General features: G+C 47.1%; 4 protein-coding genes, 1 long non-coding RNA gene and 1 other non-coding gene across 10 annotated transcripts in view; 3 read left to right on the forward strand and 3 right to left on the reverse strand.

The window, feature by feature from the left end:
- Positions 1–10,502: 10,502 nt before the first annotated feature.
- Positions 10,503–11,630, forward strand: LOC136497093 (photosystem I subunit O-like). The gene is made up of 4 exons (XM_066492878.1): positions 10,503–10,679; positions 10,783–10,867; positions 10,996–11,175; positions 11,338–11,630. The coding sequence occupies exons 1-4, from the start codon at positions 10,613–10,615 to the stop codon at positions 11,432–11,434; spliced, it is 429 nt and encodes a 142-aa protein (XP_066348975.1). The 5' UTR covers positions 10,503–10,612; the 3' UTR covers positions 11,435–11,630.
- Positions 11,631–15,302: 3,672 nt separating this feature from the next.
- LOC136498748 (small nucleolar RNA Z247) lies at positions 15,303–15,439 on the reverse strand. Its single transcript, XR_010769751.1, has one exon. It is a non-coding gene; the product is annotated as a small nucleolar RNA Z247 (small nucleolar RNA).
- A 1,710-nt stretch (positions 15,440–17,149) lies between these two features.
- On the forward strand, positions 17,150–28,243 carry LOC136495427 (putative pentatricopeptide repeat-containing protein At5g37570). 3 transcript variants are annotated; one of them, XM_066491368.1, is made up of 3 exons: positions 17,150–19,707; positions 20,327–20,411; positions 25,917–28,243. In XM_066491368.1, the coding sequence occupies exon 1, from the start codon at positions 17,263–17,265 to the stop codon at positions 19,225–19,227; it is 1,965 nt and encodes a 654-aa protein (XP_066347465.1). In that variant the 5' UTR covers positions 17,150–17,262; the 3' UTR covers positions 19,228–19,707; positions 20,327–20,411; positions 25,917–28,243. The 3 variants fall into 3 exon arrangements, with proteins under 3 accessions (XP_066347465.1, XP_066347467.1, XP_066347468.1); XM_066491370.1 differs by lacking the exon at positions 25,917–28,243 and adding an exon at positions 20,928–21,064; XM_066491371.1 differs by lacking the exon at positions 25,917–28,243 and adding an exon at positions 20,925–21,055.
- Positions 28,244–29,286: 1,043 nt separating this feature from the next.
- On the reverse strand, positions 29,287–32,809 carry LOC136495428 (uncharacterized). Of its 3 annotated transcripts, none has more exons than XR_010768998.1 (5): positions 32,461–32,809; positions 32,019–32,122; positions 31,507–31,668; positions 30,408–30,485; positions 29,287–29,418 (listed from the first exon to the last, which is right to left on the reverse strand). It is a non-coding gene; the product is annotated as an uncharacterized lncRNA (long non-coding RNA). The 3 variants fall into 3 exon arrangements; XR_010768999.1 differs by lacking the exon at positions 32,461–32,809 and adding an exon at positions 32,420–32,456; XR_010768997.1 differs by lacking the exon at positions 32,019–32,122.
- A 28,170-nt stretch (positions 32,810–60,979) lies between these two features.
- LOC136498610 (transcription repressor OFP13-like) lies at positions 60,980–62,471 on the forward strand. Its single transcript, XM_066494500.1, has 2 exons — positions 60,980–61,528; positions 61,623–62,471. Exons 1-2 carry the CDS (start codon positions 61,001–61,003, stop codon positions 62,067–62,069), a joined length of 975 nt encoding a protein of 324 aa, XP_066350597.1. The 5' UTR covers positions 60,980–61,000; the 3' UTR covers positions 62,070–62,471.
- A 6,620-nt stretch (positions 62,472–69,091) lies between these two features.
- The window catches only part of LOC136495771 (uncharacterized), a 2,146-nt gene continuing 745 nt past the window's right edge, over positions 69,092–70,492 (reverse strand). Inside the window, exons 3-4 of the mRNA XM_066491605.1 lie at positions 69,887–70,188; positions 69,092–69,430 (exon numbers count right to left, since the gene is read on the reverse strand). Coding sequence (XP_066347702.1) covers positions 69,092–69,430; positions 69,887–70,188 — 641 coding nt within the window. The remainder of the gene's footprint in view (positions 69,431–69,886; positions 70,189–70,492) is intronic.

The following is a 70,492-nucleotide window of genomic DNA, read 5'->3' on the forward strand; positions in this document are numbered from 1 at the left end:
TGAAATGATCTAGTGGTAGCATATGACATGTTTGTGGGCTTATAAACCTAGTGTTTGATCTAGAAAATAAGCTATAAGTGTTTAACTCAACATGGTACAAGATAACCCTTATTTAGAGGTGTGAAGAAGCTTGTCCTTGGATCAAACTGAGTTAAATATCTTTTGCAAGTGATCTAGATTGAACCAAATTGGGAGAATGATCCTCATTTCATATGGTTTCACCCTAACCTATCTATAATTTGAGCTCACCTTTTGTGCTAATTGTTGACAAAGGGGGAGAGAAATTCACAAAGATAGTAAGATAGGAGGAGCAAACAAATGAAATGACATTATAAGGGGATCAAAAATGCACACAAGTAGGGGGAGCAAGCTCATAAACTTGTATGTTGCATTTGAATATGTATTTCATATATTTGTTTGCATGGCACAAGTATGTGTATTTCATATATTTGCTTGTGTGGTGTATGCTAGGTATATGCTTGAATTGTGAGATGAAAAACTAGCATACATAGGCTAAAGTAACTAGACTTATGTTCATTTTATAGAAACTAGACCCTTGCTTGTAATGTTGATCTCATGGGATATTCTAGTTTTTTTGTGTATAGTCTAGTTACTAATGGTGCTAAGGATGGTATATTGGTGCAATCCGATTGGTATCATGCTTCAAAGGTCCATCTCTTATACCTTAGCATCATTTGATAGACATTGTCTCCTATATTTCCTATCTAAGCATATGTGCAAGCTAAAATCCAAACTCGTAGCACATATATAGGGGGAGCAATTGCTACCAAATGGGATTCATGAAACTTGTCCATATCCTTTTACACATAGTAAATATGCTTGGACAAACAATGTGGATTCAATTAAATCTTAATTCATATCTTTGTGTAAGGGTTGTCATCAATTACCAAAAAAAGAGGAGATTGAAAGCTCTAGTTTGGATTTTGGTTAATTGATGAAACCCTAAGTGCTAACCTAGTTTATCAAAGTGATTATGAGATAGGTAGCACTACTCCAAGTAATGAAGCAATGGTGAAGATCATGGTGATGGTGATGGCATGGTGATGATCAAATGCTTGAACTTGGAAAAGAAGAAAGAGAAAAATAAAAGGCTCAAGGCAAAGGTATAAATAGTAAGAGCCATTTTGTTTTAGTGATCGACACACTTAGTGAGTGTGATCATATTTAGGATCGATAGTCATACTGTTAAGAGGGGTGAAACTCGTATTGAAATATGGTTATCAAAGTGCCACTAGATACTCTAACTCATTGCATATGCATTTAGGATCTAGTGGAGTGCTAACACCCTTGAAAACATTTGTGAAAATATGTTAACACATGTGCACATGGTGATACACTTGGTGGTTGACACATTTGAGCAAGGGTGAAGAAGATAGAGTTGAAAAGGAGTTAGTCGCGTAGGTCATAGAGTGATCGAACGCTGTCCAGTATGGTGACCGAACACGTCCGGTATTAATGACGAACTCAGCGACCAAACACGTCCGGTCGCCACACCGGACGCGTCTGGTGTGAATCAGCTAATTTGTTGTTCGGTGAAACAGTTGATCAGACGCTGGCAGCATCCGGTCTAGAGTGACCAGACGCGTCCGGTCGACCATGGGTGCTTACTGGACTCAACTGGACATTGAGGCTCAGCGTCTGGTCAATTTCTAACAGACACGTCCGATCAGCCTTGGGTACTCACTGGACTCGGCCGGACAATGTGGCTCAGCGTCTGGTCGCATGTAAGTGTGGGCAGCAATGGCTACTTTGGTTTGAACTGGACACGTGGTGGTCTGGGAGCGACCGGACACATCCGGTCGACCTAACGGACGTGTCTAGTATTCACGAATGGTGCGTCCGATGCAGCGTTCGGTGCACTCGAGCAGCACGTCCAGTCAATGCGCAGTCTACCCAATAATTGAGCCAATGGCTCTATTTCATGGGGGCTTCTATTTAAGCCCCATGGCTAGCTCAAGCTCACTCTCTTGGCCATTTGCATTGACATAGCAACCTTGTGAGCTTAGCCAAAGCCCTCCCACTCATCTCCATCATTGATTCATCATCATTGTGAGATTGGAAGAGAATCCAAGTGCATTGCTTGAGTGATTGCATCTAGAGGCACTTGGTGTTCATGTTTTGCTGCGGGATTCACTTGTTGCTCTTGGTGGTTGCCACCACCTAGATGGCTTGGTGCAGCAGAGCAAGATTAGCATGAGTCGATGATTGTTTGTGGCCATCTTCGATGATTATGAGGGGATTTGTACCTTCCCCGGTGGAGCGCCAAAAGGTAACTCTAGTGGATTGCTCGTGTCATTGTGTTACCTCACTTGTGGGTAGGTTCTTGCGGTGTCTAATTGTGTGGATGAGGTTCGTGCAACACCTCTTAGTCGCCAAACCACCAAGTGTTGGTTGACACAATGGGGACTAGTGTGCCGGCAAGCACGTGAACCTCAAGAGAAAAATTGGTTGTCTCTTGCCCTTTGGTATTCCCTCAGTGATTGATTTAGTATTCATCTTGTGATTGGTTTACTCCTCTATACGGCGGTATAATCACCCTACTCACTCATTTATATTCTTGCAAACTAGTTGTGGCAAGCTCTTTAGTGTAATTAGAGTTGAGAGCTTGCTTTGTTATTTTAAGTTCATCTAGTGGAGCTCTTTAGAGTAGCAAGATTGAGAGCTCTTAGTGAGTAGTAACATTGCAAGTTGTATGCCTAGTAATCATTACAACTAGAATTGTTAGATAGGTGGCTTGCAACCTTTGTAGAGCTAGAGCAAATTTGCATTTCGCTATTTGTCATACTAATTAAATTGCTCTAGTTGATTTGTAGATTTTTAAATAGGCTATTCACCCCCCCCCCCTCTTGCCATATTAGGACCTTTCACAAGTGTTGGTCGACACAACAGGGACGTAGCGTGTTGGCAAGCACGTGAACCTTGGGAGAAAATTGGATGCCTCTTGCTCTTTGGTATTCTCTCAATGATTGATTTAGTGTTTATCTTGTGATTGGTTCACTCCTCTACACGGCTATATAATCACCCTACTCACTCATTTATATTCTTGCAAACTAGTTGTAGCAAGCTCTTTAGTGTATTTAGAATTGAGAGCTTGCTTTGTTGTTTTGAGTTCATCTAGTGGAGCTCTTTAGTGTAGCAAGTGTGAGAGCTCTTAGTGAGTAGTGGCTTAGCAAATTGAGTGTCTAGTGATCATAGTAACTAGAATTGTTGGATAGGTGACTTGCAACCCTTGTAGAGCTAGAGCAAGTTTGTATTTCGCTATTTGTTAAACTAATCAAATTGCTCTAGTTGGTTTGTAGATTTTTTAATAGGCTATTCACTCCCCCTCTAGCCATATTAGGACCTTTCACTAGCCTCTTGACATGGTATGCCCCGACGACACTGGTCCCATGAAGACCGTGGCCCCTCAGAGTCACGATGGCTTTGAGGAGGTCGCCGAGCCTCTTCTGCTCCCTCCCGATGGGCCCATACCTCCACACCTCCGGTGCCTCCTCGATCAGATAGCCAGTGAAGATCGGTAGGGGGCAGCGGTGGCATTCCTTAGGTAGAACCAGAGCTTATGCCACCCCTTGTTGGACTTCAACAAGGGGATGGACATGTACTTCGACGCCCAACTGCCCCAAAGATGGATGCTCACACATCCCATCGGCACCGCCAGGTCCGGTTTCTTCCTCTCCTTCTTCTTCTGCAGCTCGACGGCGAAGAAATACTTCCATAGCTCGAAGTGGGGCTCGATCCCTAGATACCCCTCGCATAGCGCGATGAAGGCTGAGATGTGCTGAATCCCATTGGGATTCAGATGCTGTAGCTCGATCCCATAGTAGTGTAGCAACCCTTGGAGGAATCGGTGGGGAGGAGTCGCTAACCTACGCTCATGGAAGGGGACGAAGGAGACGATGTAGCCATCCGGCGGCGATGGCACATCCTCTCCACTAGGTACGATCCACTCCATTGTCGCAGTTCTTGCGCGGAGAAGGCCCTTCTTAACTAGGCCCTCCATGCACGTGTGGAGAACATCGGAGCGAGGCCATAGCCCCATCAAGGGACAGGGATGGCAATGCAGAAGATCCGGTAGTGGCGTAAGGCTAGAGAACGAGTGCTTCGCCGGTGGTAGAACAAAAATAGGGGAGTGAAGGCCAAAACTCAAGAGTGGAAGGCAGAAAGACTAGAGGGACAAGGATGCGGCTACGCATACGGAGGTTGGAGAGAAACAATTCCATTTATAAGGTAAGGGCGGAACGGGTGAGGTACGAACCATTTGCCTAAATTAACGCGCCCCATGCCTCACTAGATCCATTTCTTTCGAGGCTTATGCCCTCACTATTCCTTGCAGCATCAGTTGCATCACCACCTCGAGAGACGAGCATATGCCTATCCAAATATTCCCTGTGAAGGATCCGCCAGGTGATGGTTTGTCTTCAAAGGCTACGGGCCACCGCAGGTAAGTGGGATACGGAGCTGAAAACACTCCCATAGCCCATTAATGCCTAGGAGTTCAAAGGATGGCCCACCAGTGGGTTCACAGCCGCTCTAGGACACCCTAGAGTGAGGGGAGGTTAAGGATGGGCCCACTAGCGGCCAATACCCAAGGCGCGTGAAGCGCCACGGGTGTCCCGACCCTTGTTTCAAGTCTTGGATGATGCAAGGTCCATGGTTTTTCCCCGAAGAAAGGCATCGAGCCTTCAGACCGGTCGAATGGATCTGAGAACTATATGGATTGGCCACTAAGAATCTGGAGTCAGTCACCAGCTGACCTCAAACTAAGCCCCAGTGAAGGGGATGCCGGGGCTCCACTCGAACAAGCCCATTAACAACTCATCGAGCATCGTGCTCCGTCCAACGAGGAAAGCATGGGATGGCTCAGCCCCTCTGCCCTAGCGAATGGACGCATAAGGGGTGACGATCACAAGACAAATCGACCCCCCGACTAGACCCCTGCTACGCGTGGAGGCTCAGGGGCTCAGCATCGCAAAGAGACCAAACATGTGGTCGCAGACAAACAATGAGTGTCATATGCAGCTCGCTATCCTATAAAGCGATAATAATGAATAGAACTCCCATACGCCCTCAAACATTGGATCATAAAAAGCCTTCGCAGGAGTGTCTCACTCCTCCAAAGGTTTAGGGGCTACACCCACCAGGTGCGCTCACGCGCACCCGATGGAAAATAGATTACCAGCGTGTCCCCTCCTCAGGGGTCTGGGCGCCTATGTCTGCACGTTGTGCCTCTATGGCTTTGGCCAGTCTCCCACATGGAGGTTGGGCACCTAAACCCTACTCGGTTATCCTACATGGTACAACGAACCAAGGGGGAAAACACCAAAGTTCCAATAAACGACCTGCCTCCACGGCATAATGACCATAGGAGTGACAAATCGCATAAAGCCTTTATAGGAGTGTCTCACTCCTCCAAAGGCTCGGGGGCTACTATCGGATATCTATACCCGACTATCCAAGCCAAAGGATTAATGAGCGTCACATTGGCTCATCTGATGGTTAAGGACGCAATTGCGATCTTGTCCAACTCCTAGGATGAGGTTTTCGCCTCGTCCGACCCCTAGGGGCTGGGCCATGCCACATCCAACTCTAAGGATGAGGTTTCTGCCTCGTCTGACCCCTAGGGGCTGGGCCATGCCTTGTCCAACTCTAAGGATGAGGTTTTCTGCCATGTCCAACCCCTAGGGGCTGAGCCATGCCTCATCCAACTCCAAGGCCAAGGTTTCCGCCTCGTCCGACCCCAAGGTGTGGGCTTTGACTTGTCCGGTCCCAAGGGGAGGGCTCCGCCTTGCCTAACCCCCGAGGGTAAGATTTCGTCTCGCTCGGCCCCTAGGGTGAGATTTTTGCCCCGTTCGTTCCTTGGGGATCGGATTTGCTATCGGACAAAAGCAGTGGCCCTAGGGTGGGACCCAAACCACTTCGACCACTACGGCATGGAGGCACGCGCCTGGGAGCACATCTCGGATGCATCCTGATGTGGCTGGCGGTCACATCAGGCCATGCTAGGAGACTCACGTCGCTTAGCGCATCAATAGGGTGGCACTGTGCTGCTAACTCCCTACCGGACCACCGTCCAACGTCAGTCAATCGGTGTCAGTTGGTTGGCACCGTACTGCCAGCCACCCATATGGCCTCTGTCGGGGGACCCTTTGACCATTCTATCTGCTCGGATAGGACAGAAGACAAGAACGGCGCATGACTCCCACACGTATGCTGCAGTAGCCAACAGGACCTTGGTGCGACGCTGCTGCCACCATGATCTACAGGGTCAGCGGGACCCATGTGAAGAGGAGAACAGCACACCTTCGGGAGCCTTATTTCTTTTTCTTTTTTCCTCTTCCCTTCGGCTGTAACCCCTCCTTTCTCTTGGACTATAAAAGGGAAAGCAAAACATCCTACTAGAGGACCAATACATCAAACAAGTGCATCACACAGCATTGGTTCACCGCACCTCATCATGAACAACACATCACCAAAGACTTGGGACCGGTCCCTCTCTTGCCCATTTGTAACCCCTACTACAAACTTTCAGCGCTAAGTAATACTAGCAACAGTCAAGAACTAGACGTAGGGACATTCTGCCCGAACCAGTATAAACCTGGTGTCTTCTTAGCATATCATCCGGGCTAGATGCGCAATATACAAATTTACTCATTGGTGTTTACTCAAAACACCGACAGTCATCTTTTGTAATTGGGGGCTCCTCGGTTATGTATAACATCCTCATTAGTGAATCTCCTACTTGTCATCCCGATAAATCTTATTAGTTCCCTAATTGCGTGGTCATTATCACCAAAACCCATAATTAGGGCTTGATTGCACTTGCAAATACAAGATAAACTGGACAAAATAACCCTCTTGACTATTTCAAAGCTGTTTCTTGATTGTTTTTGCTAACGTGGCCATCAGGCCCACCTGTCTTTGGTTCATCTTTTTCTATTAATATAAAAGGCATAAGTTTTCGTATAAAGTAGTATGAATACAAACTTTATATAAAACTTGTAGAGCTCGACATGATCTACAACTTTGTAGGTGATTACTTTTTATGTAATATATTTTAGATGCTCGAATATTCATTTTACGTTATCACTTTTTAAAATTTAATTTTTTAAAATTTTCAAATGACTTCAAATGTTAACATTGTCTATACTAAAGTTGTAGTTCCCAATAAGATATATATACAACTTTGTTGTACTCCATCCGTTCTAAATTATAAGATGTTTTTGCTTTTCTAGATACATTACGTTATTTATGTATCTAGACATACTGTATATCTAAGTGCATTGCAAAAGCAATGTACCTAGAAATGCTAAAACGTCTTATAATTTGGAATGGAGGGAGTAGTTGACAAATTTTTTGATCTAAGATCGTTTAGAGGCCCAAATGTTTGTTTTAACCTCTCTAATTTTGATTTTTTTTAAAAAAATTTAAACGACCTCTGATGTTAATGCGGTATACACAAAAAAAATGTATCTCTCAACATGGTCTATAATTTTGTAGTTACACCTCTTTTATTTGAGATCATTTGAGGCCGCATATTTTTGTTGTTTGACTAATTAAAAAATAATTTCAAAATCTAAGAATTTAAAACAAAAAATTGTACCTCTAAACAGCCCTAGATGAAATTCTTATCAACTAAAAAGTTGTAGAACATATTAAGAGCTATATCTTTGATGTAATCCAAATCAACATCAACGGTCGTTTGAAAAATTAGAAAAAATGAACTCAAAATTAAAGAACTTAAAACGCTTATTTGAGACTTTAAACGACCTTAGATAAAAAAAGCTGTAAACTATAAAATTGTAGATCTTATCTTACTAGAAACTACAACTTTGGTATAGACTATGTCCACATCCGAGGTCATTTAAAAAAATCAAAAAGATGAATTTTAAAATCTAGTAACTTAAAACAAATATTTGACCCTTTAAAATATGTTAAATAAAAATGTATCAGCTACATATGAAATTGTTATGCTTTTTCATATAAAAGAAAGAGGTAGACCAAATGATGGTGGGCCCGACATCGCATCACAAAATCACCCAAGAAACCACTTTGAAATGGTCAGGGTATTTTTATTCTAATTTTAAAACTAAAGATGTGTATGTTATCCACTATCGAAGTTCGAGAGGTTCTTTTAAATTCAGTGACTAGTTCAGGGGCTAAATCAGACTTTTCTAAAAAAAGCTCGATAGATTCCCATGTACTCTTATCGCATTAGTCCTCCATGATCTGCTAAACTATCATTGCGATATGATTTTCCTCATTGTACTTCAAAATTAGACATCTTACCCTATAAACTCTCCAAACCATTCAAATTATCTCTTTGCCCTGATTTGAAGTGGTTTTGAAGCCAGATTCGTATGCCCTGATTTGAAGTGGTTTTGAAGCCAGATTCATATTTTAATTAAAAAATATTGTAAATACTTAATACAATTTTTAAACCATAGAAAATGTATATAATCTTTTAAAAGTCTAAAAGTCCTAGATATAGATTAGGATACGAATAATTCAAATAAAATATTTAGAGCTAATTAAAATATTTGTAGACACTTTTAAAATTTATTTAGATACAGGAAAATGAGAAAGTATCAAGAAAAATTATAAATATTTTATTGATGTATAAACATGTTTTGAAAGTATTTCACAACAAAACATAGTACGCGACCAACATGATTGCGTAGCATGAATGCACTCAACTTGCAGTCATGTTGGTTGTGTCTAATAATTTTGTCGTAGAAAGTTTTTAAAATAAATTTAAACATAAAATGCTCTTGGAGTTTACTAGATATTTTTTTATGTTTATACCATTTTTGTAGAGCTAAATCTAGTTTTTTTGGAGATTTTAGAGATATTTTCACATGCTCTAAATAGTTTATTTGTGCTCATATCCCAATCCATCTCTAGGATTTTTCTCATAATATTTAAAAACTCAGAGATGTTTTTGTGGTTTAAAAATATTATCAGATTTTTTTGTCGGATGTTTATTAACTTAAAACAAGACGATACCACCTTTAAAACCACTTCAATCCAAGGCAGGAAGGTAGTTAAAATGGTTTTAAGAGTTTAGAGGTGAAGATGTTTGATTTTACGGTTCAATGAGAAAATTCAGGCGATAATTTAAGATAAAATGAACTTTTTTCACATAAAAATTGCAGCCCAACAGCCCAACCCAGTGGTGCCCGTCACTTGCAAGCAAGCAAGCATTGCTTAGCCAAGGCCGTCAGGTGAATCAGGCCTACACAAGCAGAGTCCCGAACCCAACAAACTGAAGTTCTTAACAGCCCAAGTACATGACCAAGGCCCACGACCAGTTGCCCCACTCCCAATAGCAAATGCCGACGCTCATTTAGTTGCTATACTAGGTAGACGTGTGGTTTAACTCTTATTCAATTCTGGTGATTGATAAAGTCAGAGCTTTCCTCGAAAAAAAATCGGTAGAGAGATTGTTCCCACTCACCATGGATTCATACTACGTGTCTATACATAATCGTCTAACTTATGAGGGAGCTATAATTTTTCTTACCAACTATCCCTCCTTAATACTTTATACAGTTGTCTTGTAAGTTGGATTATTATACATAAATGAGTGGCATGAATCAGTGGGAGATGCCTACAGTTGCATCCCCGCATGTGGCGTGTACTCCTCCCGTTCCGGAATAAGTGACATTTTAGGTCGAAGGGAGTAGTTGTTAACCACGTCATTATTTCCAGAGCTTGATGCATATATTATTCTGTCGTTGTCCAACAATAATGGAAATTCTTTGAGCCAATGAAAAAAAACCTCAGAGCCACGGGGGAGAGACGTTCCCACGGTGTTTTATTAAGAAGATGGGACGGCCACAGGCCTGTACTTAAGAAAAACCCCAAACCCTGGCCCCACCCATATACAGTGGCACCTGCATCCCTATGAAACGGGACGGCCACAGACCTGTACTTTGGTGTGGGACAAACGAGATGATTTTTTTACCCTCAAGTCTGAAATTCGTCACATGAGAAATCAAACTCAAGACTTGAGGGGTGCCGCCCGAACCATCTAACCAGGTTTTTTTTAAAGCCTAGAGGACCTTTAGCCATTGAGCCAATGAAGAGTCCGAGGACTGGATAATCCATTTGGTACGGCAGATGACATGACTATGAAGCAAAGCCAATAATATCGGTGCACACATGTTGCCCTAGCACAGAATCACACAGAAAAAGTTGCATCTCTGATCCAGACAATCAGGAGCATGGGGTCTTATTGCTTTGAGCGAGCACTTCCTTCAGTGCAACAGCCCCAACTAGTGACTTCTCAGATATCCTCCGGCCCTCGTCGCATCTGCCGGACCGACCGTGAGTGCGTCCTCTACACGGCCCGACTAGTAGCAGAATAGTATCTTATCCAGACATATCCAAGTGTAGCGCTCCCATAGGCGGCTTGGCCGGCGACGAATCTATTTCATCCGCTGCAAGTGATCCACACCAGGCGCGCCCCCACAACACAATCCGCGGCGTCTCATCCCGCCCTCTCGCTCGCACCACAAAACCAGGGGCGCCCGCCGTGCAGCGCAGCCACAAATTCATTGCCGCAGCTGACAGACTCAACCGACCGACAGACATGGCCGCCTCCACCGTCTCCGGCCTCGCCGGCGCCTCCCTGGCCACCCGGCCGGCTTTCTCCACCAGTACGTAACGTTCCTTGTTCCCATCCCATCGTCTGCAGAATGCACCTTCTTGCAGCTGCACCACTGACGAAATGCTCACCTGGTCGTCGTCCTTGCGTTGCAGGCTTCACGAGGGGCAGCCGGGTGTCGGGGAGGAACCCGCTGATGACGAGGAACCTGGAGAGGAACGGCAGGATCACCTGCATGACGTGAGTAACTCAACTTATTACGAGCTGTCTCTCTCTGTGAAATACATTAGTGTATATTAGTTGCTGATCGCGGCGGTTTCATTGGTTCCTCCGATCGATCCGGTCGGCCTGTACATGCTCGCCTGCAGGTTTCCCCGGGACTGGCTGCGGAGGGACCTGAGCATCATCGGCTATGGGCTCATCGGCTGGATCGGCCCGTCCAGCGTCCCGGCCATCAACGGCAACAGCCTCACGGGGCTCTTCTTCTCCAGCATCGGCGAGGAGCTGGCCCACTTCCCCACGCCGCCGCCCGCCACCTCCCAGTTCTGGTGAGACGACCTCCCGATCGAACCGGCACAGCCTTTGCTGCTGTTATTCCGTCTTTATGCACGCTAGCTTGTTGTGTACTGGTAGCTAGCGGCGGCAGCACTTGGAATTGATCGATGCGACTACGACGAACTCACAGACGAACACGAACTTGTGCGCTGCAGGCTGTGGCTAGTGACGTGGCACCTGGGTCTCTTCATCGTGCTCACCTTCGGCCAGATCGGATTCAAGGGCAGGACCGAGGACTACTTCGAGAAGTGAAGCGGTCAAGCTCCGATCCATCTCTCTGATGCTGCGTCGCGTGCGTGCGTGCGTGCCGCAATCGAACCTGCTTTGCTGTATAAATAGGCTTCTGATTTGGTTCAATGTGTGATATGCTACTTTTGAGCTCAATGTAAATCTATGCTGCCCCCGCGCGCTCTGGTTTAATCTGACGAATCTAGCTAGCCTTCTCAGATATGATACTCCCTCGCTCTGGGCACAAAAACGTGTTTGTTTATGGCAAGATTTGGTCAAACATTAAAACTACAAGCATCAATATAAAGTTAAAATTATTTAGTTTAATTTGGAAACATGTAACATACTATATGTGCAATTTGTACTGAAAGATACTTGCAAAAAATCATGAATTTGAAGGGTTTTTAGAAACACACTCTTATAAGAGATTGGGTGAACGAGATGACCCCTGCCTGGCCTCTCAGGTTACGTGTTTATAGAAACAGGGAACAACCTCCTGTGTGGCTCACAATGAATCTATTGTTACAACAAATACTCCACAATTCTCTCAACTTTCTATACTACCAATATACATATAATAGGAAACCGAGATATCCTCTAATATTCCCCCTCAATCTTAGCCACTAACAAGGTTAAGATTGGACCGAAAGACTCGTAGCTTGACAGCAGGTATGGCTTTTGTGAATCCATCAGCAAGTTGATCACTTGAGTTGATAAACCGGATATCAAGAAGTTTGTGAGCGACTCTCTCTCGGACAAAGTGAAAATCTATTTCAATATGTTTCGTCCGAGCATGGAACACAGGATTTGCCGAGAGATACTTGGCACCTAAGTTGTCACACCATAGACGAGCTGCAGGTGGATGAGGAACTTGTAATTCAGTCAAGATCTTTTGAACCCAGATCATTTCGGCGGCAGCATTGGCAAGAGCTTTATATTCAACTTCAGTGCTGGAACGAGATACAGTGGGTTGCTTCCGAGCAGACCAGGAGATCAAGTTATTCCCCAAGAATACAGCAAAACCACCAGTAGAGCGGCGATCATCAGCACAACCGGCCCAGTCAGCATCCGAGAATGCACTTACTAACATAGAGGAAGAACGCTTGATTTTGTGCCCAAGAGCAATAGTGCCTTTAACATACCGTAATATCCTCTTAACAGCACTCCAATGGGTGGTCGTAGGAGCATGAAGGTATTGACAAACCTTGTTCACTGCAAAGGCAATATCGGGTCGTGTCAAAGTCAAGTATTGGAGTGCACCAACAACACTCCGGTAGCGAGTAGAATCCTCAGGTCCCAACAAAACACCATCAGTTAACCTCAACTTGTCAGTGGTAGACAGAGGTGTATCAACAGATTTTGCCTTGTCCATCCCTGTATGTGTCAGGATATCAGCAGCGTACCGCGACTGTGACAATAGAAGTCCATTAGTAGACCTTGTAACTTCAATGCCCAAGAAGAAATGAAGGGGACCAAGATCCTTGAGAGCAAAAAACTTGCTGCAAATCTCTGAGGAGTGCATCTGTAGCTTGCTGAGATGAACTAGCCACTATAATGTCATCAACATAGACAAGAACAAACATAACATAACCCCCTCGGATGAAATAAAAAAGAGATGTATCAGCTTTGGAGGCAACAAAACCGAGCACTTCTAGTCTCTTGCAGAGTCTTGCATACCACGCCCGTGGAGCCTGTTTCAAACCATAGAGAGCTTTATCAAGTTTACAAACATAAGTGGGATGACAGGCGTCTGCATACCCTGGAGGCTGGTTCATGTACACATCCTCTTCTAGAACCCCATGAAGAAAAGCATTTTGAACATCTAGTTGACGAAGTGTCCATCCCTTGGACACAGCAATAGAGAGAACAAGTCTGATAGTAGCTGCTTTGACCACAGGACTAAACGTTTCTGCATAATCAACACCATACTGCTGTTTAAAACCTTTGGCGACAAGACGAGCCTTGTACCTGTCAATAGACCCATCAGCTTTGCGCTTGATCTTATAGACCCATTTACAACCAACAATGTTCTTGCCCTTTGGTCTTGGAACAAGATGCCACGTCTTGTTCCGTAGTAACGCTTGATACTCATGATCCATAGCTGCTGACCACTCCTTGCTTGCAAGGGCTTGATCAAGATTGGCTGGTTCACCTGTAGATACTGTAGTGTGCATACCATAGCGTATAGTACCATCAGAGTATTGTTTGGGTTTGAATATACCGCGGGAGAGGCGTGTTGTTGGCCGAGTAGGTAAAGCACCTGCATTGGGATGAAGGGCAGCAAAGGGGAACACATCCTCGTCAAAGATAACATCACGTGAGATGTAGACTCGGCCAGCTTTTGGATCAAGGCACTTGTAGCCTTTGTGTAGAGGGCTATAGCCAATGAATACGCACTGTTTAGAGCGAAATTCTAACTTCCATGAATTGTAGGGCCGAAGATTAGGCCATACAGCGCAACCAAAGACACGAAGAAAATTATAATCGGGTTTTTGACCATGGAGACGCTCAAACGGTGAGGTGTGGGCGATGACTTTAGATGGCAAGCGATTAATAAGAAAAGTGGCAGTGGCAAAAGCCTCGTCCCAGAATTTAAGAGGCATAGAGGCATGAGCTAGGAGAGTGAGTCCCATCTCAACAATGTGGCGATGTTTGCGTTCCGCCGACCCATTCTGCTGGTGAGCATGAGGACAGGAAACATGATGAACAATCCCAATACGCTTAAAAAAGAATTAAGCGCTTGATACTCACCCCCCAGTCGGTTTGGACTGCCTTAATTTTCCGCCCAAACTGTCGTTCAACAAGGGTGTGAAACTCATGAAAAATATTGAAAACCTCATATTTGTGACGCAGCATATAAACCCAAGTGAATTTGCTACAATCATCAATGAAGCTGACATAATATTTGTAACGACCAACAGACGAGGGAGCAGGGCCCCATACATCGGAGAAAATAAGGTCCATAGGACTATCAGACACACTGGTTGATGTAGGATATGGCAACTGGTGGCTCTTGCCTTGTTGACAAGCGTCACAGACTCTATGTTTATTGGAATCATGCAAAACAGGTAAACTATTGCGACTAAGGACCTGTTGAACGACACGAGACGATGCATGCCCTAGACGGTGATGCCAGACTGACGAGGAAGGCTTGGTGACACCCAAAGCTTGTTTATTCGATGCTGAGGAAGACGCATGCAAGGGATAGAGTCCTCCTTCACATGTGCCGCTGTGAAGGATTCTCTTCGTTGCCTGTTCCTTGATAAGAAAATGATTGGGGTGAAATTCAAGGAAAACTTTGTTATCGTTGGCTAGGCGATTAACAGAACCGAGGTTTTTTGTAGCTTGCGGCACATGTAGAATATTTTTAAGATGGAAATTGCGTAATGGGGAAGAAAAGGTGCTATGACCAATATTAGCAATCTCCATACCTGCCCCATCAGCCGCATGCACTTGTTGATCACCATGGTACTTGTTCCGCATGGTCAGGCGCTCCAATTCGCCAGTGATGTGATCAGTGGCGCCTAAGTCCATATACCAATTGGTATCCACACCGTACGAGTTGGATGTGGAGGCCGAAGACGCGCTCTTTTGCGGTGGACCGTTGAAGTTGCTGTCGTACCTCTTGAAACACCGATGAGCGGGGTGGCCCTCCTTGCCACAGATCTGGCAAAACACACCGGGTTGGAAGTTGCGACCATGGCCGCTGTTGGTGCCTCCACCTCCGGTGTTTCCTCCTCGGCCACGATTATTGCCACCTCGACCGAAACCCCCACGGCTAGTGCCGCGATTGCGGGAGTTGTTGGAGAAGTAGGGGCCACTGTTGCGACCGCCCTTGGCAGCGACATTGGCGGACAGATGAGATGCATCAGCATGGAGCCCCTTGCGTTGTTCATGACTTATGAGTTGGGCATAGAGTTCAGGAACAGTGATAGGTTCCACTCTTGCTGCGATTGCCGTGACAACCGACTCATACTCCTCACCCAAGCCGGTGAGGATATAGGTGACGAGATCTTCGTCTTCAAGTTTCTTGCTTGCCGAAGCCATGTCGTCGGCGAGGCCTTTCATCTTGACAAAGTAGTCAGCGATAGAGGACGTCCCCCGGGACGCCGTAGCGAGCGCCATGCGGGTGGAGATGATGCGGGCACGCGACTGGGAGGCATGAAGGCCTTGGATCGCCGCCCAGAGCTCAGCCGCAGTCGTCGCTGATGACACTTGCGCAAACACTTCCTTGTAAAGTGATGAGAACAGGTAACTCAACACCTGTTGATCTTGGGTGACCCACGTCTCATGCGCGGGGTTGGGCACAGGAGGCCCCTTCTTGCCGGTGGTTGGATCGGCTTCTCCTTCGAGGAAGGTTTCCGGCGGCGCAGCACCCTGCTGGATGTAGCCGGCAAATTTTGCGCCTTTGAGGGTGGACGACACCTGGGCATACCACATGTTGTAGTTTCCCCAGGTCAATTTTTCAGAGACAGGAGGAAGGAAGCCGAAGGCAAAGGCATTGAGCCCAGTGGCGGCGGCGGCAGAGCTTTGTGCCATGGAGGATCGAAGTTTATCCCGTCGGGGAGAAAAAAGCTCGATACCATATAAGAGATTGGGTGAACGAGATGACCCCTGCCTGGCCTCTCGGTTACGTGTTTATAGAAACAGGGAACAACCCCCTGTGTGGCTCACAATGAATCTATTGTTACAACAAATACTCCATAATTCTCTCCACAATTCTCTCAACTTTCTATACTACCAATATACATAATAGGAAACCGAGATATCCTCTAATAACTCTAGGCTTTAGTTGCCAAAGATGTGCATAAAAGATTCGTGGGAAATTAAACGTGGCACATATTTTCGACAGATGTGAGTAACAGGAGTAAGCAACGAAGAACCCTTTCATTTCTGCAACACAAACGTGACAAGAAAATGATCAAAAAGAGCTCTAAAAAGCGTGTACAAACCCGAAGACCATAGCTTACGGTGACATATTAATAGAGAGGCCACATCATCCGATAGCATCTACTTATGGATTGTCCATAATTTCTAACCAAGCATTTGATTTTTCTATAAACTTAATCAAACACAAAAAAAATGATAGGAATGTTGATATTAATTTCTATAAACTTAATTAAAAACAGAAAAACCCGACTTATAGTAAGTCGGATTTTTCTGTGATATAAATTGCACTCTTTTGTAGACTGACAGAGTAATACTCCCACTGTTCTGATTTACAGGTCGTTTTGGCTTTTTAGATACACAACTTTGTTCTGTATGTAGACATATTGTATGTCTAGGTACATAGCAAAAGATATATACATTAAAAAGTCAAAACGACCTATAATTTGAGATATAAATTGGTAATTAAACAACTTTCTTATGAATCAGTATGGCGGACTTTATTCATTGAGGATAGTTACAACGTTTTCCAAGTACAATTTTACTTAGTGCATAGCTCTCCCTGTCAATTCAATTCATGTGCCACCTAATTTGCATCCCTACTGCAAATGCTCAATTGATGTGTCCGCTCCATGTGATGTTACATTCAACATACAATGTAGCTGTTGAATTTGCCGAAAACCTCCGTACAGTCCGATTGGACAATAAGCCGATTACACTCTATACATAACTTTTTATTATGTATATAGACATATCGTATATCTAGGTGCATCAAGGTTATGTACATATAAAAGTTAAAACGGACAAAAATTTGACACAGAAGGTGGTAATAAATAAACAACTTCACGTAAGAAAGCGAGGGAATGTTTTGTTCCATGGATAAAAAAAACCGTAAATTTCTTTCGTGTATTCTTGACCTTCGTTTCTGTTGAAGGAAATGAAATTGTTTTTTTTAGTGGAAGGAAATGAAATTGTTGTGTGATTGGGATTTGTCAGGCACGAGTCGGCCCAAAGTGCCCCGAAGTCCAAAACTAGGCATCCATTTCAAGAGGCCGAGAGGCAAGACAAACGCAAAAGCCACAACCCGCCTCCCGACTCGCCGCCGCAGCCGCATGACATCCGCCGTCGCCCGGCCATCCCCTCCGGTCGCCACCCTCTTCGGCCGCTGCCGCACTGCCCGCTGCATCGCCCGCACCGTCAGCCTCGGCCTCCACAACCACCAGTCCCTCCTACCCCGCTTCGCCGCCACCTGCAATGCCCTCGCGTCCCCATCCCACTCCGCTGCGGCCGCCGCCAGCCGGCCGTCCCCCGCGGTCGCCACTCTCCTCGGCCGCTGCCGCACCGCGCGCTGCCTCGCCCAGCTCCACGCCCGCATCATCCGCCTCGGCCTCCACAACCACCACGCCCTCCTCGCCCGCTTCGCCGCCGCCTGCGATGCCCTCGAGTGCCCCTCCGTCGCCGCCTCGTTCATCGCCGCGCTTCCCGACTCCCACACCGCCCCGCTCCGCCTCCGCAACGCCGTGCTCGCGTCGCTCGCCCGCCACGCCCCGCTCCACGCCGCGCTCACGGAGTTCAACCTCCTTCGACATGCCGCGCTCCCGGACTCCTTCTCGTTCCCCTGCCTCCTCCGCGCGTGCGCCCGCGTATCCTGCCTCCCCGCTGGACGAGCCCTGCATGCCGCCGCTATCCGCCTCGGCGTGCACGCCGACCTCTTCATCCGCACTGCGCTCATCCAGCTCTACGGCAGGTGCGGCGTGGCTGGCGCGGCCCGGGCGCTATTTGATCAAATCGACATCCCCAGTGAGGTTTCCTGGACCACCATTATCGTTGCCTATGTCAACAATGGTGACATCATGACAGCCAGAGAGCTGTTTGATAGAATGCCTCACCGGAACGCCGTGCACTGGAATGTGATGGTTGATGGTTACGTTAAGTGTGGGGACTTGGAGGGCGCAAGGAGGCTGTTTGATGAAATGCCTGAGAGAACTGCCACAGCATGTACATCTTTGATTGGCGGGTATGCAAAGGCAGGGGACATGGAAGTTGCGAGGTTGTTGTTTGATAAATTAGAGGACCGTGATCTGTTCTCATGGTCAGCGATGATATCAGGTTATGCACAGAATGGTTACCCTGGGGAGGCTTTGAGAACTTTTGATGAGTTCCAAGGGCAAGGCATACACCCAGACGAACTTGTTGTTGTTGGCCTGATGTCTGCATGCTCCCAACTAGGTAACATCAGGTTGGCAAGGTGGATTGAAGATTACATCACAAAGTACTCTATAGATATGAACAATGCTCATGTGTTGGCTGGTCTTGTGAACATGAATGCAAAGTGTGGGAACTTGGAGAGGGCTACTGTTTTGTTTGAGTCTATGCCAGTTCGAGATGTGTTTTCATATTGTTCACTGATGCAAGGTCACTGCCTCCATGGTTCAGCTAATAAGGCTGTTGAACTTTTCTCTCAGATGCTTTTGGAGGGCCACTCCCCCGATAATGCTGTGTTTACAGTTGTTTTAACAGCTTGCAGTCATGCTGGCCTAGTAGAAGAAGCGAAGAAGTTCTTTGATATGATGAAGACTGTGTACTTGATCGTGCCATCTGGTGAGCACTATGGTTGCCTTGTCAGTCTTCTTGGACGTTATGGTATGCTAGAAGATGCATATCAGCTTATCATGTCGATGCCCGGGAAACCTCATCCTGGAGCATGGGGTGCACTGTTGGGTGGATGCAAGCTTCACTGTAATATTGAGCTTGGAAAAATTGCAGCAAAGAAACTTTTTGAAATTGAACCAGACAATGCTGGAAATTATGTCTCCCTGTCAAATATGTATGCTAACATTGATAGGTGGGGAGATGCTTCTGAAGTTAGAACTGAGATGACTGGAAAGAGAATAACCAAAATAGCAGGCCGTACCCTAGTTCTGCCGTGAAGCAGTGTCGACCAGAATGGTGTATTTATCTTGTATCATGTTACTGGCCCCCACTGAAAACTTGACGAGGCTGTGAATGAAGAAAAGAGACCTCATGACGGTTATGAAATAAACAGAAAATGAGATATCATGCTCAATGCATACGGTGGAAGTTCATCATATCATATGGACTTGCTGGTCAACAGGCTGAGTTTATACATTGGAAACTTTTTTCTCAAATACGCAGGGGAGCTGTGTACCATTGGATTGAGAAGAACACCAATGTACAAAACCCAAAAGACCACCACACCAACACAGCCATACCAAACACACGCACACTGACGCACATACGAAACCCAACCTCATAGGTGGGGGACATCTGGACTGAGTTGAGACACTTCTATTAGTTTAGTGTTCACATTGTCAGACTCGGAGCTGGGAGGATGCTTTGATTTTTGGTGAGATCATTCACTGTTGCCATTGCTGATGAAATGATTTCTTGTGAGTGCTTCTTCCCACTTAGTCTTTCCTTTAGCTTTTTGCTGTTCAGACTGCGTCAAATTCTTGCATTTTAATTTCCCTCAAAAAAAAATTTATTGCATCTTAATCCTAGTGTTTTTTCGTGATTATTACTGGTGAACTCTGACTTCCAGCAAATAAACTGCTATTGTTGATACAAGGAAATGGTTGCTGTCCTTGGATTACTTATATAAGAAGTTTGGATTAGCATAGTCTGTTAGTTAGCTGAGGCTCTTTTGAAATACAAATTTTTTCTTGCAACTTGAATTATTTTATAATAGGTGCTTGCATCCTAAATGTCCTATGGTCTTGCATTAGCTGAATGTCTAAATTGTTTTGAGAGCACCCTTTCATCTTGTTAAAATATCAAAATTTGACTTTGGACCACACTTTGTTAAATTCTATCAAGTTAATTTAGCTCTACTTGACCTTTTGTAAAAACTTATATCAGCTGTCAAACACCACCTCTCAAGTTAAAGAAAAACTTGTGCTCTTTTTGTCTAGGGATATAGGCGCGTGTCGATACCATGGTTTCATTTGGGCCTTGAACTTCCAGTGCCTGGAATATTCTTTTGATGGTTGTATCTGTAATTCATTTCAGGTACTGTGAAAGATCAGGTTGCTGCTGTACAAATATTGAAATATGGCCCTGATTAAGACGCAAAGTTTTGACATTTGCTATTAAGGTACTTCTAATCTTGACCCTTAAGAATCAAAAGAAAAGTTGCATTGCCTATTGATAATACTGTGGAGCACACACTTTCCTTATGATTAACTTGTCAAGAACAGGAAACGCAGTCTATCTGCTCTTTTGTCCAATATTCTTAGTGCTCCCATGGTCTGCTGTTTGCTACTGCAAATATATGTTTAAGTTGTACCTAGTAGTTGACACATCATTTGAAAAAAAAATAGTAGGTTGCATTCATTTTCAAGAGGTCCAAACTCCAAATAACTGGCCATATATAGAGTAAATAGGAAGACCAAATTTGAACCATAATGTTACACTGTTGAATTTTAACATAATATCTTCCTATGACTCAGAATGTTTGTGCCTAAAGTATAAAGTTATATACATTTCCATCAGGTGTGAATGTGCAAGCATACTCACATCTAAAATGTGATGTGCTGTCTAACATGTTTGTGCCAGTGTGATAACTGCACGACTGAGATATTGATATGGCCTAAGCTTTTTTCTTAAGCAGCTTTTGCCAGCTGCCTAGAGAAGCAGCTTGTGGAGAAGTGGAGATGAAACCTATGTGTTTGGCGACCTGGCTTTTCTATGGCTTTTTCATGGGTGCCCTCCTTTGGGACCCACATGTCATAGCCTGTACCAGAGGAGTGAAGGTGCCATCCTCTCCACCGACTTGCCAGAGCAGCAGGGGCAGCATCCAAGCCTGGTTTCTCTTTTCTTACCGTTCTGCCACCGATCCTCTCTGACCCAATCTCCCTGCGCACCGCTGCCAGGCCAAATCAATGCCTACCTCATGCCCTCTCCTGCACGCCCGACCACGCTTCCGTGACCGCTGCCTCCCCTTCTTCGCCCCCGGCCATGGAGGCAGAGCTTGGGGCCGATGGGGCCTGCAGCAGTCTAGAGGCTGCTCAGCTCCTGCCACCACCGTGGAGGGGATCTATTCTCAGGAGAGCTGAGGGACACGGAAGGAGTGGTGGGCGGAGGTTGAGTGGGAGTGGAGGGAGGTGCAGCGAAGAAGCTGAGCCATGGCCGGAAAAAGCTGCACGCCGTGTGCTTTAGAGGAACATGGTTTGGCAGTAGAAATTGGAGAAGTGCTGGGCCATTGTCAAGTTCATGGGTGAAAAATTGAAAACTGTTAGTTCCTGTAATCATAGTGAGAGCCAATATTCAGGTTAGCAATAATACACAATCCTTTCTGATTACTGTCACGTTTGAAAAATCTGAAGGCACACCTTGTATTGTTATCTGTCAGGGCTGAGACCGATGGTGTGGTAGTTTCAGGCTTTCAGTTCTGGAGAAGGGCTTGAAAATATGACTTGTTGATTTAATCTATGCCATACTCATAGAAGTGTAGTGCCTGTTTAGTTCATATACAGTTCTGTCAAAACATCTCAATGAGCTCAGTTCAAACTCTTCATAAGCCGAGCTCACGCCCAGCTCATGGGCCTCATTATATTGAACTCGATTAGTGTGGTTAAGGCTTGACTCAGTCCTTAGTTTCCTCAAAGACATGATGTATCCATCCCAAAATTTTGAGCTGAGAATGAGATCATTCTGCTAAATCTTTGTCCAAGCTTGCATACAACGCACTATGTTAAAATATAGTTGCTCAGTTTTCATGAGCTGAGCTTGAGCTTTGGCGAGCTTTCATAGAAGAATTTATATTGAAATTCAGTTCTCGAGCTTCCTTCAAACAAGCTTGAGCCTCCATGAGCTTTGGCCGAGCCAAGCTTGTTCCCAGCCCTAAGCTCAAAGGCCAACCAGTGGTTCATGTGAGCCTAGGGAGGCTCACTCCGTTCGACTCATCTGCAGCTCTTGTGAATTTAGAGCCTGTTTGGTGGCGCTCCAGCTCTGCCGGCAGCTCCAGCACTCGAGCAGGAGGAGCTGCACCAAACAGCGACATGAGGAAAACCGCTTCTGCGCATTTGGAGGAGCTGGAGCCCTTTTTGTGTACGGAGACGGAGCCACGATTTGCAGCTCCTGCTCCGGCGGAGGAGCCCGCGGATGCGGAGCCATGCCAAACACACCCTTAGCTGTGTTCTCATAACTTGAAAGTCCATTAGGCTATGTTTTAGTCATTACACTAACATGTCAAGCAGCTGCCATTAATGCTCACTTGTTATTTATGTTCTGGTTTGAGGAAAGATACTTTCAGATGCTTCCATTTGGGATACCTCTGGTTATGGCTGGTTGCAGAATCGGTGCTAGAGTAAGTGAGTAGGCAACATGTAACCGAATTTTTTATTTTTTAGCCCTTTTTTTGAAAAAAATTCACAAATATGCCCCTGGAGGTAAGATTTCAAAATCTGGACCCTTAGCTCAGCGCCATAGTCGCTGGCGCCAAGCTTACACTGCTCGGCGCCATCGTTGCTGGCGCCGAGGTCTTGGGCTCGACGCAGACGTGGCGGTGACTTGGCAGACAGCTCGGCGTCATATATCCTGGCGCCAAGCTTGGCTCCGTAGATCCTGGCGCCGAACTTGGCGCCGTAGATCTTGGCGCCGAGGTGGTGTTTTAACCCCGGCCCCAACCTTCCTGCCCGAGCCTTCTTCCTCTTCTTTCTCCCCCCTCTCGGGTTTTTTCTCTCCCCACTTCGCCCTACCTCACGAATCGGCATATTGGACCTTGAAAACTTTGATTTGAGGCCGGCGGTGGCGGGCGGCACGGCGGGCACGGGCGGCACGGCGCGGGCGCGGTGCGGCCACGGCACGGTCACGGCACGGCGGGCACGTCTGGCAAGGCGAGGGCGCGGCGCGGGGACCGGCGCGGTGGCAGCGCGGGCGAGGGCGGGAGCGGGCGGCGGCTGCAGTGCGCTGCTCGGGCGAGGCGAGGGAGGTGCGAGAGAGATGGAGAGGAAGAGAGAAAGGATTGGGGCCCATACGTAAGACAGGCTTGGCGCCAGTAACCCTGGCGCCAAGATCTACGGCGCCGAGCTCGGCGCCAGGGTTACTGGCGCCGAGGTGCCTGCCAAATCACCGCCACGTCTGCTTCAAGCCCAAGAGCTCGGCGCCAGCACGTGTAAGCTCGGCGCCAGCAACGATGGTACTGAGCTAAGAGTCCAGATTTTGAAATCTTACCTCCAGGGGCATATTTGTAAAAAAAAAATCAAAAAAAGGGCTAAAAAATAAAAAATTCGGCAACATGTCACCTCTGTTAAATTATGGTCTCGTCCTAGTCTTAAAGAAAGTGATTAGACTGGTTTCTATATGGATTAAGTGGACCACCTTTCACAGTGCTGGCCTTTTCGGCTGCATACCAGCATACAAGATAACTATATGTGATTTTGAAGTCTAGTATTATATGCATGAGAAATGCCAGAGCTCATAGTAGTTTTCAGACTTTATAAGGCCATGGTATTAGAGTAATAGATTTCCTTGTGAGACATGTTTACTTGTAAAATGGTATGGAGATCTAACTAGAAAACGGGCAGCATATGTTTAGTAATTAGGCAGACCATGAATTGCTTTATTATATTTGCTTTGCTTTATGGCATTTTTTTTCATTATTATGGCAAAAGTACAATTTTGAGCTGGAGTTGAACTTGAACATATACATGAATGAGATGTGGTGGGATCATACCCACGATGTTCAGCCTTTTCGGATTATAAAAGAGAGATTAGTACATTCGTAGATACCAAATATCTGTGCAGCTGTTCTTGTAGGTTAGTGCTTACATGTGCTATCCTAGGTATATAAACCTCACCAAGTGGCTACCTACCTAGCCTGTTGGAGCCTCTTCCATAGGTGGTGCACGACCCTTTTTTTTGGTGTGGATCTGTTACGGCCCGTTTATGGCAGACAAACTTATCTTCATGTCGATGGTGCTGCACCAATACTGCTCTCCCAGGTCAATGATCTTGCTGCACTTGGCTTCAAACACTGACTGATATTCATATTAGTAGCTCTGCAACACTAAAAAAAAATTGGCAGCATCTAAAAAAAATATTTAAACTCTCTGCTTATCTGGTTGATCCGTGTTAGATTCTTAGTGGGATGTGTGCCTGTGAGCACTATGCCTTCTTGTGGGCATGCACACGAGTGTATGTGCATGTCTTGTGCTCGTGGCACATGTCTACCATTATGATGCACGTACTAAATCCTGTAATATTCCTCTTTGAAGGAGTCCTCACTCCTCAGTACTCGGCGTGATGAGGACGGGGTGCTAAAATTTGTCCTGCTTGATCTTTGTTAGGTGATTGAGGTGTGATTATTTGACTGAAAAATATACGTGCATATGAGGCTTCTGAAATATTTAGGGAAATCTGATGAAGAAGGGGTCTAATGTAGGTTGGATTATTATAATGATGAGCCTCATACAAATTCACTTGTATGAATGACTAAACCGTATGATATACATTTTTTGGCAGGTGGCTTGAAACTATTCATCAACTGTCCTGTCGTTTCGATAATATTATGTCACGTTACAGCAGTGCTTGAGAGTATCTGCTACAAAAATTTGCAAACAAATATAGAAGCATAGCTAAACTATTTAGAGCATATAGGACAAATGTAAGATAGAACAGTACATGAACCATAAAAAATATTGAATAAGATCTAGAGTGGTCATATGGGTTGACATTAGGACTATAGTTTCAACTAATGACACTTGTGGTGGTATTATGGAGATTCAACGCCCTGTTCGTTTGGGCTTTTTTGGCTGATAAGTCATGACTGAAAGTACTGTTGGCTGATTTGGTGTGAGAGAAAAATACTGTTCGTTGGCTGATAAGCCATGGCTTATAAGCCAAACACGACCAAGCGAACAGGCTGCAAAACTTTTTGTGTTGTTTATTTAAGTTGGGCTATGATGTTTATGGCAGTATCTTCAAGCAACCGGGGTTAATGCTGTGTTCCCTCTAACAACAACAGTTTCTTGCAGTAGTCTACTCCTGGGTTTGTACTAGCATTAAAAGGAAGATTAATGTGATGCCTGCACTCTGAGTCCACTATCTTCAAACTAATAGGTTAAACAAGTTCTTAAGCTTAATGCTTCATTTTATTCTTTTAGTTTTTGAAGGATGCTTCGGATGCTTTAATGCATCGTTAGTTGGACGCGCTCGTGCGTGTGTGAGAAGATTAGGCGTTTGACTCACCCCTGCAACATTAATGCGCAGGATCTTTTCCTTTGTGATTAGAATATGATATTTAGCCTTAACTAGCTTTTGAACCGCGAGTTACAGAGCACTGTGGCACTTAAACCCCACGGTGTCACGAGGTTAAGATATTGGTGAGATGTTCACTTCGTGGGTGGGATGATGTATTTGTCTATTCTTCCAACCCAACAATAGGGGGAAGTCATGGAAACTAATGCCAACCGCCAATAAGAAGATTGCACTCTGTTTTTTCTATGTATCTTTTCTTTTATTGACAAAAATGTCAGCATCAGGTAAATTGGCAATTAAATTAGCATCAGGTAAATTGGGAATTGAATTGTGATTATATGAGTTTAGAGGTTCCTAGTACAATAATTGGTTATATAATTCTTTTTTTTTCTCTTTTCAGGATGAGGGCATTGCAGACAGTATAATATGAGATCTCAGATTTACAAATCAGTGTCGCATTTACAAATACTGACTACGACACACATAACTTCAAGTTCTTGAGATCTTGGGGCATCCACGACACACATTACTTCAAATTGTTGAGATCTTTGGGCAAATGTTTTACTGATAAGTTGTTGCTTAATGTTATCGGTGTTACTATGCGATTAGCTGCGATGATCCATATCGCCTCATTGTCTCTAGAACAATTGAGGATGAAACATCACAGATATCCTTGAAAAATGCAGTAATTATTTCATCTTATGTTTGGAGTTATTGGGCACCAGGCTGCTGCTGGCAAAGTAAATTTTAGACCAAGAGGATTGCTAGATGGCATAGATGCGGTGTTTATAAGGAATTATAAATATAAATGTGTAGAAATAAGTTAACCATGGAAATATTTCCCACAACTGCATGAGCTAAAACGTGTTTTGCCAACTGGTGTGTTTTATGGAGAACAGAAATGTTTACAGCACTACGAGAGCAGTCCTCAGCTCGATCGACTATCCTACATATCCTAGCCACCTATGACTTAAGAATGGAGTTTAAAATTGCACTCAAATCACGGAAGGGTAAGTCTTAAGAATAGGGTTTAAATTGCACTCAAATCACGGAAGTGTAAGCCATCAACCGTTACCACCATATGGGCGTCATTTATATATCATTTTAGCGCCACAACCGGCCCACACCAGAGAATCAATACTCAAGATAAATTACTACACGCAAAAAGGAATTCAAAAGAAAAACTTAGTTGTCCATATACATTTCCATAAGTTGCTCCGCGAACTTCTCCATGGAAAAAGAATAGTATTACCAGTTGCAACAGACGAACAACGCACACGGCATGACTAAAGCATGGGGCTAATTTTCGTTAAGCTTTAGTTAACACCTTAGATCACGCCACGAATTTAAAGAAGGGCACATGGGATCGGTCCCAAAACACCGACTAATCACAACTTATACATGCAAAATCATTTTTAAACTATATCCTGTACCAATACTAACCTAGTGCCACAGTTATGAGCCCACATTCAGGTCAACCGCCCCCCATGTCTCCGTAGTTGGGCTTAAGTTGCATTCAACTCCGAGCCTTCTTCTGCAATGTTAGGCTAAGAAATGGGTTTCATCTAAATGAAACTCTCTTGGCACGATTACCAACTCTCTACGAGTCTTGGAATTAAATGCCTATGAAACCATTGAATTAAACTCTCCATTGAGAGTAGGTGTTTCATCCAAGTTTCATTTCATTTCAAATGACATGGCAGTCTTGCAAACAACGTAACGAAACTCCCCGTTGAGACTGGCCTTAAACACGTCAGCATCGAATCATGGTGAATGATGGCAAAATAATATAGGCGATTGGGTAAAGCGAATTTTAATCTTTGAACCCAAGGCGAATACAATTTGGCTCTGGATCCCAAAACCATTAATTACTGCTTCTATTTGCCCCAAAAGTGGCATTAATGCCGGGATTAGTTCCAGCAAAGGCACAAGAAAAAAGAAATGCACAGATGGCTCTCTCTTAACCATGTAGATTAGCAGGGCAGTACCATTGACCAGACCCAATGCAACACACAAACCAAAACACCTTTAAGTGAGTTGTGTGTCATCATCATTAACCAAGGTGGGATATGGAAGCAATCTTGGGGAATTACATTAGTGGGTTGCTACTATGACTTGAGGAACAATTTTTCACCCTTTTCTTAATCGAATGGCGATTTAAGTCGCAAACCCGGGATGCAATATCTCCAGAATACTAACAAGTCAACCATTGAATTTAATATATACGCTGTCAGCATTTAAACACTGCAAGCTGGAAACAAGCAAAATCCCAGAGCTGCAATTCATAGGGTGGGAGGGAGATGACATTAGAGGAGGCTGCTCTTATGTGCATCAAACAAAGTGACATTAATGAGTTTGCTTATCTCTTAGCCATTGTATCAAGATGCGCACCAGGCAATGTATGGGTGCACAGCCCTTGCCTTGCGTCATTCAAAGACCTAAATACCTAATTTCATAAGCTAGCAGCATACTCCATCTATATTCAAGAGCCTCATTTATTCAAATAAACAAGAAAAATGGCTCAACATTCAAGCCCATTTAGTGCTCTTTTAGCAATACTGTGCATTTGAAATTCTGTGCCCAATAAATTCCATTCATGGCCACATCAAGTTGTGAAATCAATTGGAAGCCAGTCAAGTTTCAACTGTACAAGCTTTATAAATATAATCAATTGGAAGCCAGTCAAATTTCAACTGTACAAGCTTTATAGATAATCAAAAGGAAACAAAATTGGTGGTTTCAACACTCAACTACACAACAAATAATAATTGTCATAATTATCTGATTGGCCCAACTAACTTTCCAGTGGCCATAAGGTATTTATTCCTAAAATCTGTGGGATCAGTCATTTTCAAAAATTTGGAAAATGTTTTAAATATAGATAGCGAGTTTAACCTCTTACCCAAATGCAATAAAAAAGAAGCCTAAATCTAGAAAATGCTGTGGAGCAAGTGCAATGCTAGGTGGCTAAAAATACTGATTAACAATAAAAGAAATACCAATTTACTTGTTAAGCACGAGGTAAAAGTTTCCCAGGACTGGTTAAATGTTGTGTAAAAAGCAACGCAAAGCGAAGCAAAAACTCAACTGAAGATTTGTGTCCCAGGTCCTGTTTTCCTCATTCAGATTTTCATATGACCCAACAGGCCACCACAAAACCTCTCACCTAGCACTTCTCTTCCACCCAACACATATTCAATCCTTCCTTTGCCACTCCCCAACCATGAATATGATAGGCAATAAAATGCGTACAGTTGTACTGTTGCTACTACTATGAGATAGTAGAGAGTAATAATTAAGTGGGAGCGTAGCTCTTACTGTCACATTAAAGAAAACCAATTGACCTCCCATCCTTCTCCCCCTATAAATACCAGCCATCTCTTCTCCAATAACACCAAAGAAACACCTCTGAGCATTCTAAAGCTCATAGTCCAGAGCATTTCACATCGCTCTCATCTCCACCTGCTTGCATCCAGCGCCTCGTCACTCTGCAAAACAGTAAGTCCCCTTGCTATCTGTATCTAGGCCTCTAATCCTCGTAACAGTAGAGCATCCATTCTGAAGTGTATCTCAATCAGCTGATTCAACATTTGATGGATGCAGACAGCACATACCTCCAAAGGATGAGCCGCAGCAACAGGAAGAGCTCTAGGGGCCTTGACCTGAAACTGAACCTCTCGCTTCCTGCAACAGGGGGCTCCTCCAGGAGGGCGATGGCTGATGAGGAGTCGTCCCCAAGCTCCTGCCTGTCGTCAGAGAACGAGCATGGCCTACAGTGGTCCAACAGCCCTGAGGCCACATCCATGGTTCTTGCTGCCTGTCCTCGCTGCTTCATCTACGTCATGCTCCCACAAGATGACCCTCGGTGCCCCCAGTGCAAGAGCCCTGTGCTCCTTGACTTCCTGCAGGACAACAGTAACAACAGTAAGAACAACAGTAATAATAGCAGCAGGAGGAGCAGGAGGGGATGAGCAATATGGTTCCATTAGGCGGCACAACATCAAGAAAAAGAGTTATATGAAGTCCTAGGTCCAGTAGTTCTATTTTGTCCGGTCATTTCTTCAGTGTAACTGTGATATATCCATACTAAAATTGCGAAGCTAGCACCCATACGCTAGTATCACAGTTTTGATATATCACAGATACACTGACGAATGGGGACTATATCTTTCATCCTTGTTTCCTTCCTTTGTGGCTCTAAATGTAATAGTTTTGTTTAGACATAGGACCAGACTTCCTATCTTTTCGTTTCAAGATAAGAAAAGTTCACCCTGATAGAGTGAAATTGAGAAGTAACTTCATTCTATCATACATAGGAGCTTCAAATCCAAGCTTCCAAGTATCGGTTTCAATTTCCTCATTATTCTGAGTTGGACAAGGTATCCACGCCCGACATAGGAAGAAGGGGATAACACAGGAAGAACAATCAACCCCAGAAATGGGATGGTAGTATCACAGGTTAGCTGGACTGATCAATTGGCATTCCTGCGTCCACGTTGCAACAAAAAGATGTGTGCTTCATGAACTCTATCAACTACCCATGAAGACATCAAGTATTGAAATGGTCATGGAATTTCAAATTGGAAAGAGATATGCTTAAAAAAGGTTGAAAAAAAAGTTGGTGTGACGCCATGCAATAAATACTGATTAATTTCAGCATGCGTCACTCTGTTTCCATAGTGCATCCATCTGAATATGAGCATTATTACGCAACAACCTTACGCAATGCTGCTTTGGTCAACTTTGTCAAGCCAATATATTTAAGTTCACTTCATAAAGACGCCTCAGGTTAAGTCCAGATCATCATTATCAGATAATACAAGTGGATTTGAATAACATCAAAAGGAGAAAGATAAAAAAATCAAAGAACATGTGCCTATATAGGATGTACCCATTAATTCATGTTGACTGGAAATAGCAAGCTTGTCCCTTTCATTTCATTCATTGACGAAAACAACAATATTTCAGGCTGTAATATGGTGGTTCCGTGACAAGACAACAGAAAAGAAATGAGCTGTTAATAGGGAAAGGAAGAAAGAAACATGAACAACATAAGAATGAAACAAAAAAAAAAATCAAATGTCATGCCGAAGTGGATTACAATATATTTATGACAGTAAAACACAAAAAAGTAGCTAATTTAACAATTACCATGCGTGCAGCTGTTTTGTTTGGTGAATGTAAGGTCCTATGTGTACTTGCCTTGTCATAGACGACTAGCGAACACATGGTCTCAACTCTCAAACAATCAACCAAGTTATCAATTTATAACACACCTAAAGAATGCAGAATATTTTAATTCCAGATACAACAACAACAACATAGTCTTTCAGTCCCAAGCAAGTTGGGGTAGGCTAGAGTTGAAACCCACCAAGAGCCCAAGTCACGGTTCAGGCACTTCAATAGCTGCTTTCCAAGTACTCATATTCAAACATAGATCTCTAGGTATATCCCAAGCTTTCAAATCTCTTTTTACTACCTCCCCCCATGTCAATTTCGGTCTTCCTCTACCTCTCCTCATTTTAATTCCAGATATTAAGGATAAAAATTAAGAAGTTAATCAAATAAGCAATTCATTTGAATTTATTGTACATATAAAAAAAGAAATATAACATTGTGACCTTGCATGTTTCTTCAAACATCAAGAAGCTTCATCTGAAGTTACAGCCCAGTGCTTCAAGAGGCTATAACAAATGCCTAACAACACTACATGTGCAGTAGATGAATAATAGATCTAAATTTGTGTACAATTCAACATAACAGATAAAACTCAATAAGAAAGAGAACTGGGAGTTACACCACTTGAACATGTATTCTAAAAGAACTGAAACTAACACAAGTAATTTTTTTCCAGTAAATTCTAACTACATGCATTTTTTTTGTTTAATATAGAAACATGGAGTATTAATATGTAGTCTACCAAAATTGAAGTGCGGACAATATTCAACATCATCTCAGAACAATTTGGAAAGTACAAGTTAGACGCACACCTTTAGATTATATATAGCCACACCTTGCCAGGTAAAAATGATATTACACTGAAGATTCTACAATTTTACAGTCTGAAGTCTGAACATGTTTACAGCACCCTTTCGAACACAATGCGTTAACGCCACCTAAAGGGCACGATATTACCAACGCCCATGAATGACCTGATAATTCACAAAGAGCATACCTTGAGTTGTATAAACAAAAAGTACAGTGCACTTAAAAAATGGCTCAAGCCCTCAAGTCCAATTTCCCTGACTGCTTGCAGTCAAAAGGGAAAAGGAAAACAGAGAAATCCTTGGCTGCAAAGTGCACTAAAAAAATGGCTGAAGCCCTTAAGTTCCAATTTCCCTGAATGCTTGCAGTCAAAAGGGAAAAGGAAAACAGGAGAAATCCTTGGCTGCAACTATCCTGATATGTTTTTTTGAACTGCAATTTTTTTTTTAACTGTACTATCAATGGAACATAAGGGGCCTAAGCGCAACATCTGAAGACGAAAGACAAGAACATTCACCTAATGCAGACCCCATTCATCCACCAAGGGTCTCAATGCCAACAGGTTTGGCTGTGTATATGCAATCACCCAAAGGTCGCTGAAGCATGTTGCCGGCTATGATCCTGCGGAGATCACATCACGTCATCACATGGCAATATCTAAACGGGACTACAAGATACGGGAGGAGAAAAGCAATCTCGGCCTGACATACAGTCAAACAGCGATATTGGAGACGTGCACGAGAGACCTAAATTGCAACTAAAGCACGAATTGTAGCCTAAAACTAGGGCTGTATGAACCGAAAGAAATACATTTAGCTAAAATGCCCCCCTAAAAGACTACAAACAACTCAAACTAGAGTTGTATAATTTTGTTTTAAAAAAAAACTAAATGCAGGTGAAAATACCCTATTTGCGCACCTTTCCCATTTGCAAAAGCGCAACCGTGGAAACTGGCTCACCTATTTGCGCACCTCGATTTCAGAATCCCCTCCGCCGAGGATAAGGAGAAGCTTCGGCCTCCGGACGGCGACGCGCCGACGAAGCCGAGCACTGCCTGCCGCTCTTCGCGTCGCCTTCCGAAAGCAACGGTCACAACCGGGCAACCGCTGGCTGGACATGGGCTCGTTTGGTGTTAGACCAAGCAATGTGAGTCTGGCCCAACTTGGCCAGAGGTTCGTCGGTCTGAACACAATTGGCCCGGCCCGTAGCTTGACCAGAGGAGCCTTTTTCGGCTGGCGCCTTTCTTTGTGCCAACCCACCGAATCATCGGCCCATCGGCGCCGGCATGGATCATCAAAAATCAAATTTGTTTGCTCAAAAATAAAATTTGTATAATAGAATTGCAAAACTATTTCAGACCCGGAGGTGGCAGATTAAGATGCACAGTCAAGCTAGTCTGGAAAGCAGCAAAATTTGAAAAGGAATCGCATAATTGTAAAGAAACGAAACGATTGTGGAATCTGGGGGAGGATAAGCTATGTTAGGCAAGCGACCAGGTCACCTCGGCCGGCGAATCTTTGCTGGTGCGACGACATTGATAGAAAACACAGCCTACATGCTCCCTATCATTGGCATGCCACAAAAAACACAAAGAGGCTGCCTACCTACTACTACTACTACTACCAGCAACCTCTCTGATTTGTTTAGGGCACTCTTGTCGGACCAAAGGCTCATGTGCATTTTCACCATGCCATTGCCATGTGTAGGTCCTGCTAATGCAGTTCCCAATGCTGTACTGTACTGTACATGGTCGATTCATCAAGCACTAAGAGTGGAAAACTATGTGCACGCTTGGTGGTGTTCATTTCGATCATGTAGGCAGGCTCTCAATTCCAGCCAGTGTCCCTCCAGCAATTCAACATGCTCGAAGCTGGTGATCGGTGGGAATCCCAGGGGCGACACTCCTATACCGGCTTGATGTGCTAGAGACAAGGAACTAGTCAACTTTGCATGTGCAGACGACGGAGCATCATGATCCTTGTGAATTCCTTGTTATACGTAGTTGTTGACTCCGTTCCATCATTTATTCATTTGGATTGGAACTTGTTCTATGAAGATTTGCTGTATATAGAACGTTGATGTTGTTAATTAATTCAGACTGTCAGAGACGTACGTACGTGTCTTCTGCTGCCAATCTAATGCTATAGGTCCGTTTCCCATAATTCGGCACCATCAGAGGAACAACCTAATAACCTTCATAATTAGTTAACTAATACGAAGGTGATTACGTGCAATGATAAGTAGAAGAGAGTCATTTCTTTCGAAACAAAAAACAAGAATGCAATTATCTTAGACGCTCATCCAACGGTTGCAAGTCAGGGTTTGTTTGTTCAGACTTCAGAGAGTATGCATGCATGCACTCTCTGATCTTCCCGTGGTTTCTCACATGCTGATGATAGTATACGACAGAAGCTACATATATATGCTGAGCAGACTGCATCCATTTTAACAGATCAGCTGCAACACACTAAACATCCAGATTATACGGCTCTTCTTAATTAAAATGCCAACACACTCAATATTATCACTGTACTTGCCTGTCAGCTTGTACTAGTAGTGTTTTTTTTTTCATTTAGTTTAAAACGCCTGCAACAACAGACATGCGGCTTTTGCTCCACTCACATAACCTGAACAACAACAAAGCTTTCAGCAAGAAGAACATCAGCATAAGAGAACAAGAAGGTGGCATCCAAACACAGCCAAAAACATGGAGGAAAGCCTCCTCCAAAGCTAAACGGCCGTGCGTGCATGTTGGCGTTTGTCGCCTTATAATTGCCTTTCTTTTGCCAAGGGAACAGGCCATTAGGCCCTGGAAAGAGCCAGCACTGCTGCCACGTTGGGTCAACCGTAGCCGTAGGATCCATCAGCTTTCTCTGTTGGAACCAAACCAATGCAAGTGGCCGGTTGTATACTCCATTCCAACCTAGCTTTTCTTGTCCTGAGGAACAGGGAAAGCCTCTCAGGAGACATCTCAGGGACCATATGCATTACGAGGATTCATGGCTATTTGCCCCTTCAAATCAAATTATATACACAAACACTGCATTATATTCATCTTTTGAAAGCTGCATCTGCACTTCCAGGATACATACACTAGTGGCAGAAACACAGAGAGAGGCAAAGACATGTAGAAAAACTGCTCGGCGGTGGTGTGCCACAAACACAAACTATAAAGATGCATGGATGCACTGATCGATCGAAAACCGGTGGACCGTCGGTTGGTTGATCCGACGGCGCCGGACACCCGCTGGCTGCGGCTTTTCACACGTACGTGCACAACTCCCACTCCACAGCAGCTTAAAAGAACAGCAGAACACTAGTGGCAAACAGTAGTATACCTTTTAACCATGGCAATGACACGAGCAGACAAAGCTCTTTTTCTTCCTGAAAAGCAGCAATGGCGGACTACGCATAGTTAAGCGGTCGGACACGGCCTTTTCCTCGCCTTGAGAACGACGACACACCCGCGCGCGTGGAGGTTAACATGTTCGTTTCGTAGTAAACGACTATGATTTATTTACTGCTGGCTGGTTTAGTACGAGAGAAAAATCTTGTTTCACATTATAATCCACGATCGTATCACGCGAACAGGCTGTAAGCTCGTCTCGAGGGAGCTGCAGTGGCGTTGGGCCTGACGGCGAGAGCAGGACAGGGGTGGCGAGTATGCCTTGTTTATAATCTCTCTTGGAACTCGGAAGAAGAGGCCAAGCGAGAGATTTTTCTATGGGACGTACGTTTCAAATTTTTGTCACATTGCCCAACCCAACCAACCCTGTGATTGTCTGTCAGGCATGGATCTCTCCAATCTCCGTTTATAATCTTCACTTCTTTCTTCATCCATGCATGATGCATCAACATCATCACCTGATGTACCTGAGCATGGCTTCTTCAGAAGTTCAGATGGATGAATGTCCTGTTGCAATGTAAGTTTTTATTTAGGGCGTGTTTAGATCCAAAAAATTTTAGGTTTGAGGTACTGTAGCACTTTCGTTTTTATTTGGTAATTAATGTCTAATTATAGACTAATTAGGTTCGAAAGTTTCGTCTCGCGATTTCTCACCTAACTGTGTAATTAGTTTTTTTTTATCTATATTTAGTACTCTATACATATACTGCAAGATTCGATGTGACGATTACTGCGCAAAATCTTTTTGTTTTTGATAGAACTAAACGGCGCCTTACCGGATTTGCAGGACAGCAGGACCATAAAGTGCGAGATGTGCAGTAACATCTTACACCTGCCACCTTTCATTCATTCAATTTCTTGCAGATCGTGCCAGGCATCCTGTAGATCTTTGCATCTGTCTTTTTTTACAATCGAAATCAACCAGAGAACAGTAGTACTAGCAGTTCAGGAAAATATTATTGAATGTGGGATTCAGGGAGTGGCAACATGAAGCATAGAAATGCACAGGGTGCACTGTAAATGCTTTCAGGAGATGGACAGCAATCCACAGGTCAAAATAGGACCAATGTCCACAGGATCTGTAGACAGCATGGCATTATTTGACCAGCACAGCTGTTTAGATTTTGTGCTCTCTTCCTCAAAAATAAATAAATACATAAATAACTGAAAATTTTTTCTTCTAACAGGAAGCAAGAAAACAGCTGCCACGCACAAGAATAGTTTATACCGTTCGGCTTATCCCATATTCGGTTTGTTCGGCTTTTTTTAGCTGGAATATTATTGTTCTCTCATAACAATTCAACCAGAACGGTGTTTTTCAGCCAGTTTCAGCCAAAATTCTGCCAGGCAAACGAGACCAATGCAGCTTTGGGACGTAATAGAAAAAGCGCAAACAAAAGCAGTTGATCAGAGTCATAGGGCAACGAACTACGAACATGATGAGCACACCCAATCTTTGCAACAAACATGTCAATCTTAGAGAAAAAAAAAAGTCGAAAGGTTTAGTAGAACAGCACGTACTTTCTGCCAAGAATTAACTACTACTCTCTACTCTGGAGCTCTGTCAATCTGTCACAAAAACAGAAAGCTTCCACTGTTTAAAAAGTTCGGTGGAATAGGCATTTTCACCCCTCGATTGCCCAAAGCTTAGTTTTATGTTTTTGTCCCTCAACATCTGTTAAATTGGCCACTGGGCCTCTAAACTTCTCCCCTGTTTTTTTAATGTGTGTAAAAGGACAGAACCTGCCGTTTATTAATTTATATAGCTTATATAGAACCCACTAAAAGTCATTAATGTTTATTTCTCTACTCTCACGTTAAACCACGTCATCGTCAAAACTCTCTCCGTCATGTACAACCACTTTCTATTATGTGCGTCCATTCCATCCATGAGAAATACTTCTCAGTTACGCATCCATTAGGTGAGCTAATGTGGAATCATCCCCACTAGCAAAAGCAAAACAGGCCAAAACATTATCTGGGTTAGCGTAGAATCACCCCCCCACCTAGCAAATACAGACGGGCTAGTTAACATAGAGGAAGGAACCTAAACCCAAAACTATGCTGTTAAAACAAACATGATGAAAAAGAGAGCAAGAAAAACTAAGGGCCTGCTTGGTTTCCAGGCAAGCTTGGCTTCCTTCACGCGAGCAAGCCGATCCTTGTTAGCTCAGATGAGCCAAATTGGCTCGTTGACGATTGCAATTATATTTTGACTCGGTAAGGTGAGGCGAGCATTATTTCAGGAACCAAGCAACCCCTAAGTGCTTGGGCGGATCTTCTTAAGGTGCCTTGCGCCACGGCCCATAGTGGTCCAAGTCATCACCTTTTCCTTACTTTTCGCCACAAGGGAGACCACATAAGAATGTCTTCGGTTGACAATTCTAGCGTGTTGCTCATTCCAGATTTTCCAGTTTGTGAGGATTAGAAAGGCCCTTCACGATCACCTATGGATGGCAACGGGCACATTACCTGTGGGTAGAGGATTTACAAACTCGCACCCGCGAGGCAAACGTTGTGCCCGCGCCCACAACCCGTCACGGGCACAAAATTGAACCCACACCTGTCACCCGCGGGCACAGTGTACCCACGGGCACACCCGTACCCGCCAGCCATATCACAAATTCACAGTTCACAATCACAAACATGTACATATCATAGATCCAATGCACAACAGTACAAGTTCATAAATAATATTTCACAAATAACAGTTCACAACTATTGTTCAACATCTTAAAAATAAGAGTACAAGCCAAATAAATATGGTTGAACAAGCACAAGTGACAAGTCTAGAACAACACACACGCTGCGGCCTAGCGTACGGGAGGCCAGGATTGCGGCTGTGCGGAGGAGGATAAGGGGAATCCTAGAAAGTCCTTTATATACTGCAATAGGCCCACATGTCATGCGGGTTCGTGGGTTTACGGGCACGGGTAAGGTATTTTCATACCCGCAAATTTTTACCCGCGGGCACAAAATCAAACCCGCACTTGTGCCCGTGGGTATAAAATGGTACTCGTATCCTCACCCTAACAGGTTTTTACCCTCGGGCACGCGGGTAATTTGTACTCTACAGTCACCCCTTTCAAACGTGCAACTTGAATCCACCGTGCAGGCACCGACCCTGCATGTCTCCAAATTAGTCCTAAGCCAGGCATAAATCGGTGTCCCAAATTCGAACGGAATAGCAACAGTGGATGGAGAGGTTTCCAAACTTTTCATTTGGATCAAACTAATTCTTGATCTAATTTGGAAGGTCATAATGGCTCTAAAGGGTCATCTTTCCCATCCCAAGCTTCTTCACGTCGTGTGAAATAAACATACCTTAGACCTCATGAGTAAGGTGGGTACTAGCAAATATTGGTGTAGAGTGGATTATGAAATTTGTGATAATCTAGCATGTGGATTTGCAAAAAAAAAAGTTCTGTTTCAGCTTGTGATTATAAAAAAGCTACAGTACAATCTAAAAACTAAAGATGCAATGAGCATGGCCTTAGTGATCCGCGCATTTGCTTGGGAACCTGTATCGTGATTGGACGCGCACTATTCAAACTCCTATAAGTGCGGGTCTTGAGTTTGGGTCATCAACTATATAATAAACCAATTAGAACTCTTATTATATCTAATTTGTCACGTTGGACTACTTTTTAGTAAAACCAGACATGCATGATGCGCTAGCTCGAGGGAGGTACAGAAGAACTCATGAGAAAGTGATGGATGAAAATCTAAGGGAGAGACGAAATTTTTTGCTATACTAGAGATTTAATTGATTATGAAGGTCCTTCCTCTATTCTTCTTTAGATATCTTCACTTAGGATAAATGGTATAGGGGGTTCATGATCTAAGCCATGTCGTCTCATGCTCTATTGCTTATAAGGTATACCCTCTGTCTTAAAAAAAATATCATTATAGCTATGGATCTCAACAAATGGTTTAGATTTATAGCTAAAATGACATTCTTTTTAGGACAAATTCTGTATATTTACACAGTATGTTTTATTTTATCAGTCCAGCACTAGATGAGCGGGGCTCTTCCACTTCACTGATTCTATCCTTCTATTTCTTTATCTCTTTTCCTCCTCTATTAACCATGGCAAAAACTCCCTCATCCCGGCATTGGATCGGCCCATATGATCCATATAGAAACACATATTGATGTAGTTATTTGACTTTTCTAACATATTAAAATCAACTAGGCATGTAAATTTGTCGCTCAACATAAAAGCAAGGACTCTAAAAAGGAAAAATACGGAGGCTCAGTTGTATTTCAGAGATGACATATGTATCCATCAAAAAGTTAGGGGATGAAAAATACTATTTCGCCTTCTGTTTCCTAAAAGATTACCATGTTACCACATATAAACTTTGCTGAACTAAGAAAAATGGAAATTGCTGGCGCCCGAACGTTCGATGGGATGGGATTCCGTCACACGGTACGGAACGGCCCAAGAGAACGACCCATCAGAAACCCGTCATACTCCCACCGTATCGCTGTAGTCCTTCCTTGTCTACCTCGTCCCGCTCCGCATGCGCACCTCGCCCCCGTTCGCCTCTCCCCACCCCACGCCCGCTACTCCTTCCTCCTGACCCCCTCCTCTCTCTCCGCGCGAGCGGGACTCAGGAGCCGGGACGAGGACGAGCACGCCCCGTCCGCAGGACCCCAGGCACGACACGCGCCCCATCTGTTGGTCCCGGCTCACCACACCCCTTCCCACAGCGTCCGGGCCATGCCCCAATGACTCTCTAAACATACCTCTAAAATATGAAACACTTGCAACATGAAACACTTGAATACAATATACGTCTGAAGTAGATAAAACATTTAGAACATACACTTACAACATATGTGTGAAACATATGCAACATCCAGATAAAACACTTACAACATGAAAACACTTATTGCAACATAAGACTGAAACCGCTAAAACATTTCAAACATACTCTTGCAACATATGTGTGAAACATATGCAACATCTAGATAAAAAATGCTTGCAACATACGTCTGAAACAGATGAAACATTTTGAACAAACCATTGCAACATGCCTCTGAAAAACTTGCAACATGCCTCTAGAACACTTTGCTATATATGAAACATCCCAATGTACTTTTGGAACATCCATATGAAACACTTGCAAAATACCTCTAGAACATCTAAAACACTTAAAACATATGCTTGCAACATGTCAGGTGCGACACTTTAGTGGAAGGTGTCCACCATGTCAGGCGAGTTGAGGAACTCGATAAGTGCCTCAATGGGCAGATTAGGGCTGGGAGGTTGAAAGCCCTAGTTTGATTTTGGATAATTGATGAAACCTATTTGGACTAATCCTTGTATCTAAGTGTGTGACTAGATAGGATGGTCCAATCCAAGTGGTGGAGCAAGATGAAGTCTATGGTGATGGTGATGGACATGTGATGATGATGATCATGCTCTAAACTTGGAAAAGAAGAAAGAGAAAAACAAAATGGGCTCAAGGCAATGGTATAATCAATAGGGCCATTTTGTTTTTCCACTCAAGACACCTAGTGGATGTGAGTGGATTTAGGATAGATAGCTGTACTATCAGAGGGAAGAATCTCGGTTAAAGCGGTTATCAAGTGCCACTAGGTGAAGTGATTCATGCATATGCATTAGGACCTAGTGTGCTAACAATTAACCCTTAGAAAGTACTTGAAAAATGATAACACATGTGCACAATGATGATACACAATGTGTCGGTGCAGAAAGTGACCAACTAGTAAATATTTGTAGTTTTGCTATACGTTATGATCGGAGGTGGCCTAGCACTCAATGACACAGGATTTATACTGGTTCAGGCAACATGCCCTATGTCCAGTCAGGGTCGGTCGGTGACTTTATTCCTAAGCCCAGGTGCTCAAAGTCTATAGTGGGGGTACAAACGAGAAGGAGGAAGAAGGGGGTGTACAAGAGGTTCAGTTGGCTCCGACCAAAAGGGTCGCGGTCGGAACTTGGTGATCCTGTGGTTGGGAGCGTTGATGTCGATCTAGTGAGTTTGGGCTTGAAGAAGTCGATCCCCCCTTCGGGGGAGGGAGTGCATCCCCTTTTATAGATGAAGGGGATGGCTTTATAGGTGAGAGGGGGAGAGTATAGATATTTCTAAGTCTTGCTGCCTACGGTGATGAAAATTGGATAATGGTTGAAGCCCCCCAATACTGTCGATGTTGCTGTAGGATGTCAGATGTGTACAGAAGGTCGAGCTATCTTCTTTAGGAAGGATGACGCTGGTACCTACAAAATACTTCTGGATGCCTAGTGGCGTATGAGGAGCCGTGCTATGTTCACCCGATATGGCAAATCCTAGAGCCCATACCGCAACTGGTGTCCAGAGACACACGGAGGGGGCTTACCATATGGGAGTTTCTAGCGGCCCCTACAGTACTTTGTGTCAGGGTGGCTGTAGAGCACTGCTTCGTGCAGGGTATAGTCCCTAGTATAGTGGTGTTGACTTGTGAGCCATGCCTTGCCTTTCTCCACACGCCTTCTAGTTCTTTCCGAGCAGGCATCCCTGGTCGGATGGTCCCTAGTCGGTTCTGGCGCGCTAGTCGAAGAATAGTGATGGCGGTGCTTTTCTATGAATCCTGGTCGGAGACATGGGGTCGAAGTCAGAGGCGGTCCTCGGGTCAGGCTTTCTGAGTGGAGGCTGTGCGGAGGCAGCCGGGGCCTGACGCTAGCGCTCTGATCGGAGAGGCCGTTCGGAGCTGGCCTGAGCCTGAGCTAGTGCTCCGGTCGGAGAGATGGGCCAAAGGTGGCCTGGGCCTAAAGTGAGTGATCCAGTCTGATGGTTTTTAGACTTTCAGGCCGGTCCAGAAGAAAGAAAGGCCGTTTTCCTGGGCCGAGCCCTGGCGTGGAAGCCGGTCCCCGAGGGACCCCAGGTTCATGAACCCGACCCAATGTGTTTAGCACTTGGGAGCAAGGGTGAAGAGATAGAAGTTGATTTGGAGGTGAAAAGATCAATAGGACCCTGATGGCAAGGGCAACAGGGCTAGCTTATAAGCCTTGTCATTTCAAACGTAGCACCTCCAGGTTAACCCTTTTACATGAAGCGAGGACAAAAGTGTAAGAGGTGTTACACGTATGGAGGCCCGTTTCACGTGCAGAACTGGGCCATATAAGCAATTTTTGGACGGTGGGGGTATTACAAATGGTATCGGAGCATCAACCCTTGCTGCACGTGCCAGTGGAGGGGGTGTACCAAGGGGTGGTCCTGGACATATGCCACATATATGTGGTGAGCTGCTGAGGGTGTCAGCCCTTAAGGGGGGTGAATGTAACACTCCAGCCCATTATTAGCCTGTAGTAGTTGTGAAGTTGGCCCATGTAGCCTAAGTGGCACACGTGGAGTTGTTGTTGGTGGGTTTAGTACCACCTTAGAAGTTTAGGAGGGTGAAGGCTAGCTTATAAGCCTTGTCGTTTCAAACATAGCACCTCTAGGTTAACCCTTTTACATGAAGCAAGGACAAAAGCGTAAGAGAGGTGCTACGCGTATGCAGGCCTGTTCCACGTGCAGAGCTAGGGCATATAAATAGTTTTTGGACGTAGGGTGTTACTGATCTATGTTGAACATATGATGGTTCTTGGATGGGAATTCTATGTTGATCCATTATGCTTTGGAATAAATATGCATGTGGGATGTGTAGCCCTCTGCATAAGCTTTCCAAAATGTCCAAGATTATCAAAATTGGAGTTCAGAGCTAAGAGTTATAGTCGTTTTAGCACTCAAGACTCTAGCTAAGGATCAGGTCAGGATCTAGGGTTCGGACCATGTTCTGTGGGTCCGGACCATGTTTTCTGGGTCCAGTTGAGTGTTTTTACATGTGTTTAGAGGGACAAGACCCTAAGATGGTCCGGTTGTTGAGTCTAGACCGGGTCCAGAGGAAAAAACCCTCTCTAGAAGCTCTCTGGATTGAACAGGACTAAGGGGTTAGATGGTCCTGTTGCTCGATCCGGTTCTAGGGTCTGGTACTACGTAGTTTGATGCATTTTTTAGTGACTGTTGAGATCTAACAAGCGCGTTTGAATGAGTATATACATGGCAAGATCTGGATGTCTGAACCTTCACTATAGATGGTCCGAAACCATCCTCCGAAGCCTCAGTCTGGACCTCCCCGAGGGCATAACAGCTATAACTTTTAGGGGGCTCTATAAATAGAGCTTGGGCGTGTTTGGCTCACTCTCTTAGTCATTCTTACATGTGATAGCATCCTTTGAGCTGAGCAAACACCCTCCCACTCATTTCCTTGCTTAACAGTGCAAATCAAAGTGAGATTGAGTGATTTCAAGTGCATTTGCTTGAGTGATTGCATCTAGTGGCACTTGGGGATTGATTTGCTGTGGTTCTCTTGTTACTCTTGGCATTTGCTGACTCCTAGAAGGCTTGGAGCAGCAGTGGAGGTTTGGCACATGTTGGTGATTGCTCATGGCTGACTCTGATGATCTTGTGAGGGGTTCTTGCACCTATTCCCCATGGGTGATCGCGAAAGGTGACTCTAGTGGATTGCTCGTAACTTATGGATCCCCATCTTGTGTTGGTTGTGCGGCACCCAATTACGGGTTAGAAGTGTGATGCCTATTAGCTCGTAAACCTCCAAGTGGGTGAACTCTACAACAGGGACATATCTTGCCGGCAAGCAAGTGAACCTCGGAGGAAAAATCATTGTGTCATCTTGTCTCTAGGATATTCATTGTGATTGATTGATTGTCACTTGCCACGGTGGTATAACCCTCACTACCTCTCTTGCACTTACTTTTATATACTTGTTTAGTCAAGCTCTTTAGTGTAGCTAGTTTTGAGAGCTTTTAGTTTGGTTAATGAGGCTCTTTAGTTAGCCTTTGAGAGCTCACTAACTTAGAGTAGTGACTTAGCATTTGTGTGATATAGTGATCATAGCAACTAGAATTGTGAATAGGTGGCTTGCATTTTTAGTAGGCTAGCGTAACACTTGCTTCGCCACTTTATTATCTAACCACTTTGGCTTAAGTGTTGTTGTAGAATTTTTTATAGGCTATTCACCCCCTCTAGCCATTTAGGACCTTTCAGACATGACTGAGCGAAGGGCGCCATGGGCATGGCTGCCGCAAGCTTCTTTCGCTAGGGCACCAGGACACGTGGAGCCTCAATGCAAGCGCGAAGTATGGCATGGCGCCGATGCCCTCGTAGTCTATAGCCACAGGAGGAGATGAGGAGGGGGATGCCGGCGTTGGCTCCGGCGATGAGGGTAGGGTCGGGCGGTAGGCATGACTCCAGCAATGCATCCTGGCATCGTGAAAGCGAGCAAGGGCCCTGAGGCGAAGGAAGCGGATGTTGTCGCCGCTGGAGAAGGCGAGCGATGGGTGAGTGGTAGGGAACGCTATGACGGTAGTGCTCGATGGGAATGTCACCATCTTTTTCTGTTTTGAGAAATGGTGAAAGAATAAAGGCAAAGGGAAACATGCCGATAAGGCTGGTAGTGCACAGGCCAAGGAAGCACGGCGTCCGAACGGTTGAACAACCGCTGTCGATGCGATAAGCAGAGGTTCGGTGTATTCCTAGTCAGAGAAGCAGGTTAGAGTCAGAAGCGAGCGTCGTCCCCTTTTTGGCCAGGCCTTTTGGTTGGAGAAGCGGGTTGGAGTCGGAAGCGAGCACCGTCCCCTCCTTGGCTAGGCCTTCTGGTCAGAGACTGGATCGCACTTCCGGCCTGTCGTTAGGCATCTAGGCCAACCTAGGAGTTGTGCATTGTTTGTAATGTCGTCTGCTAGGCTGAGCTTTTGCTGTGAAGCGGGTCCATTAGGGACTCCGGGTTTATGAACTCGATAGGAGCCCCCGGGCGATTCGGGTAGAATCATCTGGGGTATTTTTGACTTGCCAGCGGGTGCGCGCGAGCGCACCCGGTGGGTGTAGCCCTCGAGCCTTCATTTGACTGGTGAGTCGGTTGGAGGCTGAATATCTTGGTACTCTTTCCTAGGGCTGTAGACTCTTGTGTTTCTACTATTTGGGGGTGTTCGCCCATGTTTGTCCCGCTCACGACCTGCGCGGTCAGTTGTTTTCCTAAGTCAGCGTTGGGCAACCTGAGCCCCTAAGCCTCGTTGGGTTCGGTAGGGGTTGGTCTAGTTCCATGCGTTACCCCATCCATGGTTTCCGCAACCTAAGGGGCTGAGCTAACATCGCTTGCCTTGATGGCTCGAGTAACGCGCTCGGTGAGCTCACTAATGAGTGTGCTCGAGTGGAATCTAGGCCCGTCGTTCGTAACGGGGTTGGCATAGCCCTCATGTGGTATTCCACTGCCCCTTAACCCACTTCTCGATAGATGCCCGGGTCATTCTAGAGACTAACTCAGGTGGCCCGTTAGCCTCCCCTCGATGGAGATTCTATGGGCATGGCTCAAGGTTAGGATTAAACGAGAAGGTCGAGATGACCCTGTCTGCTTCTGAGCATACCGGGCGAGGGCCACTAGGGCTTATTTGCATGTTCTCCCCTAGCTCTGTTTGACATGAGGTGGCCTCGAGCCCTTCATAGGCCTGCCTTCGAACCCTGGTCGGTTGTTGCTCATGTTGAATGAGGCAACTACCACTTCATAACGCAACACGAAGCGTTGTGATGCATTAATTGCATATGCGATGCTTTGGATGTATGGGATGAATGAATGATTATATGAAATGAATGTGTGAATGCGTGTATGCGAAAGGATGAATGAATGATCATGCATTAGAAAATAAAGTAAGAAGGTTTGGTAAAGTTTACCTCAATGACTTGAGTGGCGGGTTTGAGGAGCTCTTGTTGGATATGTCCGAATGGGATCCATGTCTGTCGTTCATGATGGAGTAAGCGTAGCCCACATGGGGCATCCCAGTGCCCCTTACCTGTCTCTCGACAGTTGCCTGAGTCGTCCGATCAACTCAGGTAGCCCGTTGGTCACTCCTCGACGGAGATCCTATAGGTGGGCCCTTTCCAAACCCTACTTGGGAAGGCAGAGGGTCGTTTGCATGCGATTGCGCCTTGTTTCTTGTGCTGGGGTTGTGGTAGTGGTGGGCCCAACCCAGGCCACGTCCCACTTTAACCGGGTGACATTTTGTTGGGTAGGGTGCATCCCATCACATGCCTATTCGCCTTTAAATAGGGCAAGGGAGAGGGTTTTCGTCCCATTCCTTCACCTTTCTCCATCTATCGCCTCTCCTCCTCCTTCCTTCTTGCCAAGCGTGTTCATGCACCACGGCGGTTTCTAAGAGAGATAGGGTAAAGCGAGGGAGAGAAGAACTCATAGATCCATTTGTGAGTCTAGAGCGCAATGTCAAACTGGAGGCCATCCAACGTAGATGAGGCGGTGCTGGCCGCCTTCACCGAGAAGGGGCTACTTCCATCGAAGGAGGTGGTGCACTGGAGGGCTTCTACTCTAGGGGAAGCCATTCCGTGACCTCAGGCCAGCAAGGTTGTCTCCTTCCTCGCCTTCCACGAGTGCCCCACACACTGGTTCTTGCATGGGCTCCTCAACGAGTGGGGCCTAGAGCTATAGCACCTCAATCCGACTAGGGTGCTGCACATCGTTGGCTTCATCACCATATGCGAGGCATTCCTTAGGATAGAGCTACACGTGGACCTCTTTCAGTAGATCTTCACTGGGAGAGCCCTATCGAAGGGGAAGCCACCTAGGACCACGCCGGTTGGGGGCTTCGCCCTACAGAAGAAGCCAAGGCCATCGGGCTCCTACCTCGCATACTCCTTGTGTGACTCCAGTCGGGGGTGGCATGGGGAGTGGTTCTACATCAGGAACCCAGCGGAGGTGTCATTCCCTCCATTCATCGAAAGAAGGCCGGAGAGGTAGAAGAGCTGGTCGTGGGGGCCCTCTAGTCGGTAGAACAAGCTGGAGGTCATCAAGGTGGAGCTCTAGAAGCTAGTGTAGCATGGCTTCAATGGGCTATGGTTGTTCCACACCTTCTTCCATCATCGAGTCACCCCACTAGTGGAGAGGAGGTGACCGATTTGGAACTACTTTAGCCCGATGGATCCCGACCACGCATCACTAGAGGAGTTGGCGGAAGACGAGGTCTGGAGCCGACTCGACCAGGTGCTGTAGCTGAGGGATAAGGAGTCCCTCGAAGGAAAGCCTGGATCTCTCCATGCCGCAAAGCTATCCACTCTGGTACACTCCCTTCTCCTTATTATGTGACCTTTTATTCTCTTGCTCTCCTTTGTTTTGACTTTGAGTTGTTCGTTTCGTAGGGACTCTTTGGTTACAAATCTTGGCCGTATCTCCCAAGGGGGCCAGAGGGCACAGCTTGGCAAGCCACTCTAAAAGAGGCAGCAGTTGCCAAAAAGAAGAAGAGAGCTAAGAAGGCCTAGAGGAGGCATGAGAAGGAGAAGGAGATCGCCCGGTGGGTGTGGGCTGGCAAAAATTGGAGCAACATGGAGGCAAAGCTCGAGTAAGAGGAGCCCATGGAGATGGGTGGCGACGTGAGCACCTCCTAGGATGATAGAGAATGGGACATCGTTGCGGCCTCAGTGGAGCATCATGCACCTACAACCTCATTCGCCGACAGTGGGCAGGATACAGAGAGGTACGGCAATGTTCCTGCATCAAGGAAGTGCGCCGCGAGCTTAAATGCCATCATTGAGCGAGAGGTGAAGCGAACGTGGTCGCCGTGCCCTTCAAAGGCATTGTTGGCTTTGCCCCCCACTGTTTCGAGCATGGCAGGGCATGTCGGCCGATCGAAGGAGCATTCTCGTACCCCCGTATCTTTAGGATCGGTGCGTGCGCGTGACCCACAACGGGGAGATGCCCCACCAGTTGCCCTAGTGGGTGCACCACGAGCCAGCGGTCGTGGTGACTCATGGGGCAATCAAGAATCGGCTAGGTCGGCTCTTCCCTCGGTCGATGTGAGGGTGCGTGGGTCATGACCCATGAGCGGTCCTCGTCCGACGGGCTCAGTGCCAATGGGTCGAGGCTTCAAGGACCTACCACTTTCATAATGGTATGCATCTACGTTCTTTTTTATCTCACAGTTGAGTTTTTTTAGCATGACTGACCTGTACTTATTTGATAGCGGCCAGGGACTGATGGGTCTGGGCATCACCCTGCCTCTCATGTAGGAAGAGTGGAGGCTCAGCCTATAGCGAGTCATGATGAGCTGTGGGGAGAGCAGACTGGCGGTGGTGCAACCTTCCCTCCTAGGGGTTGTGCCCTCCTAGCTGATTAAGAGCACATCAGCGGCAGTGATGGCGGTGATCCCCATGGCGACGGCAGAGGTTGGGTAGGAGGTGACCCTTGTGATCCCTCCCCCAACAGCCATGGTAGAAGAGAAGAGGGAGACCGGGCTCCCTGCCTCGCCCGGTGGAGGAACACATGGCTCGCCCTCCTGGTCGAAGCTGGAGGGGTCAGGAGGAGACATGACCAGGCTAGAGGCAGAACATCTACCAGCGAGCCATGGTGTCAAGATAGTGGAGATCCCCTACTCCAGCGAGGCAGGTGCCAGGGTGGAGCCATCGGCCATCCCGCCGTCGCAGGAGCTGGCGGTGGTCCGGTCGTCGCACGATGTTGTGGCGGCTGGATCTTCCAGCGGGTTGGGGGTGACCCGTGAGCTGGTGTGGACCTGCCTTGGTGACCTAAGGAAGGCTCAGTTCATCCTATGTGGCGGAGAGGAGGTGGTGCTCTGGCACTTCCTGGAGGAGAGAGGATTATCAATGGAGTCTGATCTCGCCCAAACCAAGGCGAAGCTTAAGGAGGCCTTGGAGTGGGTCGAGCTCATCCATCAAATGGTCTCAGTTGACCTGCCATGCATCATCGAGGTAAATCTTTTGTGTTTTTGGTGTTTGTCCTCAACTCCTTGGTGTTTCGCTGGTTGTGTCAGCGTGTTTGCTTCTCACTTTATAGGAGTTAGAGGCGACGTCGATCCATAAGTCCAATTTCCTTCAGGAGGAGCATGGTCGGATGGAGCGGGAGACATGATGTCATGGTGGGTCGATGAGCTTAAGCACCAGCTGGAATCTACCCATCGCGAGTCCCAAGACCGGGCGGCCAAGGCGATGGGAGCATGGGTGGCGGAGCTGTTGACAGTGGAATGAGCTACTGCTACTGAGTGGGGACTTGATGTAGTGAAGGTCTGCCTAGCGGAGACCAAGGTGGCACTCTAGAAGTCCTTGGAGGCTCTAGAGATGGAGCAGAAGGCATGGTCAGAGACTGATCGAGAAGTGCTCGCGCTCTGAGGGCAGGTGCTTGGGGTGGAGGAGTCAAACGCCCGACTGCTCGAGAAGGTGACCCAACAGGAGGAAGGACTCTCCATCCTCAAGAACACCCACCTCGGTACGTACCTATTCCGCCTGTGGTTGATGCCTTGGTTTTTCCTTTCCTTTGCTTCTAAACTTGTCGTCCTTTTTCCAGAGGTGGGCGGAAAACTTGGTTCTCTGGAGCAGGAGCTAGAGACAGCCAAGGCGGTGATCGGTCAGAGCATGAAGGCGCTAGCCAAGTCCCTCAAAGAGTGACGTGCTCTCAAGGGGGAGCCCGACCAGATCTGCAACATCGCCCAGGTGGTCATTTTTTAGGTGTTCAGGTCAGCATTGAGCACTAGCATGCCTACCGTCTAGCTAGTGGTGGTCCTGAACAAGGTTTAGGTGCTCATCTCTGATGAGATGTTCTATGGGATGTTGGGGGTGCTGACCTCAGTGGCGACCCACTACCCAAACCTCAACTTCATCGCCATCTACAGAGGGTACGCCGATGACTAGAGCACAGATGCCATCCATGCGCTCAGGGAGAGCTTGGTGTCATACACATAGATGGTGGCCGAGCAAGTCTCCACGCAGTGGGTGATGGAGGCTCGTCGTTCGAGCATGGCTAAAGGCGTGCACCAGGAAGACGTCATCTAGCCTGTAGATGACATGGAGACTGGATTGGGAGCGAGTGTCATCCCGCCTCTGACCGAGCCAAATGTCATCCCATCGAAAGGCAAGCAACCCTTATCCTCATCAACCGAGCCGTTAGCCGATGCCGCCGGGTAGTCACAATAGTTTTTGGAGTAGAAACAGTTAGTAAATGTAAAGGATAAGTTTGTGGGGGAACCCTGTGTGAACAATTTTTTGTATTCAAGAATACTTCAGTTTCATTTTGTGATGGAATCACTTCGTAAGGGGAAGCATGTCCCATCCATTCTTGGTTTTTATCTTAGCATAGCTTTGTTTTTAATCCCTTCTTTTTTGCACCTACCCGTTTGACCCATAGGCTACAACCTTAAGAACCCAGGCATGGCCTGCAAGGCTCGGCTACTCGTAACCATAGGTCATGGCGGGGTGTGATCAGTCGGGAGTTTAAAACAAAGTTACATAGGGTAATTAAAGGAATGGACTGCCCTTTCGTTTGGGTGAAAAGTATTTACTATATGATAGTAAAAAAGAGAGGTAGTATCACACCCTCGTGGAGCCCCCACATGACCTAGGCCAAGAGTGCACATGCTGGGGTGCTTGTAGGAGCAAACATTGAATGAAAGAAAGTGGTAAGACCAAATTTTTAGGGGAAGAAACGACGTAATGGTTCGATGTTCCAAGTGTTGGTGAGAACGTTGTCGTTGTCATCCTTTAGTTGGTAGGTGCCTAGTTGGATCACCTCGGTCACCATATAGGGTCCTTCCCATGGTGGAGAGAGTTTGTGTTTCTCCTTGGTTGATTGGGTTCTTCGGAGCATGAGGTCTCCGACCTCGAGGATCCTTCCTCTGATTTTTCTTTCATGGTACCTATGGAGAGTTTGCTGGTAGTGAGCGGAGCGGATGATAGTTGTCTCGTGAGCCTCCTCGAGCAGGTCAACCGTGTCTTACTGAGCCTCCATGGCTCGGTCACGGTCGAAGGCCTTTACTCTTGGGGCGCCGTGATCGAGGTCGAAGGGCAACACTGCTTCAGCTCCGTAGGCTAGGAAGATGGGTATGAACCCTATGGATCGGTTTGGGGTCGTTCTCAGGCTCTAGAGGATCGCTAGGACCTCTACAACCCATCACCTAGTGTACTTATTGAGTCAGTCGAAGATGTGTGGCTCGAGTCCTTGGAGGACCATGCCATTGGCCCATTCGACCTGACCGTTAGTACGTGGATATCCGACTGAGGCCTAGTCGATCCTGATGATGTATCCATCACAGAAGTCTAGAAACTTCTTCCCGGTGAAGTTAGTTCCGTGGTCAGTGATGATGCAGTTAGGAACACCAAAACGGTAGATGATGTTAAGGAAGAACTTGACCACCTCTTCCGAGCGAATGTTGGGGATGGGCTTCGCCTCTATCCACTTGGTAAATTTGCCTACTGCTACGAGTAGGTGAGTGAAGCCGCCTGGGCCCTTTTCGAGGGGTCCTACCATGTCAAGGCCCTAGACCATGAACGGCTAGGTGATGGGGATGGTTTGAAGCTCCTATGCTGGCAAATGAGTTTGCTGAGCGTAGAACTGGCACCCATCACACTTGTAGATGACCTCCTCTGCCTCTTGCAGTGCAGTGGGCCAGTAAAAACCTTATCAAAAGGCTTTTTAGACCAGCGACCTTAGGGCCGCATGATTTTCATAGATTCTAGCATGGACCTCAAGGAGGAGCTATTTCCCTTGGTCGGTAGGGATGCACTTCATGAGTATTCTTGATAGACTTCGCTTGTAAAGTTTGTTACCGAATGTAATGAATGTCTTGGTGCAGCGAGTGATCCATCGTGCTTTAGTCCTTTCAGGTGGGAGAATCTCCTCGAGGTGGTAGGAGAGCAGCGATGCTCGCCAGTCGACTTGATTGAGTGCTACCACAACGATGTTGACGGGCGACGTCATCACAGAGGCACTGAGGTCGGAGCCCCCGAGCGCTAGGGTGGCATCGGGCTGTGTCTAGATCGAACCTTCTAGGATGCGGGCGGATGGCTCATGAAGGTCGTTGATGAAGACCCCATCTAGAGATGGAACCCGCCTGACAGCCATTTTTGCGAGAAAATCAGCAGCATCGTTGTTCTTTTAGGGGACATGATGTAGTTCGATTTCAGGGGACGTGATGTAGTTCGATCCCCTAGAATTTGTCCTCAAGCTTGTGCACCTCCTGACAGTATGCTGCCATGAGAGGGCTTTTGCAAGAGGACTCCTTCACGACTTGGTCGACGACCAACTCCAAGTCACCATGGGCGTACAGCCACGTAGCGCCAAGCTCGATGGCAATGCACAGTCCGTTGATGAGGGCCTCATATTACGTGGCATTGTTTGAGGCCAAAAAGTGGAGGCAAATCATGTAGCGGAGCCTGCTCCCATTCAGGGAGATAAGAACCACTCTAGCCCCTAAGCCGAGCGCCATCACCGACCCATCGAAGTACATCGTCCAATACTCGTCGGTGATGTTTGGGGTCAGGAGCTGGACCTCCATCCATTCAGCGAGAAAGTCCATAAGAGCCTGAGACTTAATAGCGGTTTAGGGGATATACCTGATGTCATGGCCCCTTAGTTTGAGTGCCCACTTAGAGATTCATCCTGCGGTGTCATAGTTGCGGATGATGTCTCCCAGCAGGAATGAAGTGACGACCATGACTTTGTGCTTGGTGAAGTAGTGTAGGAACTTATGGGTTGCCATCAGCATAGCGTATAGAAGTTTCTGCACCTAGAGGTATCAAACCTTAGTGTTGGTGAGTACCTCACCGATGAAGTATATAGGTCGCTGGACCTTTAGGTGGTGTCTTGGCTCCTCCATTTCAACAACCATGGCAGTGCTCACTACGTGGTTGCTTACCGTGACATAGAGGAGGAGGGGTTCTCCCTGTTCAGGAGCGATGATGATTGGGGCCAATGTCAGTGATGCTTTGAGGCTCTCCAAAGCCTGTTATGCTTTCTTAGTCTAGACAAACACGTCTATCTTTTTGAGAAGCTTGTAGAGAGGCATCCCCCGCTCGCCTAGCTAGGAGATGAACCGACTTAGGGCGGCCAAACAGCCAGTGAGCCTTTGTACGCCCTTGACGTTGCATATAGGGCTCTGCTGCCAGTGAGCCTTTATATCCAAGCTGCTTCCCCTTCGAAACCCTAAAAACATATTTTTTGGGATTCAATTTGATGTTGAACCTTCAGAGGTTCATGAACGTTGCAGCCAAGTTTGCGACAAGGTTATAAGCTTGAGCCGTTTTGACCACTATGTCATCTACATAGACAGCGATTGTTGGTTTTGGCCACTCGACTTGATCAGGTTGGTCGAGCGGGTTGATTTGGTCGGCAAAGCATTGCTGCAAGCACCATTGATAGGTGGCGCCAGCATTCTTCAGACCGAAAGGCATGGTTACGTAGCAATACGAAGCATATGGGGTGATGAATGAAGTTGCAAGCTGGTCAGACTCTTTCATCGCAATCTGGTGGTAGCCTGAGTTGGCATCCAGAAAGGAGAGGATTTCACATCCTGAGGTGGATTCGACTATCCGGTCTATGTGTGGCAAAGGAAAATGGTCCTTCGAACATGCCTTGTTGAGGCCAGTATAATCAACGCATATTCTCCATTTCCCATTCTTCTTTTTAACAAGAACAGGATTGGCTAGCCAGTCAGAGTGGTATACCTCCTTGATGAATCCGTCTGCCAGGAGTTTGGTGACCTCCTCGCCTATGGCCCTGTGCCTCTCATCGTCAAAGCGATGCAGGCGCTGCTTGACGGGCTTTGAGCCTAGGACAAGGCATAATGCGTGCTCAATGACCTCCCGTGGTATGCCTGGCATGTCAGAAGGTTTCCATGGGAAGACATCATGATTGGTGCATAGAAAGTCAGTGAGCTCATATCCCTATTTGGCTAGGAGCTGGGTCCCAATCCACACCGTCTTGATTGGGTCGGTGGGGTTGATCCCCACTGCCTTAGTTTCCTCGAGTGGGTGGAAGGCAGTTGAGGAGGTTGACTTGTTGCAATCCGGGACTGCTGGGGTCAACAATTCTCTGAGCCGAGGGAGCTCAGCTGAGTTGATGGTGGTAGTGGCAAGCTCATAATGCTTGCGGTTGCATGTGTAGGTGTGTGAAAAGGTGCTACCCACAGTGATGACAGCATTCAGTCCTGGCATCTTCAACTTGAGGTAGGTATAGTTGGGGATTGCCATGAACTTGGCGTAGCATGGCCGCCCCAAGATGGTGTGGTAAGACCCTGGGAAGTCCACCACCTCAAAGGTGAGGATCTCCGAGCAAAAGTTGGCTCTGTCGCCAAACATGATGGGCAGATCGATCTGCCCGAGCAGGTATGCCTACATTCCTGAGATCACGCCATGGAAGGGAGAGCTCACTGGGCAGAGCTCCGACCGAGGGATGCGCATGGCGTTCGAGGGTGTCGACGTAGAGGATTGTTGAGGTTGCTGCCTTCCATTCATCAGCACCTTAGTGAGGCGCTTCTTGCAGACTAATGGGGTCGGTGATGAGCGAGTAGCGACATGGTCTGGCGATGTGGGAAGGATGGTCCCTCTAATCAAAAGTGATCGGAGATTCTGACCAGCTAAGGAAGGAGGCGATGGCCGTTTCGACGATGCATACCTCTCTGTAGCGCACTTTGTGCTGGCGCTTAGAGTAAATGGCATCAGGTCCCCTCAAGATCATGAGGCATTCCTCGGGATCAAGAAAGCCATCCCCATCCTTGCCCATCATGCCTGCATTTCTTGGCCACTGCCTCCTTGCCCATTTCTTCTTTTGGTCCGCCGACCTATCGCAGAAATGCTTGAGGAGTTCGCAGTCCTTGTAGAGATGCATAACGGGGTAGGCGTGATTGGTGCATGGACTCTTCATGAGCTTGTCGAAGTGGTTAGGCTGGCCTTGCTAGGGACTGCTTGCTCGCATGATCAGTCACGGTGACCAAAGTGGAGTTGGCCGGTCGGCGCTAAAAGGTTCTAATATGACTAGAGGGGGGTGAATAGCCTATTTAAAATCTACAAATCAACTAGAGCAAATTGATTAGTATGACAAATAGCGAAATGTAAACTTGCTCTAGCTCTACAAGGGTTACAAGCCACCTATCCAACAATTCTAGTTGCAATAATCACTAGGCACACAACTTGCAATGTTACTAATCACTAAGAGCTCTCAATCATGCTACTCTAAAGAGCTCCACTAGATGAACTTAAAATAATAAAGCAAGCTCTTAATTCTAATTACACTAAAGATCTTGCAACAACTAGGTTGCAAGAATATAAATGAGTGAGTAGGGTAAGTATACCGCCGTATAGGAGAGTGAACCAATCACAAGATGAATACTAAATCAATCACCGGGAGAATATCAAAGGGCAAGAGACAACCTAATTTTTCTCTCGAGGTTCACAGTGCTTGCTAGCACGCTAGTCCCCGTTGTGTCGACCAACACTTGGTGGTTCGATGGCTAAGAGGATGGTGCACGAACCTCATCCACACAATTGGACATCACAAGAACCTACCCTCAAGTGAGGTAACTCAATGACACGAGCAATCCACTAGAGTTACCTTTCGGCTCTCCACAGGGGAAGGCACAAGACCCCTCACAATCACCACGATCAGAGCCGGAGATAATCACCAACCTCTGCTCAACGATCCTCACTGCTCCAAGCCATCTAGGTGGCGGCAACCACCAAGAGTAACAAGTGAATCCCACAGCGAAACACGAATGCCAAGTGCCTCTAGATGCAATCACTCAAACAATGCACTTGGATTATCTCCCAATCTCACAATGATGATGAAACAATGATGGAGATGAGTGAGAGGGCTTTGGCTAAGCTCACAAGGTTGCTATGTCAATGCAAATGGCCAAGAGAGTGAGCTTGAGCCGGCCATGGGGCTTAAATAGAAGCCCCCACAAAATAGAGTTGTTGTACCCCTTCACTGGGCACAACACGGGGTGACCAGACGCTCCAGTCAGTTCAACTGGATGTAGGACCCCAGCGTCCGATCACCCGATGCTTGCCACGTGTCATCGGCTTCAAACGTCGATCGCCCGATCTCAACGGTCAAGTAATGACCAGACACGTCAGTTAGAAAGTGACCGGACATAGGACCCCAGCGTCTGGTCGTTTCTAGTAAGGTTCCAAACACGAAATTTCACTGACCGAATGCGTTCGGTCATGCTCGACCAGGACTCACCCGGCATCCGGTCACACAACAGTTTCCTCTGTGCGCCTCACGTCAGCATACGTAAGCACTGACCGGACGCACACTGCTAGCGTTCGGTCAGTTTACACGCTAGCATCCGGTCATAAGACCGAGATCATGTGCTTACTGCTGTCACTGACCGGACTCTAAACCTAGCGTCTGGTCACTACATCACTAGCGTCTGGTCACTCTATGAACCCCTGTCTTTTCTGTATAGGGCGCCGATGGCACCGTCGGACTATCCGCACTCTATGGGCGGACACTTCCGCTGGTGAAGTTTCTAACCCTTGCTCAAATGTGCCAACCGCCAAGTGTATCACCTTGTGCACTATGTGTTAGCATATTTTCACAAGCATTTTCAAGGGTGTTAGCACTCCACTAGATCCTAAATTCATATGCAATGAGTTAGAGCATCTAATGGCACTTTGATAACCGTGTTTCAATATGAGTTTCACCCCTCTTAATAGTATGGCTATCTAACCTAAATGTGATCACACTCGCTAAGTGTCTTGATCACCGAAATAAAATGGCTTCTACTATTTATATCTTTGCCTTGAGCCTTTTGTTTTTCTCTTTCTTCTTTTCAAGTTGAAGCATTTGATCATCACCATGTCATCACCATCATCATGATCTTCACCATTGCTTCATCACTTGGAGTAGTGCTACCTATCTCATAATCACTTTGATAAACTAGGTTAGCACTTAGGATTTCATCAATTAACCAAAACCAAACTAGAGCTTTCAGGTGCCGATCCTTCTTGTTCTTTTTGCCCCTTTGCATGGAGGGCCCTTCGTCTTGGTCCTCGCGCTTGGCCTTGCCCTTGTCCTTGTCCTAGCCTCCACTAAAGACCGCTCTGACCGCCTCCTCACTAGAGGTGTGGTTTGTGGCGATGTCGAGCAGGTCGCAGGTGGTACGGGGCTTCAGATAGCCGAGCTTATGGATCAAGGATTCACAGGTTGTCCTAGAGAGGAACACGCCTGATGACATCAATTTCAATGACATTAGGAAGGGAGTTGCATCATTTTAAGAACCTATGGATGTAATCCCAGTAGGGACTCATTGGGCTCCTGCTGGCAGCTCTTGAGGTCCTAGGAATTCCCAGGGTGGACATATGTCTCCTAGAAATTCCTGATGAAGATCCTCTTGAGACCCACCAGTCGCGGATGCTGTTAGGTGGGAGGAATTCGAGCCTATGCTCGAACATGCTCCCCCACACAGATGGGGAGGTATTGAATGATGAAGTGGTCATCATCCACTCCTCTGGCTCGGCAGGCGAGCCGAAAGTCTTTGAGCCATATATCGAGATTCATTTCCCTAGTGTATTTGGTGATGTTGGTAGGTGGTCAGAAGTATTGTGGGAACGGTGCTCTCTAGATGCGACAGCCAAAGACCTATGGTCCTAGGCCGCCCAGGCTAGGACTTTGGTTGTCTAGTCAGCAACCATGCCTATGGTGCGTTTCCCCGCTCCCCTCGATGGTCTACCCTGGGCCCATGCCACCTACTCTCATCGCCCCTTGATGGATGTCATCATCATGCCAGGCCTGACACCGATTGCTGATGATGCTACGAGCGTCTTGGTTTGGCCCGAGCCATTCGCGCATAGGTGCTCGGTGTGGAGCGGGCTGCTGGGTCAGGCCGTGGTGCAGCTGCGGTCTCCTATTCTACGCCTGGTGAATGTAGTGGTGAGCGGATGGAGCGATTTGACTGGTGCGCCCCCATTCCTAGGTGGGGAGAGAGGCCGTGAGTCAGTGTCGCGATGTGGAGCTATCCGCCTGTTGAACGGTGGCGGTTTCCACCAGCCCCCGGAGGTTCCGGTGGATCGCCTACTCCTGGGGGTCGATAGGCTCTAGAAGGCCGCGTAGAAGCATTACCGTAGTGACGATGTTCTAGGCCTAGCCTGAGCAAACTGTGGAGATCGTTCCCCCCATCCATGATGTTGCGCTGGACCTGGCGGGCGTGACCCCAAGCGTCGCTCGCCGGGTTATGCGTGTGTGGCGCATCATTCTACGCTGAGCACGGTAGCGTAGGTGGCGGCTGGCTCTGCTACCTTTGTCATAACTCCTAGCCGTGCTCCTGCTCATGCACGAGGGCCTCCGCACGAGGGTCCAGAGGGGCGTGAGTCTATAGAGACTCCGCTACCACCGGCGGATGTCCCAAAGCAGTTCGCCATAGCACACTCCCAGGACAGAGGGTGGCTAGGTGCCACGACGTCAGCTGATGCTAGGGCCGTCAGCTTTTAACCTCGTCATCCATGAGGTCGTCGAAAGAGGTGGGAGGGTAGCCCTGCCATCCCCACGAATTTAGATGTGAGAGGGGGCGGTGTCGCATCTTTTGGAGCCCCTCGTGCGTATGTGTCCATGGGGGACATGAGGCCATAGGGGAATCAGGTTGCATGGCGGTTGCGGTGGCGATAATGGGGTCCCTTCGGAGAGTCGATGGAAGATATTAAATAGTGAGTAAAGAACAATATGTACGTTACTCACTAGTGGGGTTTAAGCCCAGCGTGGTCTCAGAGCGAAGCGTAGGCGTCTCATCATTGAGGTCATCGGGTGGCCCAGAGCCGACGAAGGGCTGCTCCTCCTTCGACGGGCGTCGGGACAAGTGCCTCCTCGTGAAGGCGAAGCACGCCGAGCTGGTCGGCGACAAAGTCTAGGCTTCCAAAGAGAAAGGTCTAGGATGGCTCGAAGACGGGAGGAACCCACATCCCAATAGGTGGGAGTGTGGGAAACTCCAGCGAGCTGAAGCGAGTCGTATCGCTTGAGCCCGTCATGACGAAGATGGCAGAAAGGTGGGCCATCCGATGACCAAAAGCGTGAACATATGGTGTGCTCCCCACGGACGGCGTCAACTGTCGATGCGAAAAGTGACCAACACGTAAATATTTATAGTTTTGCTATACGTTGTGATCAGATGTGGCCAAGAACTCAATAACACAGGATTTATACTGGTTCGGACAACGTGCCCTACATCCAGTTTGAGTCAGTCGATGACTTTATTCCTAAGCCCAGGTGCTCAAAGTTTGCTGTGGGGTTACAAACGAGTGGAAATAAGATGGGGTGTTAGAGGTCCGGTCGGACTCTGGACTGAAGGGCCGAGAGTGACGGGAGCTCCTACGTGTGCTAAGTATTAGGAACATATGCTCCATGTAGCTTTAGAGTTCTAGAGCCAGTGAAGCTGTTCGAGTGCTCAGAATGTCTAAAGCTAGCAGAGAGAGAGAGAGAGAGTCAGGAATGATCGTCCTCCGTTGGGAGAGAGTGCATCCCCTTTTATAGATGAAGGGGACTGGCCTTACAAGTTCAAGAGAGAGAGAGAGGGAGAGAGTGTGCGTTCCCTAGTCTTGTTGCCCTTGCCATCGGGTACAAGACAGTTTATCGGCGCTCACAATATTGTTGACGCTCAGATGCATGTGGCATGCTCTATCGTGTTCTTCTAGTATGGCAAATGTCGGTGCCTACCATACTGTAGAACAAATGTCGTCGTCTACAACACTATTTGTGTTCTGACATGTCTGGAAGGCTGCAAAGTACCCTACTGAATGGCCTGATAGTGCTGTCCTGCAGGTGTGTAGGGTATGGTCCTCGGTATTACGGTTGACTTGAGCACCTTAACTTATTTGCTCCGCCTGATTTCTTGGGTCCACACCGAGCGAGCGTTCCTCGGTCGGTCGTTCCCAGTCGGCTCCAACCTGCGCTGGTCGGAGAAGAGCCATAAGCAGAGGATTCGGTGTATTCCCGGTCGGAGAAGCGGGTCGGAGTCGAAAGCGAGTGTCGTCCCCTTGTTGGCCAGGCCTTCCAGTCGGAGAAGCGGGTCGGAGTCAGGAAGCGAGCACCGTCCCCTCCTTGGCCAGGCCTTTCGGTCGGAGACTAGATCGCACTTCTGGCCTGTCGTTAGGCATCTAGGTCGGCCCAGGAGTTGCGCGTTGTTTGTAATGTCATCTGCTGGACCGAGCTTTTGCTGGGAAGCGGACCCATTAGGGACCCCGATTATGACCGACACCGCACTGTAGCATTTTGGAAGAAAAATAGTATCCATTTTATGAAAAAAAAGAAAATAGTATGGACTTCACTACCGTATGGATGCGCACGCAAAATGTATTAGGCCAGCTCACTCCTTTCTCTACCTTATCATCTCCACTCCGCACTCCCCCGCCACTAGCCCCACTGCCTCCACCTCTGCCCTTACTAAATCCAAGCTTGCACTGATCTGCGCTCTAGTGCCCTTGCCACCGTACCACCCCACATGGGCACAACCTCCTTCTATTGTTGTTATCGCTGAATCGAAGTCGGCTTCTTCAGGTAGTGCCCCCGGTCCCGTCACTTACACTGCTATCGGCTACGTTCGCTGGTCTGAAAACTTAGCTGAAAAACACTGTTCCTGGCTGGTTTGTTGTGAGAGAAAAACACTTGTTCGGCTGGTTTGCATGAACAGTAACACGTGAGGGGAGACCAGCCGGCTGGCTGAACCCGTCCAGACCAGCAAACAAGCCCATCGCCCGTTTGGCATCCTCTCCTATGATTCCTCCTAAATCATAGAACACGGCGCCCCCCCCCCACCCCCCCCCCCCACCCCACACACACACACACACCGCCACACCCCACTCCTAAACCGTAACGTTAGCGAACTTCTCCATCTCTGGCGGTGATAGTAGGTAAGTTCTTTATTTCTTTTTTTCTTGTCTATTTTTGGTTTATCGTTTTCTATGTGTATGCTGTGTTGGCGGAATTAAACATTTAGGAAATAGTATACGACATCTACTCCTAATCATTTTTTTCACTTGGTCCCATGAATATTGGCCGTTCCTGGTAAAGAATTTCAGAACAAAGAAAAAAAATTGACGTGGTCTTGTATATTTTACCAGTAGCCATTCAATGGGTGTATTCATTTCCTCACTGAAACCTCTCCAACCCCTACAGTAAATGAGCATGACGATTGACCAAGACCTCCTCCCTCTCGTCGTCTTGTCTGCCCTTCTATAAAACAAGCGAACAGAACAGAGCGGCGAGACCAGCTCCCACCGGCCACTCGAGACTCGAGAGCGGCACAATGCCTCCTTCCCTGCACCCTTCCCACCTCCACTTCCACAAGCTCAAGCGCCGCCACCACCCCGCCGCCATGGCCAAGAAGGGCCTGGCCGCCATCCTCTACAAGTTCCGCGACGTGCACCGCCCGCCCTCTGCCTCGCCGCCGGCGCCGTCGACACCGTCCGCGCACTACGCCCAGCGCTGCTACCCGCCGCCGCCGTCCTTGTGGCCCTGGCCGTCGTGCCGGGACCCGCGCACAAGCTCGTTCCGCGGGCCAAAGGACGACGACTCCGCGGTGTTCCGGACCATGAACAGCGTCTACGACACGACCTCGGAGCAGTTCCTCCGGTGCTCGTCCATCGATGAGGCAGCGTGTATCGACCGGAGCCCCCTGTCGTTGCTCGGAGAGGCCGTTGCGGTTGCGGAGCAGGTGGACGAGGAGGAGGAGAAGGAGACGGAGCTGCGTGAGACGGCCGTCGTGCGCGGCATGCGTTCGGAGCGGCTGTTCTTCGAGCCGGCCCCGGCCGGCGCAGAGTTCTTGTCCAAGCAGGTAAAGCATTCTGCATGTCTTCTTGTGCCATCCGTCGTCCGACGAGAAGGCACCATTCGGGTCGTTTCTGATTCTAACCCGAGAGAGGTTTCAGGGCGTGGCGCCGGCGAGAGGCAAGAACGACGAGGCGGCCACCGTGGCAGTGGCAGGCGTCAAGAGCGAGGAGCCAGCGACGACAGACGCGCCGCGCGACAAGGACGAGCCGGCGGCGGAGGCCGTCGCGGCGAAGGGCAGCGCGGTGGTGGTGACAGTGGAGTCCAAGGACCCGTACGGCGACTTCAGGGCGTCCATGGCGGAGATGGTGGCGGCGCACGGGCTGCGGGACTGGGAGGCCCTGGAGGAGCTCCTGGCGTGGTACCTCAAGCTCAACGCCAAGGGCGTCCACGCTGCCATCGTCGGTGCATTCATCGACCTCCTCGTGACCATGCAGCCGCAGGCGTCGTCCCCGCCGTCGCTGCCGTCCCGGTCGCCCTCGTCGTCGTGCATCACCTTCGAGGAGTACTCCTCGGCAACCTTTGACGAGGAAGACGGCAAGAGCTGAGCTGAGGCCGAGGTGCTCCGTGTTCGCTGTTTTTAATCTTTTTTCCTTTCTCATTCAGAGATTGCAGGGTTTTTTTTTTTGTGAATTATTTTGTGCGCCTATGGAAGAATGGAAGGTGAGGCCTGAATGCAGCCATGGTGGATGTACAGTTGCTAAAACTAGTTGATGCTGACCATCAGAATAGATTAATGCCTAGACAACTAATTGACCATATTTTATTTTCTCTGCATGTTTTTTATTTGTCCTTTTGATGCCTGTCTCTTGCGTCTAAACTAACTTGTCTACTAACTCTGAAGCATGTTCGTCTCTGTGCCTGTTGCTGTTAGCAGCTGCGATTAGCTGTTTTCTCAACGATTTTCATGGCATTTGAGCAGCTTAACTTGGCCCAGGTTATGCATCAGACATTGGCCCTTTAGTCTTGCAGAAGCATTAAGCACTGTTGGTGTTTTCCTCAGTTCTGTATAAATGCTTCACCACATGTCATGATTTTCACCCTGTTCGCTGGTCGGTGCTGGTGCTGGTTTGGGCTGGCTGGTAGTTGATTTTTTGTGAGAGGAAAAATACCGTTGGTTGGTTGAATAAGCCTGGCTGAAACCAACAAGCGAACAGTGTGTTTGAGATTTTTGCATCCCCTCCATGCGGTAGGCCTGGTTTAGATACTCATATATTCACCCTAATAATCCATATGTTTGGAGAATTTAAATTACACACCAAACCACTCCAATTCATATGGATTGAGATGAATACATTAGTATCTAAACAAGGTCTTTGTAGAGAGACGAATCGAGATGAATACATTGGTATCCAAACAATGTCTTAGCAGAGGTGCAATGTCCATTCTGATTTCCTGTGCTGGTTACTTAATTGGGCTTTTTATGTTTTTACCAGATCCCAACCATATTAATCCTAGGCAACCATCATATGATCGAGCCCATGGTTGCACTAGCTCTTATTTAAGTATACGGTTTCGGTAAAATCAGTCCAGGTTTATCTCTTTTGGCTAATTTTGAGGGCTAATAGCTAGAATGAATTTTTATTTAGTACTTTCTCTATTCTAAATTATAAGACATTCTGATATTTTTATATATATAGTTTTTTTATTATACACTTAGATATACACTATGAATACATAGTTAAAGCAATGAATTAAAAAATATATTTTTATTTTATAATTTGGAACTGGAGGGAGGACCGGAGGAGCATGGTATTTTAGAAGGGAGAGCACATTTTGCTTATGCGCCATTCTTCAACTTTGTTTTATATACACTCCGTTTTCCAGCCGTGGTCGATGGTCGGTTCTGTTGGCACGTTGGTATTTTAGAAGGGAGATGCAGTTGGCACGTTCTCTCGAAATTACTGAAACGGGGAGTGGTAAGAAACTCGTTGGAACGCAAGATCGTTAAAATCTACATACAATGGAGAATGGTAAAGAACTCTTGGGAACACAAGATCCTTGACATGTAGAAATGGGAAAAAAATAGAATTGGAGTGATGCGTCTATGCAATCAAAATCTTACATAAATCTAGGGACGGAGAGTTTTACAAGGGTTTAATTGCTACTTAGAATGCAGGAAGTCTAATCAAAATGTAAGATAGGAACACTGGAGAAGGAAGTTGGAGAATGAGAGTGGTGAAGGACACACGGTGGACGAGTTCATGCAGGAAACGAGAGAAATCAAGTATAGAAATAAGAAAGAGGGGCAAACAGTATTTTGAATAGTTTTTTTAACGCGTATTTTGAAGAGGGGAAAACGAGGACACACGGTGAACGCGTATTTTTTGAACAAGTATAGAAATAAGAAAGCTAGTGGATTGCTTTGCTCGACTTATCGTATAGTTTGCTATCTAGTATAATGCTATTGTGGTGGCAGCTTGCATCAACCGCTATAGTCCCGGTATTTAAAATACTGAGAGAAAGATATGAGCAATCTGATGGGTGGAAAAAAGTTGAGTTCCATGAGGAATATTCTCATGCTATATTACGAGGAGAGCCTACTGAAATTAGAAATATCAATGTGTCAAATAAGATATTTGATCGAACAAATACCAGTTTTGGCACCCATATTTCTATAAGAATGACAAAATTAGTAAATAATTAAGCAAAGTCTCATTTTCACACTTCATAGTTCACAAACTCACACTCATCACCGTAGGTCGATGCTCATAACACGTTTCACACGAACGACAGTATAAAACACGGACTCAACTACATCAAAATTCACAGAAATAACACAAGGACTTAATAGTTACTACATCACATTAATTTACACAATCACTATCATGGCCTCGTTCGCTTCGCTGAAAAAACTAAACTGAAACACTGTTCAAGCTGATTTGTTGTGAAAAAAAAAATATTATTTCAACCAAAAAAATAAACTGAAAAGTACGAATTAAAAGACAAACTGAACAGGACCTAGATAGACACCCGCAGATAAAATCTGGTACCCACACACCCTCTATATGCTTTATTTTCAGGTATCTGATCGATCTTCACAGACCCTCAGGCCTCACACAGGTTTTTGTACATGTACACTCACCAATCAGTCGTACGAAAACTGCGGATACCCACATCCACGGAACGATTGCCATCGCTAGCTGAGATACCCTCTCTTCTTTTTATGGCGCAAATTAGGATTTGAAAACATTAAACTTTCCAAAGCTTGACTAACAATAGTTCAAATTATATACCCACGCAAATTAGTTAAGAGACTCGTATTGCAGAAAACCTTTTAATATGGCTATGATTTTTATAATGACTGATGAATGTTGTAAGAGAAATTGATAGCTACTAAGAGGTAGTCATATTAAACACTTTCTAGATATATTAATACGCCTTACGGAGGAAGTACTACTGGTGGCCTTGTCCCCACGTCCGTCACCGGCAGTCAGTCCCTCTCGGTTTGAATGCGCGCGTGGAGCAGGCGTACAGGCACACGGCAATATCGTCCTCAGCTAGGTCAGGTCCCAGCTGATTCCGTCCAATCCAAGCGAACAGCCATCCAACTCAGGCCCCGTTTTAGATGCAAGCTAAAATCCAAAAATTTTCAAAATTTCTCGTCACATCAAATCATTGCGGCACATGCATAGAGCATTAAATGTAGATAAAAGAATAACTAATTGCACAATTTACCTGTAATTGACGAGACGAATCTTTTAAGTTTAAATAGTCCATAATTAGACAATTTTTTCTAAATACAAACAAAAGTACTACAGTAGCCAAAAGCCAAAAAAAAAAAAAAAATCGCATCTAAACGCGACCTCAAGTCTCGTGTTTTTTTTTGGGGGACAACAATTCAAGTCTCATGTTGACCGGTCTTGAAGAGTTACCCGTATGAAAAGTTTCCATGGGGTGTAGTACAACCGTAAAAGTAGAACACGTCTTGCTGCCCTATTAGCCAAGGCTGCCAAGTTAAGCTGAAAATCGTTGCATGATATGTTTTCATCAAACAAAGTGCTCTTTGATCCATATAAACCATTAGCACCTATTAACGATTCCAAACTAGTTAATATGACTAATAAATTAGTATCCTCTAGTTAATAATTAGAAGGTCTACACTACTACACAAAATCTTTTGTGCAGCGTTTCCAAAATGGCCTTCGAGGCGGGAGGCCTGGTTGCCCGCCTCGGTTACTCGAGGCCGGGCAGTCGGGCCAGCAACCGTCTCTGTTAATACTTAACTGAGACGGGCACTGTAACGTAACCGCCTTGGTTAATGCTTATTAACCGAGGCGGTTGCCCTAACACAACCGCCTAATACATTGACTGAGGCGGTTAGCCTAAAACAACCGCCTCCGTTAATTAAACCTAACCGAGGCGGGCATTTGAAGGAGCCCGCCTCCATAAATATATTTTTGGAGGCCGACATCCCTATAAGGCCCGCCTCCAAAACTAGTTGCCCAACCCACAGCACATGAAAGGCCCACATCTGTCCTCCTACCGGGCTCGTATATAAGCATGAGTTAGGGTTCCCAGCTCCCCACTCGCAGCCCCTCCCCTCCCCACTCGCACCCGCAACATCCCCGCCGCCCCTTCCCACTCCCAGCCGCAACATCCCTGCCGCCCCTCCCCACTCTCGCTCAGCCCCCATCTCTCTTCACTCCCTCTCCCACAGCAACTCCATCTCTCTCTTCCTCAGTAGACCAGGTGGCAACATCGCGGGCCCCTCCCGGACGCCGCGCGGGGCAGGTCACGGCATGGCCCTTTCCCGGCAGCACGCGGTGGTGGCCCGGCACGGCTGCGCGGTCTCGCAGGCACGGCGCTACGCCGCGGCCTCGCGAGCACGACCAGGTACGGACTCCCTCTCTGACTCTCAGATCCGGCGGTCCATCTTCCCTCTCCCTCGTGCTCCATCCCTCTCACATCCCGTGCGGCTTCCCGTGCTCATACTCCGATGAAGGCATGCGGCCACGCCCTGAGGGTGGATCCAGGGCCTCCAGCGCGAGCAGATCCGGCGCTGTGGCGGTGGACGTCGAGCGCACGGAAGCTCCGGTGGGCGGAGGCAGTGCGGCCCCCCCAGTCCTCTGAGCACGGAGCTGCCCCCCTCTCGTCCGAGCACGACGCGACGCCCCCTCCCTCTCCTCCGAGCGCGATCTGGCCTCCCTCTCCGAGCTCCCGGCGTGGATCCAGGCCACCAACAGGCCACTGGAGGCGGCGAGGGCGCAGATTCGACCACCACCAAGTAGATCCGGCCACCGGCAATTGCAGGGGCGTGGATCAGGCCACCGGCAGCGGCGGCGCACGGGACCGGGCTCAGCTGGCTTTTTTTTTAATTCATAAAATTATTTACGGAGACGGGCTACCTAACTCAGTCGCCTCGATTAAATGATTAACCGAGGCGGTTGGCCAACCGTCTTAGTTAAGACCACGATTAACCAGTGACCTTTGGACCGTGGCGGTTGACTTGTCTGCCTCGGTTAAGCTATTTCGTCCGCCTCGGTTAATGTTCCTATAGCAGTGCTATTTGAATTAGTAGTACTAAATTTTTAATGACAATGGATCCAAAGAGGTCATCGTAAGACATTATTTTGCATCATTTCGAGTTTCATTCTCAACCCCGTTCGCTAGTCTGAAACTTGGCTGAAACTGGCTGAAAAACATTGTTCTGGATGAATTGTTGTGAGAGAAAAACACAGTTTCGGCTGAAAAAAGAAGCCGAATAAGACGAATATGGGATATAAGCCGAACAGGGCCTAAAGCTCAACTCAGAAAGAGCTTGGGCACCGCGCGCCTTCTACCGCGGTGGCAGTTAGTTCTAGACAAGAGTTTGCTTTCAGTTCACCTACTTAAGGGAATGAACGAGGTAAAGATAAACCAAAACTCAATTAAACCTGTTCACTTCTACAAAAGCATAGCTGTTGCTACAAATGCTATAATATTATAAATATTGTGTACACTGTAGTGCTATTTGAAAGAAGCTTTAGGGGCCTTGTGGCATCGCTCTGCCACATGTGCTCTGCGGTCGGGGTTGGAGCCCTTCTGACGGAGCCAGCTTTCAGGGCACCACATTTTACGCTTGGCCAGTTTGGCACCGCTCCTGCGTGCTCCGGCTCCGGCACTGTTCACTCACTGTAGCCGGAGCCGCAGGAGCTGCAAAAGAGCTCCGCCGGCTTCGTGAACAGTGCCCAGTGAACAGTGAGACGAAAAAGTAGGAGAGGGAAACAGCTTCAATAAACAGTGTTGCTACAGTATATAGGAGCGAGAAAAACGTCCTTATGAACAGTACCGGTGTCGATGGAAGCCGGAGCCGTCGGAGCCGAAACAAACGAGTCCTTAACGGCTCCGACTCCGTGTTTTAGCACCCAGAAGCCCTCCTCCCCACGAGAGTGTTTGGTGTGGCTTCGCCTGTGGCGCGAAAAGAGAAGCCGGTGCGAGAGCCACACCAAACATACGCTGGGCCTCATGTCACGGAGAACAGCAAAGTTCCGTAGTGCTCTCTCTCCTTGGCATTGTACAGCTCCAAACGAATCTTCCTGACCGACAGCTTTTTTTTATGGTGTACAGTACGCAGTACACCATTTGCAACTGTCCTTCCAATTCCAAGTAAACCCTCCTCCTGTGTGGCCCTGGCGAAACACAACACAAGCTTCTAGCTTTCTAGACTGCTGCAGCGATGCTTGCACGGCTGGAGCCACGGACTCACAGGCCAACAGGTGCTTGCTCGGCTTGTTCACGCAAAGCTCTGCAACAGCACAAGACCCCGTCGGGGCCCCCTGCCTGATGGTTTGCCGCTGCCCCCAAACAGATCGCCCAGGACGGGCTAGGTAGCTGCAGAGCACTGGTCACCGTCACCTCCGCACCGGGCTTCTGCGCCTTCAGTGCACTGCACTGGTAGGGCGACGCGGCGGCGGCGATCTCGCGCGCGCACCAGCACATAGTGTAGGACGAGGACCACCAGCGCGCGTTCCGCCGCATCGAAATCGCGCGAGCACCTAACGTAACCAACCGTGTACCGCTCTGCCAGCCAGCCGTGTGCCATTTTGATGCTTGTGCGTGCCATCGTACCGTACCCATGGATTATGCTGCAGCTGATTGTTGAGATGAACAAGTACGGTCAAGCCAGGACCAGAGGCTGTGTTGGTCCACGCGTGTTGTAGGGGATACAACAAGTATCAGGCCAGGCGCAAAGTGAAAGACCGAGTGATGAGTTGTGTTTGCACAAATCCTGTGAATGCACGTTTTCAATTTGTTTGCTTCCGCTATCTTTGTACTAAGAAGGCCGATGATAGGACCAGATGCCCTACTAGAGCTGCTGCAAAGGTTGTAGGGATAGAAGAGCGGCGGGCGAGGCTTAGCGCAGCGGCGGCGGGTTGGTGCCGTGGTGATCACAGCGCAAGGAAGACAAGAAGGTGGGGCTAGGGCTCCCAATGGAAGCCGGCAACAATTATGTTGCTTCTGCTTAATTCCAATCTTAATTGTTTACAGAGTCTTTATCCCATCTAGAATCCTATAATTAAGGAATAAATACTATAAATAGCTAATAATACTAATATGGGCTGTTAGCCCCTAAAGCCGGCGTCCTCCTCTAGCCACTAATGGGCCTGCACCTATTATAATAGACGCCGGTCATAACATCTCTCTCCGTCTGCGCAAACAGCTCGTCCTCGAGCTGAAAGTCAGGGTAGAGGCCTTTGAAGTCGTCGAGGAGCTCCCAGGTGGCTTCGTCGCTGGGCAGTCCACGCCATTGGATGAGGACGTGCCACGCGCCCCGCCGGAGTTGAGCTCGGAGGGTGCGCTCAGGAGCAGGAAGGACCCGACCATCCAGCAGCGGCAGTAGCGTAGCAGGCGCTGCCGGAGGATCCCCCTTGTGCGGCTTGAGCAAGCCCACATGGAAGACGTCATGCAGTCGTGCATCGGGCGGAAGCTGCAGCCGGTAGGCAACCCTGCCAATGCGCTCCAGCACTTGGAAAGGCCCGCGCGTAGCGATGGCCAAGCTTCCCTTTTGTCCGGGGCTCCAAAGACTGCGTGGTCCGATGAAGCAGGCGCAGCCAAACCCAATCGCCCACAGCGAACTCCAGGTCACGGTGGCCGGCGTCGTAGTACTTTTTAGACAGCTGCTTGCGCCTGAAGGAGGCGCTGCCGGACCTCGGCCAGCACCTCATCTCGGCTGCGGAGTAAGGCGTCGGCCGTGTCAGTCCGCGCCGACCCTCGGCTGGTATGGTAGTATCGGCGGGGGCGGCCGGCCGTAGACCACTTCGAACGGAGTGGCACGCAGGGCGGTATGAAAGGAGGTGTTGTAGCAATACTCCGCCCAAGGCAACCAGTCCACCCACGCTCGTAGCCGATCACCTGTAACACAACGTAAATACATCGCAATCACCTTGTTGACCACCTCCAACTGGCTGTCTGTCTGAGGGTGGAAGGCCGTGCTCATGCGCAAGGTGACGCCTGCCATCTTGAAGAGGTCGCGCCACACGTGACCGGTGAACATGGGGTCCCTGTCGCTGACGATGGAAGAAGGGAACCCATGCAGGCGAACGATGCCGTCGAAGAAAGCACGGGCGACGGAGGCGGCGGTGTAGGGGTGACCAAGGGCGATGAAATGCGCATACTTGGAGAAGTGGTCTACCACCGTGAGAATGACGGATTTGCCACTGACCTTGGGCAGCCCCTCGATGAAGTCTATGGAGATATCCGCCCACACCTGGGACGGTACTTCGAGGGGCTACAGCAGGCCGATGGGCTATAGTGACTCTGTCTTGTTCTGCTGACACGTGCTGCACGTCCGCACCCAATCCTGGACAAGGGCACGGTCTCCCAGAATGTAGAAGTCGGCGCGCAAGCGGTACAGAGTCTTCTGGACCCCCCTCATGGCCCGTCGAATTAGCCAAGAGGGGGACTTGGTGGCGTAGGTCGTCATGGTCTGGAACGAAGATGTGGGACCCATAGAGAAGGAGACCGTCGTCGAAGTGCCACGGTGCTGGCA

Source organism: Miscanthus floridulus, chromosome 12, assembly GCF_019320115.1.
Source record: "Miscanthus floridulus cultivar M001 chromosome 12, ASM1932011v1, whole genome shotgun sequence".
Taxonomy (NCBI): Eukaryota; Viridiplantae; Streptophyta; class Magnoliopsida; order Poales; family Poaceae; genus Miscanthus; species Miscanthus floridulus.

Excerpts from the sequence above, each read along its gene's own strand:
- LOC136497093 (XM_066492878.1), top strand. The coding sequence starts at position 10,613 with ATGGCCGCCTCCACCGTCTCCGGCCTCGCCGGCGCCTCCCTGGCCACC. Across the intron at positions 10,868-10,995 it reads GGCAGGATCACCTGCATGAC|GTTTCCCCGGGACTGGCTGC; the intron begins GTGAGTAACTCA and ends GCTCGCCTGCAG. Across the intron at positions 11,176-11,337 it reads CCCGCCACCTCCCAGTTCTG|GCTGTGGCTAGTGACGTGGC; the intron begins GTGAGACGACCT and ends TGTGCGCTGCAG.
- LOC136495427 (XM_066491368.1), top strand. The coding sequence starts at position 17,263 with ATGAAATTGTTGTGTGATTGGGATTTGTCAGGCACGAGTCGGCCCAAA.
- LOC136498610 (XM_066494500.1), top strand. The coding sequence starts at position 61,001 with ATGCCTCCTTCCCTGCACCCTTCCCACCTCCACTTCCACAAGCTCAAG. Across the intron at positions 61,529-61,622 it reads CAGAGTTCTTGTCCAAGCAG|GGCGTGGCGCCGGCGAGAGG; the intron begins GTAAAGCATTCT and ends GAGAGGTTTCAG.